Here is a 71366-nt window from a genome sequence, read left to right as displayed (position 1 = left end):
GCTGTTGTGATCCAAAATGACACCCCAGCAGAAAGCCGGGAGGAAAATGAAGTTTAATATTTAATGTTTCCATAGGAATCATCTGTGTGTGTCTGCGCCACGTGGTGCGGACGTTGTCATGGCACAGAGCCCCAGCCTTGAGCAGGAGGGGGAGAGCAAACACACGTCGCTCTCACCGAGTTCAGTGGGGTGGAAAAATCCATAGAAAACACACCTTTTCGTTTGAAGAGCTGGTTACAATTCAAATAACTTCAGCTGTTATATACAGTATGTTTGAAAGCTAAGAAAAAAAAAATAAAAGAAAATATATGCCTTCGCTTAAAAGGAGGAGGAGGGATGACTGTGCCTGTGGACACTGGATGAGACATTTCTAATGTCTTTTTATGCAAGTGGAGCTGTGACCATGGCCTCATCACACAGGGAAACACGTTTGCAGAGCACAGAGGCTCCAGCATCCTGGCTCCCACAGGTGACCACATCTGAATTGGATGCAAGGTCATGAATATTGGCTTCCTGGAGCAAGAGCTCATCTATTTGGGTGTCTCTGGGTGTCCTTTCCCAGTTATAGTTGCTCGTCCTTGAACACACGCTCCGAAATAGGCAAAGCTCCTCTTCCTGCAGCACAAAGTTGGGACACTCCTAAAAACCCAACAACTTCATCAATTAAGTGTTTAGAAAGAAGCATTCATCTCCCTACTCACCAGACCAATTCTAGCACACCAAGGCTGCAAAGAAAACGACAGCTTTGCCAGCTCACCGTTGATCTCCCTCAAATTTACCACAGATGTGTCCGTTTTCTAGCTGAGTTTTGTTTAATTCCCTCTTGCATTCATTGCAATAACTGTCCCCGCTCTCTCGGGCAGAGGCAGACGGGCTCAGCACACCCTGAACTCGCTGCTCTATCACACACAGAGTTTCTTATTAATTCGCTATGGACCTTCAGCAGTGTGCAGGACTGATTTCCTTTTTTTCCCTTGCTCCCTGCATGGACAAAAGCCAAGCTTTATAAATCAGCTGTGTAAACAGAAATATCCTTCTTCCTTGAATATGATGATTATTTCAAAAAAAGGAGGCTGTCATTTTAAGAGGCAGAAAACCTGTTTAATCTGGATACACGAGCTCTGATGCCGGGCGCTGTTCCCGTAACATTTTTCTCCTGTCCTGAGTTTCAGAGTAAAAATAAAAATGTCTCATATAGACTGGATTTGGACAGTTTTTGACTAGCTAAGATAATTTTTGGAGCCCTACACGCTCTTTCTACTTAGTTACATCTATAAACTATTTTTATATCCACGCAAGTAAGCTCTCAGTGGTGGCCTCACACCCCCCTGTGAAACCAGAGGTCTGCCTGGTTGTACTCCAATTATACTTTTTTTTTGCCTTGAAAAGCTTAGTTTAAAAATAGGCGATGAAGAATGGGAGAAGAGACGATGAAGAATGGGAGAAGAGACACTGAAGAATGGGAGAAGAGACAATGAAGAATGGGAGAAGAGACAAAGAAGAATGAGAGAAGAGACGTGCCATCCCCAGGAGGGGGAAGAGGAGCCTTCCCCAAACCCCACAACTCCCTCTGCTTTGAGTGCTTTGGCATCTTCATTTGCACTTTTGTTTGCGTTGGTTCTTGTTGCAAGGACATACTTGATGCAAACCAGCTCCCGTGTCTCAGCAGGACTAACAGATATTATTCCCTAATTGTGTTCTAATTACAAATATTTGCCAGATGACGAAGGAAATAAACTCCCCAAAGTGCGCGCGGGGTGCTCGGGACGCACTCACTGAGCTACTTCTGGGAGGCAAATAGACCCAAATCCTCAAAAGGCGTCACTGTCACCCATGTGGTGCCTCTACTGATTGTGACACAAATGCAGAATATTTGGTTTTGGAGTGCAGGTGGTTTGTGGAACCAAGTAAGTGAGTGCAGCAGCTCCATGGGGGTGGCTTTGGAGGGACCAGTGCAGAACACAGAGAGGAACCTCTCCCTTCCACAAAATGTGCCAACCAGCATCAGGACAGCAGGGTATCCGGGAACACAGTGACTGAGAAAAGGTTACACAAATTCAGTGTTTAATCTGGAAGAGAGACAAGGACAGAAAAGGTTTTTGCTTGGCATTTGTGAGGCAAAGTCATTTGTTTTCTTAGAGACTGTTTGAGGTCCCTCCAAAAAAAGCACGAGTCATGTTTTTCTTTTCCTGGCAGCTTTGGAAAGGCTGCAGCCGCGTTCACGCCCTGGCTGGTCGGGGCTCATGTGCCCATTTCCAGGTGGTTTTTGCCTGGCAGGAGCAACACATCCCTGGCTGGGACTGGGAGCACTGGGGTGACGGGAGGGGGCAGGATGGGGACAAGGACAGCGACGGGGATGGGGGGGTTCCAGGAAGGCTGTTCTGGAGGAGCTCACACCGCAGGGTGACTCATGGGGAGCTGGATGCTGCTCAGGTTCATGCTGGGACAGCAGCAAACCTCTACATTTCTCCTCGCTGGTCATTGCTATTGCAGCATCCCAGCACAGCACTGGTGGCACATGTGAATCTTCCCTCCCCTTGATACAGGGGCAGCCCTTGCTCCCCAGTAGCCCATATTTCCTCTCCTCATCACTCTGCTTGCAGATTTTTTAATTAAAAAAAGAAAATCATGCCATAGTCCATTTTAATGACCTTCTAGTTTTATTTAACAGCGCCGATATGAAAACATTCCCAACATAAGTAATCTGCAAATAGTTTGAGTTCTCCCATATATAACCCAGGTCCAACTAAAACTTAAAAGGTTGTTTTGTTTCTTGTTTAGCTCTGTGAAGATGTGCAAACCCCCTTTTCCATCATGACAACAGTCTCCTGTCTCTGATCCGTGTGGGACAGGGGACCACTGGGTGTACAGCAGTGCAGAGCACTTGGGAACTGGGACACATCGGTACCTGGAGCAGGGATGGGGACATTTCTGAGATGTCCCCCACCCAGTGGGGCCAGGGAGGGACGGGGAGGCTTTGAAGGGATTTTGAAAAAGCAGAGAGGTTCCTAAGGTGCTGTCACATCTCATCTCTCCTTATGTTAGGCAGAGACTGTTTCCAAAGGAGAACTGCAGGGGGGAATATTCAAAGCGCTGAGTTGTGACCTGAAGTGAGGAAGGGCACTGCAAGAGGACAAAATACACCGTTCCCCTCCTGATGTTCTCAGGACAATCAAAGCATTGCTTTTCGTTTTCAGTCTTAGTGCAGGAATGATGCTGGAGCTTGCACTATGTAGGACACCTGTCTCTTTTAACTTTTACAATTAATGGAAGGCAGTTGCAAAACAGAAAAACAACACAGAAAAAAAATTCCAGAGCCCAAACCTGGTTTTAAATAAAACCACTAATGTTTGGTGGTTGTTTTGTTTGTTTTTTTTTTCAAGAGCTGGAAATGACCAAGTGTGCAATTCCAGCTGTGGGCACTAAGATCAAACATCACTAAATGTGCAGTTCCACCTAAGAAAGCATGGGCACTGAAGTCAAACAGCACGGGTGCAGCGCGGCTCTGTCCCAGGGCTGGGGACATGTGCTCTGAAACCCCCGTGTCTGCTCCATGTCCTGATTAACATGAAGTAATTGCAACTTGCTCTCCAGACATTTCTGGATGTCATGGAGAAGTTAGTGTAAAACACAACACCAGTAAATATGAAGTGGTGAGAGAAACTGTCAGCAAACACCCACTGAAGAGGCTGGGCCTCCCTGTCCTCTCCCGTTCGTAGGATGCTCATGCTCAGCACATCCTGACATGGGTGGGCTGGCATGAGGTGTTATCCCCTGAACCTGTGAATCAGGGAGAGAATCCAGCATTGTGTTGCTGTACATCACCCTCCGGAGACTGACCCCAAATCTGCTCACACAGAAGCAAAGAGACACTGGTTTGTTTTTCAGCACGGGGGTTTCGATGGCTGCACCCCTTCGAAAGGCTTTTACCACTTCTGCAGCTCATGCATGAAAGCCAGAGTTGTGTTTCTTGTTTGGTTTTGGGTTTTTTCCCCTGCTCCTTTCCCCTGCCTAAAAAGACGCTGAAATCTCCCAAAGAAAAATTATTTCCATGTGATCCCAGCACTTTTTCTCTTGGCGAGAGCACTGGATGTGGTTTTCAGTCTGTGGTTTTTTGATATTCTTTTCATTTTTATTATTCACAAATTTTTTTGGTCTTCATTGCCATCATTGTGAGAGGCAACGTGCAACCCGACAGACTGGCTGCAAGTCCTATAGCAGGACAAAAGCACACAAACCCAGTACGAGTTGATGCAAGTAAAGAAACAAGAAAAAACCCTGCTTTTGAAAACAACCTCGTTACTGGGTTTCATAAGGAGCCGGCCTGACTTTCAGTGTTTCATTTGGACTCCAGCTAGGAAGCTGCAGCAGCCACCGAGAACTGAAATACCTGAGTGAACAGCAGCTTTCATATTATGCATCCTGCTAAGCAACAGCAAGGAAAGTAAAAGACAAGGGGTTCTGAGTCACAAGGTAAGTTAAATGGATCTGAATAACTTGGGAGGGGGAAAAATACTCTTGCCATAGGGAACAAAGAGTTCCCACCCTGCAGAAGCAGGGTGCTTGGGTGAGTCGTGAAAAGAGGCGGTCTCTGCCTGCCATGCTTCATCTCACTTTTTCTGCTTCACTGCAGCAGGTGAAATAAGTGCAAGGCCAGGTTATTGCTGAGCTGGCTTTAGTTTGTCCCTGCTAGCACTTCTTGTTTCATTAACTGCTCTTAGCACCTCAGAATGATGCTTCCGTATAGTCTGCTTTTGGTCTCAGCTGCAGCTGAGCAGTGGGACGGTGCCTGATCTGATGCAGGAAAAAGCCGTTTCCTGGCGTTCTCTGCAGACATGGAAACTTTTATTTCTCCAGCCTCGCCAGGGAACTGTAGCCCTTTGAAAGGTGCTGCTCACTCCTGAGCTGTGAGCAGGGCTTTGCAGCAGGGATGGGATGGTGCTGCTGCTGCCAGCAGCGGTGTCCTGGCGCTGCCACCCACCCAGCTGTGACAGCACCCATGGGACTTGCTGCAGGGGCCCCTCTGCCTGCTTTATTTCGGCAGACAGAAAACTGAGTTCCCGGAGCGGCTGAGTCAGCGGTGACAAGTCACAGGAAAGCTGCTTTTCTGCTGGGAAGGGCGAAGGAGCGTTGGTGCCATATACTTCATCAGGGTGATTTGCTCCATCAGAGAAGCTGCACTGGGAGTGACTTAACTGTAATGCGCCCTGTGCCGGGCTGAATCAGTGTCTGGGCTTGCTACGGAGATGGGATCGCTTGCAAGGAGCCGCCCAGCCCCGAGCAGGACCATTCCCAGGACAGTGCAGGCATGTTCCTGGCGCCAGAGGGGTAGACAGGGGTGAGAAGAGCGAGATAGGGAAGAGTTGTTTGCTTAGGAAAGGAACCAGCAAACATCCTTTTGCTCCCTGTCTATGCTGAGGTAAGTGTGATAGCAACCCCTGCCACAGACCAGGAAAGGTGGTACCATGCAAAGATGCTGGACCCCAGGTGCACGGGACCATTTCCATACAGGCACAGCATCTCCTCCCATAGCGTCTGCTGAAGACTGCGTTAAATCCAACACAGTCCCATAAGCCTGAGCATGTGCAGGCAGCAGGAAGGGACGTTTGCTTGGGATCCTCATCCTTTCTCATGTCTGACGGGTAAAACCACAGCTGGAGGGAGCACGTGGTGACCGCAGGAGCTGCCGCTGCTCAGTGGCACAAACTGGTGGGGTGCAGGTTTTTCACAGCTCCTCCCAGGACAGAGGAATTGGGGCAATTCACCCACACTGGGAATAAGCACATGCTAAAGAAGCATCAGAAAAATAAAAATTAAAGAAACCCGAAATAATTAGAGATGGAGCTACAAACTCACTGACCAAGAGTTCATCCAGGTTGTTAGAAATACAGATCCTGGCTTTGCTCCATCCCCACCCCACTCACAACTCAAACCAACCCGCCTGTATCCAGCAGCATTTCCCAACCTCTTCTGCTTCACCCCAGCACGCTGCATAAACCCTACGGACAAGAGGGCGTTAATGTTGGTCATCTGCAAACCGCTACAGACAGTGGAAAATTTTAAACCACATTGTTCGTTGTGATCCAAATATTCTTGTCTGTGAGCCTTCAAGTCATGGCTGCAGATGGGCTCGGGATGCTCAGCTCGAGCATCTCTGCCACGTCGCGTGAGGGAGGAGCTGCCCCGCGGGCAGAGGAACCGCTGAGCTTTGCCTTGGAAAACACACAAGCTCCTTCAGTGTTTTGAGTTTTTCTACAATAAGTTGCTCATGAAGAAATTTTAGATCCTCTTGGGGAAGAAAATATAGAAGAAAAATAATCCCAAACAAATCATTTCCAAGAGGAAGTCCATCGTCCAGACGAACCCAGCCCTAACGATGCTTCGTTTCCTGCTGCCGGCGATGCAAGGTCTGTAGCAGCGAGGAGATCGGGATTTGAAAGAAAACAAAAGGTAAAAAATCAGACCCAGGATGTTTTCCGTCTCTGGAACGATGCCAAGGTTCACGCCTGACACATCCGTGTGTTTTCCGTCTCTGTGGCGCAAAAAAAGGTTTTAATCTTAACTGCCCTCTTGGGTTTTCAGTCCAGATTTGTCATTAATTTAAAATGGGCAGTGGCTGGTGTTGTCTGGTGAATTTAAAGCAAAGATAGTCATAGATTGCTTTTCCAAGTGGAGCCCAAGGAATAACAGGAAGGAAAATGTCAGCAGAAATTTCAAGCACGACTCAGGGATCCAAGACCAATTTCTGCCTCGTGAACTCTCAGCAAAGCAGCGCGTGAGCTCAGCACAGTTATTACTGGGATTTATTCTTCAGTATCCCTGCAAGGTAAGGACTTACTGTACCCCTGGAAAACATGGGCCTGGGGTAGATTAAGGTAGATTTGTACCTTCGGCTTGACCTACACATCCCAGAGGGGCTGCTGGCAGTGCTGATGGGCCAGTTGTGGCTTGACCATGATCAGGGGTCAGGTTGGAAACTCCACGTTATTAACCACAGGGAAAACCTTTTGGTCCAGCTTCCAGGCTGGCTTGCTTCGCCTTCTTGCTTTATTTCCTCTGTCTGCAGAGAAAGCAAGCTATTTTTTGCAAATATTATAGGGATTTCTTATCCTTTCTATTGCCCAGATGTGTTGCTTTATATCGAAGTATTGAGATTCTTCAGGTACACAGAATGATTTAAAAGCTTTGCATGAGCAAATGTGCCTCATACATAAGCTGTCTATCTTGAGCTATAAGAGTAAACTCAATCATTGGCCAAAAAAAAAAAAATCGATCAAGGTGCTCTCTCTGAGTTAATAGTGTCAAGAAAATATATTTAAATAAGAAGTTGCACGCAAGAAGAAAGAATCACATCATTTAACTCCCTGAGCTGGAAATGATGGTTTCTGCCCTTCTCTAGGAAAGGTTTGTGGCATCTCTAGAGCCCTGCATGAGAGGAATTTGGCTTTTTTTTCACTGGTAGACACTTGGAATTCCAGGTGTCACTGGAAAACCAGCACTTTTGATGCAGATCATTCATAGCAAGTAAAAAATGTGGAAATAAAAAGCTTGATGGATTATATACATATATATATATACACATTTATATATATATGAAAGCCATTCATCTTAAGGAGAATATTGTTCTATAAAAATGAAAAGCAATTTCTTCATATTTATGAATCCTTTCCCTTCCACTCATTGTGAATGTTCCTCTTAATGAATGTTCTTCTTCATGAAGGTATTATGAGCAATTACATCATCCGGTTTTAATGGTCTGATAATGTAATCCAATGCCCTATACTTTATCTGCAGGTTATTGACTCCTAAATAGCTTTTAGAGCCATGAAGGATGTATTTGCCCTGACTCCCTGGGACTCTGAATGGACATGGGGTCTTCTTTAGACCATTATGAATATATAAAAACTTCAATTACTGCAGAGGAGACCCCAGAAACATCGCGCAAACACCAAATTCTCTCTGCGGTGCAAACTTTTTGTTCTGGTCACGTATGACTGGTTGTGACCTGCTGTCCTTTTAGACTTACATTGTGTTTCTGTTCCTGTTTGTCATCACAACGATGGCTTAAGAAGTGAATGAAAATTAAAAAGGACTTAATGAAAATAGAAGTCAGGCCCTGAACACTAATGTAAAAGGAGTATTAATCCCTCCTCAGACTTGTACCTAGAATGATGTATGACTATGAATAGAAAGATCATTTCAAGTTGTGATAGATTTGATGAAAGAATTTTCGCCACTGTCAGAAGCAAAGTTATCGTGTTGCTGTTAATAAGTATTCATCGGGTTTCCAGGGAGCTGGATTGCATCAAGTAATAAAAGGTGCGAATCACAGTTCTTTTGGAGCAGGTAAGAACTAGAAAGAAGCATTTCCCAAGAATGCCCTTGCCCTAGACTGATACTTTTTTTTCCCCAAATTTTCTCAACTGGCCCAGTGAAGCCTTTGTAAAGCTCCAAGGCAAGAACCCCTCACTCTGCAGATGTGACCTGTGCATTCACTGAGCTATTTCTGAAAGCCAGGGCATTCAACAATTACCTTTACCAACTATTCCAGGAATTAAAGCTGGTAGAAGAGCAGCTGTAAAAGCTCTTCCAGTCTGAGGTCAGCAAGACTCCATCCAACTAATTGGACTTTGGATAAGGTCCAGAAAGGCATCGATCCAAAATCTATCTTGTATGAAACACCACTGCAATCAGGAGAATTACACTAATTATGGATGGTATGAGGAAGCATCTCCCAGGCTCCAATCCCTTCCTAGGAAAGAAGGCGATGGGGAGGTGGAGAAAACTCACATCATGTGCACTCCCTGAAACATTTTCTCTCTGTTCATTTTACCCAGAATTCAGGGCCTTTGGAGCTTGCCAGTAGCAGATGAAAATGTAATAGATGATCTCAAAAACTAGTGTTTGTGTAGAGCAAATCCCAGTCCGGTCCATTTGTTGCAGCTATTTGGCTTTCCATTCTGCGCCCTGGAAAATAAAAATGGAAAGTGTACACAGAAATTCTGCTAGGAGCAGCACGTGGGTATGGTCAAAGCCACAAAGTGCTTGGCCAGATCACCTTGGAAAGAGGCTGAGAGAGACTACTCTAAACAGACAAATGCTTTTGATTTATTTTAATTTCGTTTCCATATTTCCATTCAGGTTTTTCCTAAAAATACCGAAATCAAACCTCAACCAACCAAACAAAAAAACCCCACAACCACAAATGGGTTTAGGCTCTATATTTAAATAAAGTTTCATTTTCTGCATCTGATTTTGAACCTTCCAGAATGGCAATGCAAGAAAGAGCAACCAACAGAGCAACGCTTCAAGCCTTTTACCTTTCACAAGGGCTGTTCCAAGAACAGCCAAGGGCAGCAAGTGTGCCTTGAGCTACAAGAGCTTCAAACATCTCAGCTTCAGCTTCTAATCTCAGCAGGTTTTGGTGTGTGTGGTTTTTTGTTGTTGTTGCTTTGTTTTCAAACATGATGCCTCTTGTCAGATATTTCACCTGTAAGTAATGAGAGACAGGGATTGCCTTTTCCATTGCTTGTAAACAGTACTCACCAGGGCACCCTTCCTACCTGGAGTCTCCTGGTTCCACTACCAGATAAGCTAATAATTAATCAGAAGAAACGTGCCTTGCGGGAACATTAACAGATGGCCCATCAGAAGCTCTGATTTGAATCACCATGTTAATAATTTCTGTTCTTTGCTGGGTCCAGCTGGCTCTGCTGAAGATGAGCGCCGTGTTTCTCCTGCTCCTGGCGTCCACTGCGAACGTCGGTGCGGTGCTGGAGGAGGGTCAGCCGAGACGGGAACCGCGTCGCCTCTCATGCGTGCGATGCTGTGGACCTTCAGAGCAGCCCGTCTCCATCGTCTCCTCACGATACACAAGGATGAGCAGCGACCCTGCCTATTCGGTACCCAAAGTCCAGCCCACTATAGATATCACCATCCTCAAAGGTGGGTAAAGCTGACGACTGTGATAACATCTTTATCTTGCTTGCTCACCCTCATTTTGCAAGCTCTGGTCTTCCTTACACCAAAAGCTCATCCACTTTGTTTACCCAAAATAAGGTCAAGGGGTGATATGCCACAAGATGTAAATATGTTGGCAAAAGGCTCTAATCCATCAAAAACCAGAATCACTGGGAGCTCAGGTTAGGTCACACTAAAAACCAGATACAAACGTTATCACAGAATTACTAAATGATAGAGTTAGATACAAGGAGAGATGACTCCAAAAACAAAGCACATAATAGTGGAGACAAGTCAAGGAGTCCCGTGAGTGAGGGTGCACAAACCCAACCACTTTTCCCAGGCCCAAATCAGACCTCAGTAAAATCAGTGAACTTTCTTGCTCAAACCTCTGCAAGAAGGAGCTGGTTTCATGAATTCTGGATTCAGGCAACCAGTTCTACCATTGGACATTGGACTTCGGCACCACAAGCTAATTGGGGCCAGGGTTTCACCCGGCATTTTTATCCTTCTGAGAATTTGGAAGGTGCTGGTGTCTGACCAATGCTTCCAGATATCTGTGCTGGGAAAACAGTGTTTTAGAAGCTGCCTTTGTGGTTATCTCCAGCAGGATGTGTCTATGGATTGGGCTTCACGTGCTTGTGTTTGACAACATTTTACTTTATGCTCGCAGGTGAGAAGGGTGAAATGGGACAGAAAGGGAACCCTGGAGCAGTTGGGAAGGAAGGAGAAAGAGGCCTACGTGGTTTTAATGGACGGAAAGGACAGAAAGGCCAACCTGGCCCGCAAGGCCATTCCTGCAAGCAGCTCTACGCTGCTTTCTCTGTGGGTCGGAGAAAACCCCTTCACAGCTCAGACTACTTCCAGCACGTCACTTTCGACACCGAGTTCGTGAACCTCTACAAGCACTTCAACATGTTCTCGGGGAAGTTCTTCTGCTATGTGGCAGGAATCTACTACTTCAGCCTCAATGTCCACACCTGGAACTTCAAGGAAACCTACCTGCACTTGATGAAGAATGAGAAAGAGGTGGCCATCCTCTACGCCCAGCCCAGCGATCGAAGCATCATGCAGAGCCAGAGCCTGATGCTGGACCTGCAGGAAGGAGAGGAGGTCTGGGTGAGGATGTTCAAGCGGGAGCGAGAAAACGCCATCTATAGCGAGGAGTCTGATGTTTACATCATCTTCAATGGCCATTTAATCAAGCCAGCCGTAGAGTAGCTGTTCACCAGCTTTAGGCTCAAAGCTTTGGTAGATACATTAGAAATGCTTATGTCTGGTTCCACTGGCTTCCAGGCTTGCTGGCAGGGTTGTCTGTCCATACCAAGGACACCTGTGTGAACAGAAATTACTGTTTCAAGGTGATGCAAACTACACAAGTACTGAGAAGGTTTCAGCCCTTATGGGCCCTGGAGAAGATGTGCAGAAGACCTCAGTTCTGCAGCCCCAGTTATATCCCTGAAGAATTTCCCAAGTTGGCAGCAAAAAATTGAACCTCTTTGCTCTGTTTTAGAGAAAGTATTTTAATTACATCTAAGGGTCATCTTCAGATACCATTTATGGGTGCTAGTTTTGTAACGTCATTGCTCCTACAACCATACTGGGGGATCTCTGCAGTGTGCTGATTGCTAATAAGAGCCCACACTTGCCAGCACCTACAACAGGTCTGCTCCACTCAGGTGGGCAAGAATGCACAAGCATTAAGAACAATATTTTGCACAGTACTTTTACCCTAAATTACATTTTTGTTCAATTTCATGTAATATTACATTCTGAAAGCATAATGCTAGAATTAGATAAATAACAGCATATTGATCTGGCAAAGCTTTTTCAGAGGCACATAGTTTTAAGTACAGCTGCAACCATGTGCTATAACTTTGCTTGACTTCTGTACTGCTGGCAGTACTTCTCTCACAAGAACATCCAGCTTGGCTGGGAACATGTGTATTTCCGATTTTAAGGAAAATGGTGGACCTTGCCTTAGGATCCCTCATTTTTGGGAAGTTGAGAAGAAACCAGAAAGAAAAAAGGTGCTTCACTGCAAAGATAAAAGGTGCTTTATTATAAGCAGTGATATTTTAAGGGATTCAGTTTCTTTTTTCCTAAAAAAATTATTGACATAACAGTGGAAAGGTACATGCAGCAACTAGAAATGTTTTCTCCGGTTCCTCCTTGCCCATTCCCCCCAGTCTCCTGTTTGCATCGAGAGCCATTTGTATGAAGGATATCTGAAAAGTTCTTGCTAGGCAAACTGCTTCTGTGCTGTATTTCCTACCCACAACTGTTTGGAAAAGTAGCTGAAATAAAGATATTGCTTTGAGTACACTCGCTTTGAGTGCCCTGGTTTTGTTTATCTTATCTCCATGTGTGTTTTCACAGTACAGGGCTAAAAGCACTAGCCTGAAAATCCCGACCTACATAAAAGTCTCAGATGGCAATTTTAGTTACTCAAACACCAAAGGACTCCAGAAACTAGACTGTGACCTTCAACTCCTCCCTTGCAGGCCAGTAAAAGGTCACCATCAAGTATCAGGATGGGGAGACAGAGTAGTTAATAACCCCTTGCTGTAAAATAAATAGCAAATCTTTGAGATCTCACAATCTTCTTGAAGCTTAGAACTTTTAAGTAAGTAACGCATGATGAAAGTGGGTCTAGCACGCCTTGAAACATCGCGTTTGCTCCTGCTGCCTTCGAAAAGGCAAAGTGGGAAATTCACTTAGCTCTGCAAAGCACTCCCAAGGGCATTTTATGCAGATCCTCCACTGAGCTGCTACCAGCTCTCCCAGCTGCTTAGGTCAGGCCATTGCACAGCATTTCCTTCCCACTCTCCTTCTCAAAAAGCTTCCTAATCAGCTCTTTCCATTAGGGTGATGGTAAAAGCCCTAATGGCTGCATTGCTTATTTGCAGCACACACCAGTTAGTGCCTAGGGCACTGCCAGGAGATGCCAGCGCTGAGCAAACACAGGCATGAGCAAAAACCTTTCCGTTGCGCCATACCCAGTGAAGACGTTTGCATGCCAATTTTCCCAGCCACCTACCGTATCTGAGAGCTCAAAATCTTTTCTTTCCCCACTCCGATTTTGCAGCTGCAGCATCTTGAACTCCAGCTGCCGGGTATCACTGACAGAGGAGCACACGGGATGCCTGTGGTCAAATGGGTATTATTCACTGAAACAGATGCGGTTGTGGGGTTGTCTAACATTCCTCACATATCGAGCAGTTTTGGCTCACCCCTGTCTGCAATTTGCTGCATTGACTGTAATTTAAAAGGAAAAAGAAAAAAGATCCAGCCGACTTAAAATGTCGTGCCCAGCTGGAGTTCTTGACAGTGCTTAATCCAGCATCGGAAAAAACACACCCAGAACACGTTTACGTTCAACCCACACTGATTTTGGATAAGTTTCTGTCTACTAGGAAGCAAGCAAAAATCCATCCATCTATATCACTATATATGCATATCTCCATAGCACTGAGACACACGGTTAGAGAAAGTCTGATTATTGAAGCAATAGGAGATGCTCAAAAAGCTCATGACTGACACACCAGTGGCATAAACGGGTAAATCATTAAAGTCATCTTGGCTTCAGGTGCATAATAAGCTTTCAAATAAAAAAATATTATTGTGTTGCCCACATTATTCAAATTAGTCATTTATAGCAAAGAACTAGAAGTCTCAACCTTCCAAGTTCTTTGGGGAAAAACACTGAAATATTTAAAAAGCTTAATATACAAAGACATTCGTATTGCCGCCTTTTGAATCATCCACCAGTTTTTTCCACCTTCAAGGGCTTGGACAAGCATCCCTCTTCAGAGAAGTTTAATGAGCCAAATCCAAAGCACAAATATTTGAGATCTGCTCATCAATAAACAGGCAGCTTGGCAGGGCCTCTCTTATAGGAACAGAATTTTAATCCCTTTTTTCCAGCAATACATGACTTGGAGAACAAAACTTTGAAATAAGCATTTAAAGTTCTCTTTCAAAGAAAGTAAGGGTTTTAAGTGCTGAAATCTAAACTAAAATGAAAAAAATTAATGTGTATTTCCGTTTCTAATTATTTCCTTAAATTGGCACTAAGTATTTTATGCTTTGAAATAAGTCATCAGGGATCTGTCAAAATACTTTTTCCAAGTCCTTCAGTGAACAGTATTACACAGAAATGAAACAACTGTCTCATCTGCCACAAATCCCAGCACTTTTCGTTAAGAAACATTAGCTCTTCTGCAGATCTCACTCCAGGATCCTTGCGGAAGATCAAACCCCCATGGTACAAGACACCAATAAATCAATTTGCCAAAATAATCTCACCTGTCCTTGGGGCAGGGCCAGAAACAGGGGAAGCAGAGGGACCTGTTGAGAGTATATACAAGGAGCTGTGCAGAAAAAGCTGTAAATGGAGAACTGGAACCTTCTATAGCAACAACAATATTAAGAAAAACATCAGGTGAGAAGCATCTACCCTCCAAAAAATCTCTTTTGGTTGGCTTGGGAAGATTAAAACAGACTTTAAGATGACATGTCTTTTGCTTTCTGACCGCTAATCTGTATGGGATTTACACTTGCCAGCCCAAACTTTGGCAATAGGGAGGAGAGAAACTCATCTAAGGGACTTTCCTTCATCTCTTTGGCGTCAGAGCCCCACGGGAACATCTCAGAGGCAAAGTGCTGGGACAGCATCCGTCCTTGTACAGAAGAGTGGCAGATGAAAGAGAGCAAACAAACAGCCTGCCCATATCCAGTGGGGATAGGGCAAGATTTACGTTCAACATTAGGAATAAACACTTCAGGTAGAAGGAGACTGAGACTCTGCAAGTGTCTGCAGCATGGAAAATGAGAGTTCTCCGTCCTAGGAAGCTTTCAAAGGCATCCGAGGTTCTGCTAGAAATGATATGGGCAGCTCTGGCTTCGAGCAGAGGAATGAAGCACATTGCTGCACAGGCCCCTTCAACCTTCTTTTCCTGGAGATTTAAGTTTCAGCCTTTTTATTTATTTTTTTTTTCCCTTGAGGAAAGCCTGAAAAAGCCACAAGAAACAGCTCCCACTAAAAACCCCCATAAGAAGCAGCTGAGCCAGGCCTGCTTAATGTTGTTTTAAATATACTTTGTCCGTAATTTCCAGCTGCACCAACCCACACACGAGAAATCCTGCAGCACAGCTCAGTAATTACTGGGGATCTCTCTGCCCCAGTGAATCCTGTGCCTAAGTCTGTCTTATGACTTCCAAATGTGCTCATTCAGTCCCCTTCCTTACATGATTGCCCTAAATGAAACATTGCATGATGACTTGTAAGATTTCTGCAGAGCTCTTACTTAACTACTTAGTTGCTCTCCACTATTTTTCTCCTCCTGTTTTCCTGTTCTTACCTCTGCAAGTGTAAGACAGGAAAAAGTGCTTGCACTTGCCGACTTAACCTAAAAACCGCCACATCTCTGAGTTCAAACACAACAGTGTCTGACCCTTTTTCTCCCCTAGAAACTTAAAAATAGTACAGACTTCCCTTCCCTTCTCCTTTTCTGTTTCTGAAGCAGAATTTAGAGGGGTGCTTGAACTCCTCTTTAGATGGAGAAGCAGTAAATTACTTGGAGCCCACCTGAGTCTGCATTAACAAGCTGGGGGGGGAGCCATATAGGGCAGCAGTAAAGACTCTGGTGCCTTTTGGATTTGCTGAGGGAGGTGAGTTTAAATGAGTGAGATGCTGGGGAAAAAGTATAGATGAAAGTTTCCTCTAGCGTTTAATTAGAGGAGACACTACTTTATTTCACAGTACTCCGCATGTATTTTTGTTTTCCCTGTTTCTGTTGCCTGTGCTGAGTGTGAGGGTGTTGTAACAAGGGCAATTCTTGAGTCCTATTGCTGGTTCCTGCAACTTCTTCACTGACCTGACAGAAGACCTTGCTCCTAAAGAATTTACTGTCTTTTTTTGCAGTCTTTAAATAATGCTATAACTACTGAGAAATACTCTCTTGAAAGAGGTGTTAAAGGGCTTATAATCCTGGCTGTGACAAAGAAGCAGTGTTCAGGTTAATAGCTCTTGCAGTGTTATTAGAGCTCGTTATATCTGGCAGAGCTGTGTCTGGGCTGGTGCTCAGTGCTTTGGATGCCAAATGGCATCAAGGAAACTAAAAACACTGTGTGGTCCCTGTTTTTTCTTCTAATTATTCTGTTCCTGGTCAAACCCTGCAGTTCTGTACCGTCAGCCTCGTCTCAGTTGATTAAACTTCTGAATTGGTTCAGTGACTCTTCCAGTGAGCTGCATAGCAAAAGTCACCTCCTTCGAGAACCCTTCTTATAGCACTTTCTGATTCTCAATAAATAGAGCAGAATGGGAAGATTAGGTCTTCATCTTGCTGTAGGTTTAGCAATGAATCTGAAGCACAGTTAATTGCCTTGCTTGCACCTCTGTGATGGCGATGAGTGGTCAGGGCCAAGTGAGAAGAGAACATGGGAGGACTGACTCTGGCTCCTAAGCACAATCTGACTCCTGTGCTCTCTCCTGCTCACCAAGTGCTATCCCAGAGATAGGCTGTGCTCATTCTGCTGCTCTCTGCTTTACAGCATCTCACTGAGCTGGGCTTAGGGTTGCTAAGCCTGAAATCTTGCTCTGTGCTCAGTCTTTCAGCTGTGCTCTTCAAAGACAGCCCAATTCCTTGATTTCATTTCAGCCTGCAGCAATAAGCCGTCACTTAGTCACTGCTGTAATCACAGTTCTCTTCTGGTTGATCATAAGCTTAATAAGGGCCGTGAGCTTCTGTGAGCCAGGCTTTTCTCTGTTTAGGCACTAAGCATTTTGCTTTGCGGATGTGCTGGACACTTTTGGAAGTCTGATTACCCTCCTCATCCCTTTTGAAACCTCTCTTCAGGTAACTAGGTCTTAAAAGCACTGGTCATATAAAAACTAAAACCTGAAAAATTCTTCCTGGACATATTTGGGATTGTGAGGACATAATTGAGCCAGGGTGAGCTGCAGATATGCGGCACCTCTAACACTCGGTGCTTAAATATCAGCTGCTCAGTGGATTGACTATTATAATATTACAAACACACATAACCAGGCAGTACCTGGGTGCATCCTGCTCTGCTTGCGGTGCTCACCTGTCTCTGTCATAGCGATGCTAAATCTGTCACAGCGGGTGTATCCAACAAATCCTCCCTTCCCTTCTTCTTGCAGCCTTTTTTGAGCTGAAGAGGCTGTTTCTGCTGAGGTTTCATCCTTCCTCCCTTTCTGGAAGGATCTTTCTCTGTCGGTCAGGGTAAGCACAAAAGGAACCTCTGCCTTCAGCAAACTGCTTTCTTCCTTTCAATAAGGAAACTTTTATTTTACAACAGGAACAGGCAGATAACATCAGTGCAGATAAGGAAACCAGGCAACAAATAAAGCTAATGGGTTGTGTTTGGATGAGTTGAATGGAACTTAATGATTCTAGTAAGACCCTATTCACTAACAAAGATTTAAAGTAGCAGATAAAATGCAGCAGATAGAATAGGAAAGTGTCAAAACAAATAGAAACCACTTACAAGCCAGGGAGCAATATGGAGCTAAAAGGCTGGAGACTTTGGCCTGCACATGGTGTGGGGACATCACCTGCCTCCCCACCCTGGAGTCTGCTTGGGTGGGAGGTTGGGAATGGTGTTTCCCAAAGCACAGGGCTGTGTCTGCAGACAGAGCAGCAAGGGGTGGCCCAGGCCAGGCTGGGGAGCCCCACTGTTATCCCCTCGCTGTGAGTTTCTCAGGGAGAGGCCTGGGGATACCTCTTTCTCCTCCTGCACCCTCATTTTCCATGGTAGTTTTAGCTTTCAGAACAAAGGTCCAAGCAGCAGTACATGGAAACTGCAAACCTCTGTGCTCTCTCTTCCAATTCATGCTACCTGGCTCCTCGGCACCTTTTCTTCGCCTAATTTTGTGATATTTCATACACTTTCTGCCTAAGCAGGTGTTCAGAAGTCCCCTGGTAAAACAGTTCACACACTGTGTGACTTTAATGGGGCAAGACCTGATTTCTTGTGGGGAGACCTCAGAGCCACTTGTGTCTTCACAGTGATGGATTTGGCCACAGCAGAAGCATGGGCAGAGCTTTATCCTCTCTGCTAACACTGGCTGCAGCTCAGGGACGGGCAAACTGGGATGAGCCAGTGGAATGGGGGCTGCAGTGATGGGGGCTTTGTTTCCCCTCTCCCAAATCAGGGGAGGTTTTCTTGATAGCAGCTGCACTTCATGCTCCCACCAAAAGCGGCTGCAGAGGATCTGGGCACCCCATCAATTGCTGCCATCCATTGGGCATGACAACCTAATGTTATTTGCAACTCCTTTCTTCCAGGGAAAATTGCATTAAAGCCAACTCACGGAAATTGCTTCCTTCCTTGGTCGTGGAGGGAGCAGACACCTTTTTGCTGGCTCGTGGTCCTGAATGCTGCAGTGTGAGCAAGTGGCAGATCTCCTGCCTCTGTCACTGAAAGGCCATTGAAAGAGCAAAACTTCTGTTGCAGGAAACAGAGGAATTGCCACTAGGTTTGGGGTTTCTTGCTGATGCAAAATGCCAGCACAGCACAGCTGACCGTAGGTGTCCAGGGAATGGTATTGCCCTGTTCCCAGTGCAAACCAATTACTCAACAAGGTCGTTCTTCCCCCTGTTTCTCTGCCTGTGCTTTCCATCCCTTCTCCAGGCAGAATTCTGACTCTCCTGTTGATTAAAAAGGCACCTGTACAGTGAAGTGTAAATCACACATTGCTGTGTTGATCTGGGATGGCAGGTCCATACAAGTATTAGTGTCCATGGAATTAAACAGTGTCTGCCTGGTTTTGGGGGGTCTGCCGCTCTTATTTGCAGTGCCTGGATTCCATTGATAAGAATTTCTCTGAAGCGCCCTGGGCAGGAGTCCCCATCGCTTTTCCCTTCAGTCCTGGGTAAAATCCAGCAGGGAAAGGCTCAGAAAGTGCTCTGGAGGCAAGGGAAATACCAAGACTTTCAGACTTCAGTGAAGAACCTTTTAAAAACACTCACCTGTGAATAAACACAGGTTCTGGCCCTGAAACGTGCTGCTCTCTGTGGGAAATGCTCCCTCAGAGCACACATTGATGGCAGCTATTACCCAGGGTGGAGAAATGAGCTGACAACAGCATAACACCGCTGCGGTGATGCTCCATCTGTGCAAGGCTTGTTGTTTGCTGGTTTGAAATCCAATAAAATACAAAAGGAACGGCTGGAATAGGTGATGTGGATGCCAGCTCCTCCTCGCTCTCTCATGCCATGCTCTCTGTGCCCGTTTGGCAGCAGTGCTGTGTATTTTAGCTTTATTATACATTGCAGGGAGAGAGTGAGCCTTGCTGCTCTCCTGGGAATGGAAGAACAGGGTTGGGAGGAGTATGTAATGCAGGAAACACGAAAAAACGTACCAGGCACATTTAATTTGCGATGCTACAACCACCACGTCAAGTCACAGAGGTTTCCTGCACAACTGTAGCTCTAACAGTGGACAGGACTTCAGTTACTCTCTGCCATGAGGTAGAAATAGACCTGAGCAGCCAATATATTAAATTATCTCATTAAGAAAGCAAAGAGCTTAGTGCTCTGAAGACACAAAGTGAAAGTGGAAAGGGTATTGGCACATTCAGGTTTTTGGCAAGGACTCCTCCCCAGCCCTGCTCCCCTTTGTGAGGGCTGAAGGAATGGCTGGGGCTGGTTACACAACTAAAATATTTGGAGAATATAACCTCATATAACTCCCAATCATTCCCCTAGCTATACCTCTGAGACCAGAATGTAGTAGTTTCATGGATCCTGGATCACGCAGCCAGCACTGCCTGTGTTGATGAGACCTGGCCTGTTATTGGAGATCATTTAAGTTATCGGGTCCTGGAGATTTCAGGTCTCCTAATGGTTTGCACATTAGCAAATGTTCAGACATCAGTGTCTCTGATGCGGCTGTATTTTGTGCTCAGTATCTCCCAGTGCTGGGGTGTTTCACCTTGGATAATGCTGAAGTGGAGCAAATAGCATTTATTTGGTAGATTAACCTCGTCTGATTGAGTCTCTCTGCTCATTAAGAATAACAGTTACAATTTATCAACCATAAAACTGCTAACCACATTTGCTTAATTACTGACAATGTCATTGGTTAGGGGCTCTGGGGAGGAAAGCAGTGGGTGCTCAGAGCTGACAGATACCGCGTACTGTGTCAAATTGAGAAGCTCCTTCTCTACTGAGACTCTGGGCAAAGCAGTTTGCTCAGTTCATATGCCCTGCAACACTCTTCTGCCCATGCAAACACATTTAACCTCTCCCCACCCGCTGCTTTAATTGAGAGCTGGACAGCTGAAAGTTAATCTGCAGCATCTCAGGACAACCCTGTGATGGGCAGGATAAATAATAAGTAGGTGATCTGTCCCCAAACTCAGCAGCAGCACAGACGTCCCTCCTGATGTGCTGTGACTTGTTCACCCTCGACTGTCCCTCTTGTGTGAAGCTGAAAAAGATGTGATGGTGCCAGTGGCTGAACATGCAGGGGTGCAACAGCCTCTGAATTTCTGCCCTGACTCATGGTCTGTCCCTTTGCTAAACTAGTGACTAGGAAAATACCAAAAGCTTTTATTATTAGGTGGCACTTATCAGAGGTAGAGTGGGTTTTCAAGTCAAATATTAGGTCTTTAAAATGCAAAAAGAGCCATGGCACTCAATATCTTATCCCCCAAATGCTTTTAGTTTCACACTCAAAAACACCCTCTGGCACTAGATAAGTATTGTTCCAAAATGATTCATGTGTTAATAAGATCCTGCTGTTATTGAAGTTAATTGCAGAATGCATCTCTGTCTGGGATGTAGTTTGGATTTGTGGGAATTGTCCTGCAATCTCCTCCCGGCTGCCGGGCTGCAGCCTCCGCCGCTTGCTGAGCAGAAGGAATGAGTTTGTGTGTTCGCATTTGTAACCAAATTAAACACAGCACCACTTCTTGTGCAAAGTGGCTTGCACAAAGTCAGTCTTCATGCAAAATACTGCTTGAAAAAGGCTCTTAGAGATTTTCAGGTGTGATAGCACCTCACAAGCCACGAAGCAAAGTGGGACTGCTCACTGCTCCTGCTCACTGAACAACGTGGAGTTGTTTTAATATCCTATTGGGAAATTTCTCAAAGGATTCTCAGGGGGTGAAATCCACTCCCAGCACCAGGTCTGTCCCCAGGAGACATAGCTGGTTCACAGACTTGGCTCTGACCTCTTGCACTGCAATGAATTTCACTAAACAGGCTGCCTGAAGTGATTTGAGGCTAAATCCACGCTGGTTTTAGCTGGTATCTCTCACGCTGGCTACCAGCACTGCAGAACCTGGTCAAGGAGCCCAGACTGGGAGGCAGGTTGATGTTACCCTGCCAATAAAACATTTCAGGGGCACAGAAACCCCCTATTCACATTGTTTGGCTTGGTCTGTACATTCCAGCTCAGCTCCACATTTGTATCATGACTACATCAGGTCACAAATATGATGCAATTGCATTTCCCCCACATAAAATTTTACAGGTGTTGGAGTAATCCAAATACAATTTGTTGACATGAATTTATTTGATGTAAATGACGTTTTGCTGTGCTTATTTCTGTCTGGAGTAGCCAGGCACATACACACCATAAAATAAAATATTTGCAAGGCTGAGATGTGGGCCTGTCAGACCTGTCTATCGCCTGGCATATGGGACTGGATTCACACATGTGGCTACAGAAAGCGAATGCAGCCTGTGGTGTGAGGCTTAACAGCAACGCAGAACGGTCGCATTAATTCTGGAAGCCGCACAATTAATTCCCCCTGCCCATGGGAGCTACTGTCATCACATCTCTTCAGAGCTGGCATTTCTTCTCCTGACACGCCGCTGCTATGGCGTGTGCTGCCTGCCTTTGTTCTGCCTGTGTTTAGCAGCAGTTTTGCAGAGCAGTCAGGGCACGACGTGCACAATCTCCCCCGTTGTGCGGAGCTGCTGCAGCCCCGAAGCGTCCGTGATGGCCGTGACTCATCCACATCAGTCCGAGGCTGGGGGAAGAGCCTGTGCAATGCGTCATGTTATTAATGCGAGTAAACATGTTTCCGTTGATTGCACTCATTATTTTGTGGTGGTTATAGATTCATGGACTGGATACCCACGATGACCAAACACAGACGGAAAGGTGCTGTCTGTGCTGGAGAGGTGGTGAACTTGGATGATGGACCTGAATTCCTGCAGCCTTGGACCTTCTGTGTGGTGTTGTTAAGGGCCTTTCATCTCCTGGTTTTGTTTGTGCTCTCTGGGCACACTGTTAACTCTCAGGGCAGGGACACGACATTTTTATTTCAGATTTCAAGAAGGCAAGAGGATGTTATGCTGGGAAAAGCCAGGAGAGACACAAGTTAAATGAGATCGTGGGAAGGAAAACCTGTTTTTCTCCAGACTCTCCACAGAAAGACATGGTGGGACTAGAGCGCTGGGAAGGGAGGCCCAAAATATTTCTCCTGAGTTTTGAGACAGTGATGCCGATGGCAGATGTTCTGGACCAGCCATGGCTGCGCACCCAGACCTCCCATCCAAACAGTCTGCACTTGCACAAGGAATATAAACCCCAGATCCACAGTCTGCATCTTAGTCTGCCTGGCAGAGGGACAGCCTAACTATACTAAAAGGTGCAGTGAAACACTTGTCCCTGGTGGCCGTTCCTAGATCATGGCCATCATCCTAGGAAATGGAGAGCAGGCTGAGGGAACAGGACACATCTCACTCTTGGGACAACTCAGAGCTCAAGGCCAGAAACCTGAATGGGGAGCTTAAAGGCTCAAGATATAGATGGTAAGAGAGCAAGTAGAGAAAGCTTTCACCTTTAGTGACTTTTCAGGGAAAGATGAAGAGATACAGAGGATTTAGTGTTACAAGATTACAGCAGGAGAGAGAGAGAACACAGAAACCACAGAGCATCATCCATCTCTTAGCAACAAGGCTGGATTTAGATGGAGTTATTCAAACAATGCAAAATTGTGCAGGAATAAATGTGACATGAAAACAAAGTGCAGGTTGAGGTGACCAACAAAGATAATTCGGGTAACGGAGATGGTGGAGCTGGATAAGCCATTCTGGGAACAAACCACAGCAGTATGAAATGAGCAACTTCTGCCTTGTCTCTGGTGCAGAAGGTGATGGGCAGTTAGGAGGGCCAGGGGAAAGGAACCATTTGCACATGCTAAAACTATGGATTTGCAATTTTTAAGGATGCTGCCACATGTATCAAGGCTGTGCAGGACCATGCATCGCAGGAAAATGTTTGGACCCTGATGAGATCACAGTCCCTGGGCCAGCAGTGTGCAAAGCCTCAAGGAACAGAGATATGGGTTTAACAGATGGGTTCCTATCCTTGTGGTGGTTCCAGGGAGGATGCATCAAGGCATGTGTAAGCAATATTAATTTTGGAAGTTAGACTGCATTTAGCTGCAGTTCAAAGAGGGAAGGAGTAAAAATAAGGCTCTGCTTGTTCTTTGATTATATATTTTGCAACCTTGTGAAGGTCAAATAGGCACAGGGCAAGGTTTCCTCAACCTTCATGTGCAAACGGGTGTTAATTTGCAATGCTTTAATGAATCAAAGGGTTGGCCAAGAAAGGAGTATTTAAAGCTGACTAGGAAGTTTTAATTTGAAGAATTGTCTGTCGAGGTATTAAAAATGTCAGTCAGTCCCTCAGGCTTAGTGACTGGATTTGAAATGTATAAAGAAATAACTGCGTTGGGGAGTGTCACTTCTGTGTCTTGCTTTCTGGGAATGGCTGGCTGGGAGGACAGATTTTCATCTGAATTTGTCAGTCGTTGTCAAAGCATGGCATGTTTTGATGAGAAGTGTTCAGAGATGCTGTCAGCTTGCCTGGCTCCTCAGAAATCCACCACCAAGCTGCTGGGAAAACCCGTGTCTCCCCAAGTGTACAGGCTTTCGAAAAAGAGCGAGGGGAGGATCTGAAGGCACAACTCAAGTGTGAGCAAAGTGTTCTCAGGCCAAGAGGATGCCATGGGGAGATGACAGCACAGCACCAGGGGAGATGGTCTGCAGGAGCCATGGAGGAGACTTGCGAGGAGCAGAGCTGCTTCCAGCAAAAATGAACAAACCAACCAACCAACCCTGGGCCAGGAAAAGAGCTGCCAAATTTACACTGAGCTGCTTTATCTGGGCCATGCTGGAGAGATGATGCCTCAGAGCCCAACAGGGCTGACCCAGGGGCTGGGTTCTCCCTGGGGTGGGACACAGACCCTACGTGTGCTCCTGGTTGCAGCTGCCTCTGTACTTCCTCCTCCAACCCCTTCTGGGGACAGGCATTCATTACGAAACCATTTCCCCAGACAGTTGATTGCTGGAAAGGTCATTTGGCTATCTTACCTGAACACTGATGCACTGAAAGCTTTCCTAAATTTATTCATTAAATACGATGCATTGCAACATCATCAACAAAAATGTTGGCAGGTTTCTCAATGGAACAGATGTTTTCTGGCACCTATGGTCCCAATCCTGACTCAGGGTCGTGGGAGCAGAGATGAGGTAGGTTTGGTCCTTGTTCAAAACCAGGACCCAAAATGATACACTTTGAGACTAACCTTCTGTATAAAATTTTGTAGTACACGATGTGACAGTGTGACTGCAATTGGTGCTGTGACAAAGCTCCGTACATAGCCCAGGTCAGGTCCACAGATCCCTCCAAGGGGCAGGACAGTAGGATTTAGATGGAGGTGAGACAACTCCGAGGATGAGAAGAATAAAAGAAAAGGTCAAAATTGCAGGAGAGATGAGGGCACTGGGGGAAGGTGTGGGAATGCCTGTGGGTGTCTCTGGCACCGGCTCTGACCTGGAAGAATGGCAAAGCAAGTGCAATCGATAAGAAATCTCCTAGAAGAAAGACCTCAGCTCGCTGTAGGACATCACTGCTCCTGCCAGGAACTGCAGAATCTGGGACACATTTCATGATGTGAAGAGCCTTTCAACCCACATGGTCCCTGGCAGTCCTGCCTTTCTTTTTCAGAGACACTGGGTGATCACGTGCGGCTGTGTGTGCACATCAAGCGTTTCCACGTCTGCCGTTTCAAATACCACCGTCCTCCCAAGAGCACCACTGTGTTTGAGACCAACTTCCCAGCTCTCTCCGTCAGCTCTCTTGGCAGACACAGCAGCAGCTGGTGAGTGAAACAGCTGTGTCAGGAGCGATGGCCCCATCCCCTGTCCCCTCCGCCAGCCTCTCGGAGCAATTTGTCAAAGCAACGTGAGAGTCAGAAGCAGCGTTGAAATGCTTTGTGCTGAGATTTTCAATTAGGGAACACAAAAGCCTGTTTAATAAACTCTTAGAGGCTTGTTAGCTGAGACGTAATTAAGATTAATGTTCACTTGGGACCAGAGGAAACAGGGCTGAAAGCGAATCAAAGGGGGACAGACAGTTTCTACCATTAGGATAATGCAAGAATGAGTTTCCTCCGTGCAATAGCAAGTGGTATCAGGTGCGTGGCTATGCGGGCAAGAACCCTGCTTGTATTTCCCTATTCTCTTAGAAGGCAAACAATAAAAGGGGCAAAAAAGTGGCTTCCTTCTTGTTCCCCAAAATGCACTTACAGCCCTTGCACAAGCAGCTGTTTTCACTACGGTTTTTGTCATGGTTTAACCCCAGCCAGCAACTAAGCACCACGCAGCCGCTCACCCACTCCTCCCCCATGGGATGGGGGTGAGAATCAAAAGAGTAAAAGTGAGAAAACTCATGGGTTGGGATAAAGACAGTTTAGTAAGTAAAGCAAAAGCTGTGCATGCAGCGAAGCAAAACAAGGGATTCATTCACTGCTTCCCATGGGCAGGAAGGTGTTCAGCTGTCTCCAGGAAAGCTGGGCTACATCACTCGTAACAGTTCCTTAGGAAGACAAATGCCATCACTCCGAACACCCCCTCTTTCCTTCTTCTTCACCCCAAATATATACTGAGCATGATGTCATTTGGTACGGAATACCCGATTGGCCAGTTTGGGTCACCTGTCCCGGCTGTGCCCCCTCCCAGCTCCTTGTGCAGCTCACACAATGTGAGAAGCTGAAAAGCCCTTAACTACTTAGCAACAACTAAAACATTAGTGTATTATCAACATTATTCTTGTTCTACATCCAAAACACAGCATTCTACGAGCTACTGGAAAGAACAATAACTCTGTCCCAGGTGATTCGAGGACAGCTTTCCACACTCAAAGCTCAGGCATTAGCAGATTTGGAATAAAGCTCAACACTTTGGGTTGACAGTGAGCTGGCTCTTTGGCCGATCAATTTCTGATGCTTTCCTGAGGCTGATTGCCAGTAGGAAGGATGGAAAAATTTGGAACCTCAGCATACAAGCACAACTGCTGCTTATTTACGTCTCAGCTTTGCCTCAGACACCAGCTTAGGAGGAGCAGCCCCACACAAGGGTCGGACAGACTGCACCAGCATCCCTGTGTGCACAAGGACAGGGGGAACACAACTTCTGCACTCCTGGCTTTAACCTCAGTTTTATCAGCCTATTTTTCAGGTGCCTCACTATTCCCTTCAGATAAAACTTTTCTTGGCTAATTCCAAATATGATCAAATTCTACAGAGGAAGGAGAGAAATTATCTTTGCTCTGCTAACAGGATGCCAGATTTTAATTCTTTGCCATACATCTTCATTTATTACAGTCCTTTTTCTTTCACAGGCAGAGAATGGTCCTGACTGAGTTCATAAATCAAATCAGGATAAGTGGGTGGTGAAATCCACAAGCAGTTACACACTGATGCCGGTGAGACAGCCCTGCCACTCCCTCTGAACTGGGTTTTCAGGCACCAAGGAGGATGCTGGAGTAAGGAGACATCCCAAAATTACAACTGCATTGCACCTCATGAGTCAGATCCTGAAGTCCAAAAGTGCCCTCATGAGAAGGTGGGAATTGTTAAAATGTTGGCTCCCACACCACCTCCCCAACTCTCACAAATGTCTACGAAAAATCACCCCCTCACGACTGAGTTGTGAGGCAGAGGGCTTTAGTCATTTTTGTTTTGTTACCTAGAGTCTCAAGACATGCCTCATCATAAACTATGCACATACAGAATGAGCTGAGGGAAGGCTGCTGATGTTAATCACAGGCTGTGTGGAGAGAGAGAAGAAAGAGATGAAAACCTGAAATGTGTACGAGCCACAGGAGCTCTCAGAACTGCCTGTCGCACTGCCGTCCCCCATCCCTCATCCCATGCTCTCTCATTTACATCTTTTTCAGGTAAAGACCAAATGCTTTTTTATGTTGGCCAAGTTAGTGTCAGTCCATGAGCCCTGCAAGTTGCAAAACCAAAAAACTTCGCTAAAATTCCCCTGATCAACTCCCCTTCACTGACCTCAGGGACAAATTCTCTTTTCTTCAAAGTCTAAGATTTCCTGCTGCACTTGATTTGCATGGACATGACCTGAGGAGCAAGCTTAATTCACCATGCACTGACTTTGATCGTTCAGCCAAACGCTAGTGCACGATCAAAAGGGAGAGAAAATGAGAAAGTATTCAGAAATGGGTTAAAACCAACCGAACAAGCAAACAAACAAAAAACCACAACAGAAGTGGTGGAGAGAGTGGCCATCCATCACCATTACTGTGTAACCAAGAGCTGTGATAGAACCGATTTATCAATTGTTAAATGTGGAGAGAAATACACACACACAAAACACAGAATCTGAGAGCCAATTTGAGCTCAGGTGAGTGTTTCAGTAAGAAAACTTTGCTAGCTTGTCTGATTTGGACTGAAATGAGTTCAGGAGGACTCACCTGGGCTGCTGCATCACCTGTGGCCACCCAGAGCCCGGCAGGTGAGGTGGGACCAAGGCCAACTTTTTGGCAGCCATAGGTGGCCCAGGTGGCCATAGGGTGGAGGTCCCAGCAGGACAGCCCTGTCCTCTTGCTTTTGCATGTGTCAGGTGTGTTCAATGCCAATAGACACTTCACGTGCACGTGCTTTGCCAACCGGTGAAGGTAAATCAGCCGGTTTCCTTGGAGCAATCTCAGGAGTCAGCATCTCTGTGGGACCTCTTCTGTCAGGGTCTCAGGGTAGATGATGGATTACATGATTAATAATATGCCCCTTCTCATCATCCTTCAGAGCATAAATCTTGCTTGCACTGAAGCAAAAGGCTGAGGAGAACAACAGCCACACATAAATAAATGCCTTTTACCTCAACAGGAGCATTTCAATGCTGTGGCTCAGCTTGAAATGGTTAATGGTGGCCAAGGAGATGAAATATGTTCTCTTTTGTTCTGTCATTGCGGATGGAGAGAAAAATTAATAATCCATTTCTGTTCCTAACCAAGCAGCCTTTGGAAGCCTGCTTTAACAGGTAGTCCTGAAGCACAGCTCTTAGCTTACCTGACAGCTCCAGGTCTGAATTTTTACAGTCATCTCCCATGGTTGGGCTTTTAGGAGGGAACATAATCTCCATCATCCCCCATGAGAAATGTCTAAATCGGGTCAAAATCCTCTTTAATCTGGCAGGAAAATAGATCACGTGGAAAGAGAGAAAGGTGTAAAGTCAGGTTTCTTCCCAGCCTTGAACTGGACTGCAGATAGAACTGAAAAAATTCCTTCCTTCAACAGTTCAAAGCATCTGCAAAAACCTTCCCTGTATCCCAGAACACCTTTCCTCCTTCACCCATCATTACAGACATTACCCTGCTTGTTGCTGCCATCCCTTTAAATTTGCAATCCCTTTGGTCCCTCATCAAGCTATGCATAATTGCTCCAATTAGAAGCATCAGCTGGCAAAGGTCACCCAGCCAGAGATGGACCTGCAAGTCTCAGGTGTCTTGCACCCCTTAAACCTCTCTTAATTGTTTCCTTAATGGTTTAATTCATTAAAGGGATGATCTAATTGCAGGCAGCTTTATTCACTGTCACCCTTCTACCAAATGAAAGGAGACAGTCATTGATCATGTCCAGTACCTTTGGCCTTCACTGAAATGTCAGAAAGGCAAAGAGGTTGTGGTGGCAGGGAAGGGTCTGCATGGGGGAGACATTGCAGCCCCACTCCCAAAACCAGGTACTTAAGATGTCCCTGGCATTAGTTACAAAACCTTCAGCTTTACTGTGTGAGCTGTTTGATACTTGCAACTATTTGACATCTAAAGAGTCATTATCCACTCTCAGCTTCTCTTTTGCTGATTGTCACATCAGTGCTGCAATTGGGGACAATTTGCAGCTGTTATAACTCTCTGAAAGGCACCCAAGCAAGACTGGGGCCAAACTGATCTATGCTTCTCTTCCTCCCCAGCACAATTCTGATCACTTGAAGGTAAGAGGGACTGTGCCACATAAAGAAAATACCTTCTCACTCCTGGGCTGCAGTGCAAGTTTGATCTTGTTCCTTGGTGAGTACATGTCAGTAATTCCTGCTGTTTGCAGCCACCAGTGAAGTTGTGAGTGCAACCTTGATGTCTAGCCAGAGCAAGACTCAACCATATCAGTTTATACTTTCTTCCCCACCATGTTTTATATCTTTAAAAGAGAGACAGTGCATCAGGCAGCCAGTGAAACTGTGACTGTTGTGGTACCTGATGATGGTGGTTCAGAATGGTCGTGCTTGTCTTCCAGTAACACCCCCAAGGACCATTGGCTCGAGCAGTTACTCTGGATTGTCTCAAGGGCACGAGAAAGTACAGTCTGACTTGGTTGCTTTGGCTTTCTGTGATAAGGAGCAGCCCTATATTTTTGGAGCACACCTGGGCTGAGAGGGAGATGAGTTAGTCTGGCTGAAAACCTGCAGTGTCCTCTGCTCAATCTGTTTCAACAGAGACTCTGCTCTAATGCAAACAAGGAGCACGCCTAATTTTTTTATGCATATAAAGAGATTTTGACAAAAAACAATTTGCTACCTTTTTTTATGTTACTTTAGCAACAGAAATGAGATATTTCTCGCAGATCATGCTACTTCCTTGTAATCCTTTCTGTCTTTTCACAGCACAGTCAGTCATTTATTTGCCAGTCATTAGCAACCAGCAGAGAATAAAATCAATCAATACTCTTTAGATAAGGCATGGTTGGTTTTAAAACAGGGGCAGAGTCCCTCCCCTGGCAGTGCTTTGAAATTAGTCACCGTTCAACCTGGTAGACACAGGTTGATAACTCACCCACTGAAGGTCTCGGGTGCTGTGGCCCTTTTGGTGCGAGTTACCTTGCCCCGACAGATGGGATGGCAGCAAATCTCCAAACAGATTGCTGAAGAATAAAACCCGCATTGACACGGGATGCAAAGCATCTTATAAAAGCCCAAAGTGCCTGGCTATACTGGTGATTTGCAGGGGGGAGGAAAGAAAGGATTTATTTTTCTTTTAAATTGTTAATTCAGACAAGCATAGGGGGTTTGAGGAGGTCCGAGTGAGACGCCTCGACACGCGAAGCCAGGCAGCACCCTGCTCACGTAGGTCTGTGTCAAGGGCAATAACTGTACCCATGGCTCAGAGATAGGGAGGGAAATTGCAGATGAGGCTGAGTGAGATCGAACATAGACCACGACAGATAAGACACAGCATAGATCAGGGGCAAATCTGACTACAGAAGGACCAAGACACGCAGCTGGGGTTTCATTCCTATTTCAGCATCCATGATGTCAAAGACCCTGCTTAATGCTGTATGCTGAAATGCTCCTTCATGTGCTTCAGGGATGTGATTTCCCAAGGCTTTACCCAGATTTCATTCCTCCTTTCCTGTCACTGTGTACAAATTACCTACATTTTCTTCACAAAATAAAAATGTAATTTCTAGCCTACGCTGCACACATGTATATTACCCCTAAGTGCTGGCAAAAGTTATCTGCCTCATATACTGTTTGCCTAATTGATATTGTGCCTGGCGAGCATTGCACATGACTGGTGCCTGTGACACCGAGTACTTACCTGGGATCCATGGGGGTACTGTTTGGTGCCACTGATGAATGGTTTGTTAACGTGCTGGATGGTCCATCAAGGCCTGTTTTGTGTGATCTATTTAATTCTCTTTGCCCCAAGAGAGCCAGACTAAAACCCAATCTTCTTTCAAAGCGGTCCCTCTTGGAGAGGGTAATGACAAACTGGCTCACAGGGCACAGAGTAAGCTGCAAATTTGCTGGAGATGCATTGTCTGTGAGTCACCTGATTGTCCATCTAGCACAGCTTTTACCAGCAGAAACCCCACCTGAATAAGGGAACAGACGCTTATGTCAGAGACAAAAAAATCGATGCACCAGAACTTATCCTTTTCCTAAAAAGTGATTGTTCCTACAAGAACTCAACGAAACTGTGGTGCTGGCAACAAACACACACACATTGTGATGGGACTTTCAAATCTCCCTGCCATGTAGGACAGGTGTGAGAAAGGAAGCACTGAGTTAGTTTTACAGGCAGAAAACTTTGGGCGTCACAACCTGCCTGCGATGTTGTAACATTAAAATAAGGAACTGAACCAAGATCTGTGGAGGCCTGAATTGACACCATAAACACGAGCCCATGTTTTCCTTACAGAGAGTGTGTGACAGAACAGAGTCATCCCTTCCTCATTAGTTCCCTTGTTTGTATGGGAACATATTGCATTAATTTAAATGTGTTTGCAAAATAAGAATTCCTTCTGAAATGCACATTTATTCATTCACTGGAGCGTGACCATTACTGTCTCCTTAGTAAATAAAATTAGTTTTGATTCTTTTTAAATTAGAAAACAAATCAGTCATTAGCCTGATGGAAAGGTTTTTTTCAATCTCATGGGTAAATGCTGCACACATTTTTAAAATGTTTTCTTTATTTTTTCATGGCAAATTAATAGAACCCCAGCCCAGCTCCCCTGCTGTGAGTCAGGAAAGGAATCAGAAATTCAGAAACTTCTGAGTTTTTTTCAGATTCTGATGCCATTCTCTCCTACAAGGAGTTAATCTTCAGTGCTTTATCAAGACCAGTTTCCTTTGAAATCAAGAGAAAGTGGATCCTTGGCTTGATCATGCTTCACAGCATCCTTTGTGTCTTTCTGATCATCACTTGTGGTCAAGAACATCAAGTGGATCATTAAAAAAGTGATTAGCAAGGTATAAACCTTCATCATGGACCTCAAATTTGGTTTCAGACTGAAATCAGTGCTGATTTGCTTCACTTCTTTTCAGTCTTGGGGTAGGAATAAGCCCTAGGGCTAGCTAGGGTGTACCACCACAGCAACAGCCAGATTACTTGAGGAAAACAGGACTTTTTAAGACCCAGAAAATATGCAAACAATTTTGCGGTTTGTTTCACTCAATGCACAAACTGCATCCTTTGTCCAGAATGTTTTCTCAGAGGAAAGTGATGGCAAACTCTGTAGCATAAGGCTGAAGACTGGTAGATGATTAGTGCATGGTAACTCTACTCAATACGTGCTGACCCGACTCTGAGTCAGAGAAAAGAACAGGGAAATTTCACTGTGTACACAAAGAGCTTATACTTTGCACTAAAACTCTCCCTCTGTGGTAAAAGATGATGCTTTTGTTAGCACAATATTAATGTTTATGAAGTGTATTGGCACGAAGTGCTGTTGGCTTTTCTTTCCAGCATGTTATAAAATCATCATGGAAAGAAAAACAGAGTATCCCTGATGCACCATATTATTGTTGCGCTGGTGTCTCCTGATACTGCACCAGATTAATGTGACAGAGCAATAAAACTCCGAATCTTCATATATCACACCTCTTTAGTGATCTCCCATGCTCAGAGAAGTTTGAAATGAATATTGTTTTTTTCCCTGAAGAGAAAATAAGAAGTTATCCAGAAATCATCAATATTTCAACTCTGCCAATTTTTACTCGTGTTAGTCTTGTGAGTATTCTTCAGCTCTTCTGTGTTCTTACCTAGCCCACTGAGGAGGTTTTTTATTTTCCTTGCTTTTGAAGTTTGTTCCTCCATCTGCTTCCAGTTATATTGCTGAATATCTAAATGTGTGACTTATTGTAGCAATGTGTTTTTATTTTTGTGTTAAAGTCCCCGTGGGTCTGATACATCTCAGTTTGGAAGATGTCTAAAAGAGGTGTACTATCCTGGGATAAATATCTGGAGGGACATTTTGCATTTGTTACCTACCCTCTGTCCTCAAACCACTATTCCAAGTCTGCAGGTGGTTTCGTCTGACTCTAAATTCCTCCATCTCTCTTCTGGCAAACCAATATCCATCTCACAATCTTTTTACATCATACACAAGTTTCTGCACCACCTATAAGTTTGTTTTAAATATAAGAGGCTAAGTGTGAGACTATAGTTCCTTGTACGTTTTAATTCTGTTGGTGGTGCTGCCAGTCTCAAGTGTATCAAAGGTTTCAGTGCTGTTGGGTGCACTTGCTTCAAGATTATCAGGAATCCTTCATATTCCCCAAGTGAAATGATTTATCTTAAAAATGAAGACTGAGATATCCAGCAGCCCTTCTCTCAGGCAGCCTTAGGAAAATCCTAGCGAGGACTGGCAGCGAAGTCACCTGTCCCCTCTGGTCCCCAGCACTTTGCCTTTTCCAGCACTGAAAGATTCCTAAATCTTGCTCTGACATTTCAACTATTCCCTGCTCAAAACTGTGTCTTACTACTTCCATAGCAAATACCAATATGTTATATAGCTGATAGAGCAACCAGCCTTGCTCAGCTTTGCTGTTAGTGTAGACAATGCTCTGGTTTCTTCATTCTGCCAATTTTCCTGTGCTTAAGAGCCCAGAGGATAAGGCTAAGGATGGGCCATGGCATAGATGTACTTAGCAACACATTTTGAATTGAATTCTTCATCCCTGCACTTCTCCAGAGCAAGCCACCAGTGCTGCATACCTGGGACACCCTCCCTCTGTGAGAGCATGAATTATTATTGCTGCTTGAAAAATGATCTGTGAACTAAAATGGGTTTTTCTAATTCTGTCACTGGAGAAGAACTTCTGTCTAATCAACTGGAGCTGGCAGAGATGACATAGGGGCCTGCACTAATTACTCCATTTGTCTCAAGAACTGATAAGGGAGTTGATTTATGTCTGGAACAGCCTGATAATTCCGGAAATCATAGATATTGTATGACTTAATTAATCAACGTAAACCTAGTCATGCTGTGATTTTGGATCAAGGGCCGTGGTACAACGCAGGCACAGTGACTTTCCTTTTGGTGGCTGATGAACAGAGCCTTGTAGGTCCCTGTACTTGGCCCTACTGTACCTAACTATCTTGCATATGCAATGATTTAAGCATCAAAGACTCAGCTGTGTCTTTTTGTTGCAGTGCCTGGCTGTGCTTGGCGAAGCCATGAAACGGATAGGCAGAAGGGGATTGAACTTGTTTTAATTTCTGAAAATACGGTTTAAATTCACATTCATACTTACATTCAGAACCAATAAATATACACAACAGCTTTCCAGGACTTCACAATCATTGTCACTTACATAATAATAAAGTGGTTACATTACATTTTATATGCAGTTTGGTTTAGAATGTGAAAGTGTTATGAATACATTGAATCCTTTCAACAAATGTTTTCCCAGTCTTCTTTTCATTCTTTCCTATTGTGTTTGAAAGAATCCTGAATACTATGAATCTCTTCTATGGGTCAATCATGGTAAAACAATGTAAATGAACTACACAGCACTCTATAACCATGGCTCATATACAATTTCAAGATCAGTGCTGTGGTCTTTTTCGTATGAAACACACTCTTAAGAAATAGTGTTTTTTTCTTTTAAGAAATCCCCTTGAAGACTTCCAAAGATATTATCTGAGCTGTTTTCTGCTTCGAGCTGATCCCAACAGTGCAAAGCACCCATGAACTCAGCTTTATAAGGTAGTTAGAACAGGTTTAGTGTTGTTCTGCATCATTAGAGCAGTACAAAGCCAGCAGTGTGTACCAGTAAATCAGTTCCCTAGAGTACAGAAAGTGGTAACACACACCTGACTTGGCTAAAACACCATAAGAACTTCACACAGCCCAGTATATCCCATAACACTTTTAGCTGGGAAACGGAGGAGACTGAAGAGAAGTCTATGTACATTTATTTGAGCTTGTGAGCCTCCCGATTTCAGCTTTGCTATGAATTTGTCTCTCCTTTAAGTCCTCAAGTTCTCCAGGTCTACAAGTGCTTTGTGGTACCAAACCATGCCATCAGACCTTGCTGGTCTGCATATGTCCATTGACTTCATTATTTCTCTGGGGTAACATTGATTCCTGCAAGCGACTGCTGTTCTCTTGCCTCTGTTCAATGGGGTCACCGTCCTCTACGCCATTGCCCTTGCGGAGGCAAAGGACTTTTTGAAAACTCTGCTTGAAGTTGTCAGAAAGAAATCCATAAAGAATGGGGTTGGCACAGCTGTTTGCGTAGGACAGGACCACCACAAAGAAGTACACCCCTACCAACACAGGGTCTTCTGGCAGTATAAATATCAAATTGACAATGTTCATCATGTAAAATGGGAGCCAGCAAAACACAAAGACCACCACAATGATCACCACCATCCTGGTCACCTTCCTCTCTGATCTCCTGCGCCTAGTAGACCCAACTCGGATCCCTGAAGATTTGACTTTAATCACGATCAGCAAGTAGCAGAGACAGATCACCAACAAAGGACCAAAAAAACCAAGGACTGATGTGTAAATGATGAATGCTGCTGACCAGATGTTGACAGGGTCTGGCCAGTTCATGTTGCAGGTGTGAAAGTCTTCCTGCACGTCCGAAAAGATGATGACTGGAAGCACCACCAAGAACGAGACTGTCCAGACAGTCACACTGATGAGCTTGGCCACCCTGGGACGTCTCCACTTGGTTGATTTAATGGGATGAACTACTGCCAGGTAGCGGTCCATGCTCATCACAGTCAAGCAAAAAATACTAGTGAATTGGTTAATACCATCTACAGTCATAACCAGCCTGCACAAAAAGGAGCCAAAAGGCCAGTAGGAGATGGCGTTCTGGGTGGCCAAGAAGGGCAGGCCCAGCATGAAGAGTACATCAGCAATGGCTAAATTCAAGATGTATATGTTGGTGACAGTTTTCATCTTGGCGTAGCGCAAAACCACATAAATGACCAATGTGTTGCCACTGAGTCCAACCGCACATACAAGGAGGTAACAGATGGGAATCAGGACTTTGTGGATGTATTTGAATGGGGCCTGCTCTGAGAGTGTCCCGTTCTCTGTCACGTTTGTCAGCAGTGAGGAATTCACATCACTGGAACTTGCTTCTGGGCTAAATGTGTTGGAAAAATATAAAGGATCCATAACTTTTACTCCTTGGCTTTTCTTTTAGGGCTAAGAGAGATTAAACTTCATGGGCATCTTGTTCCTAGAAAGAAAAGAAAAGAAGAAAGGAAGAAAAAGAGAGGAAGAGTAAATTCAAAGCAAACTAAGTTTTACACATGATTTAATTTTCTATCTGTAGTCAGAATTTGTGTTTGAATTATGCAGTTAGCACATGTGATGAGTTCAAGACCTGAACAAAGGAATCACACAATGGGAGAGTCCAAGTGCTCATCCCTAGATGGTGGTATCTGTCTAACTTTCACAAGCTCCAAGCAGTGGGGTCAGGGCTCTGTGTGGCTGTGAGGATGGGAGGCTGCACACCAGTAACACGAGTCCCATCATGAAATGTGAGAGGAGAGAGGGTTATGGCCACCATATTTCATTGAAGCTTTACTGCAGAGGAGTCTGAACACCCCGACAAGTGGACCATTCGGGTCCAAAACCTGCTAGTAACAAGTCTAGTCCTTCCTCCACTGATGAGAAACTATTGCATATGTCCTGTGCTACTTCACAAACAAACTTTACCATTTGGCTGTCTCACTGTCCTTAACCTGTCATACACACATTTTCTTCTCTTGTGAAATCAAGGAGCAGGGGGGATAATACTCTCTATTTCCCAACTTGCTCAAAAATACACAAATCCAGAACCCACCTTTCCTTCTACATTTCTGTCTAAGAACTGGCACAAAAAACGTTAGAAGACAATTTTTAAAGACTCTGACCAAATAGTGTGTACAAATCAGGTGGAAAGCACAGACATTTTGGCATTGGTGCCAAAACTTTCAACTCCAATTTGGTGCAATTTTGCTGTCATAGAATTATTTAGGTTGGAAAATACCTGTAAGATCACCACATCCAACTGTTAACCCAGCACTGCTAAGTCCACCACTAAACCATGTCCCTAAGCACCACATCTATGCATCTTTTAAATATAATGCTTCCAGGGTTGGTGACTCAAGTCACTTGCCTGTCACCAGCAGAAGGTGCCTGGAGAGGCTCAGGGTCTGACTCAGCCCTTGTCTCACTCCGGTACAAGCTCCAGGTGCTCTCAGAATCCAGAACCAAAGATAGTTCCTGACTCTTTGTATCTAAAGCTCCACTGTGATGTTTCACAGGTCTCCGTGTTTACATAGGAACAGTCTCAGTTTGATATATTCAAATGCCACTTACTGCCTGGCACAACCAATTGAGAACCCCCAGGGAACATCAGCAGCTGTGTAGGTGGGGAAATAAAACCCTCCATAACAATTGACAAAACTCAAGGAGAAAAAAAGAATCAATGAACTCCAAGACAAAAAGGACCGTGCTTGAGAACACTTTTCCGTTGGGTCAGGCCACGTGCACACAAATGTGAAGACTCTGCAATGGAAAGGAACAAGCTGTTCCTTTTCCATCTCTCAAGACTATTCTTCTGCTAGTCTTCCTGAATTCCTCTCCTCTCAACCTGAAGTGTGTTTTTGTCTAAGAAACACCTTTCTTTTGCAAGAAATCCAAACTGCAGTGGGTAGCTTCAGGACACAGACAGCTGAACAGATTTGGTGTTAGAATATATTCTATTAGGCAACCTGAAAAGGCTTGAAAATTTCCAGCGCTGTTTCTGTGGCGTGCTTGATTCACACAAATATTTTTTTGCCCTTTGTCTGAGATGGTTAGTAGTTATTTATAAAGCTTTCCACTATAAAAAAGGTAAAGCACCTGCTATAAAAGAGTGAAGATTCAAAACATCAATTTGGCCCAAGATCTCTCCCAAGGCTGGGCAGCAGACTGTGGGGAAGGTGCTCAAGGAAGACGTACCCATCAGCTTTTGTTCCCATTGCCTGATGATTTGCTTTCCATAAGGAGCTGGGGGCATGAGTCTGGATTAAAAAACACCCAACCCACATTACATCGATGACTTTCAAGCAAAAGCAAAATTCAGTGTCATGTAAACATGCAAAAGACTTGTCTCCAAGAGGAATGCAAACACCTCCATGAGCTGGTTACTGTGCTTTCTTTTGAGGTGAGAAAAACTGCAGTGGGTGAGAGTAGAAGTCCCTCCAGCTACCCATAGTAATCATAAATATTCTGTTCTGATTTGGAAATGTGCAGATGGGAAGTAGGTGTCTCACATGTAACTCCATGACTGGGAGGAGATGTACCAGAGAAATCAGAAATCCAGGGCGGCTGGGATGATCAAGCTGAGAGAGCTGCCAAAGCTGAGACAAATGCTGGCTGGAAGATGGAGATGAGAAAGGAACAGGTGGGATCTGCAGGTTCTGAATGTGCTTCTGCGGTGTTTGAGATTTAGATATTGCAGCCACGGACTTGCTGAAAGAGTCATGGTTGTCCCTGACAGCAGGGAGAGGTCAGCTGAGACCGTGGTCCTGGTGAATTATATAGGACTACACTTACTGCTGGTGTAAGAAAAGGCAAACCCAAGTTCCGGTCAAAGAAAAGACCTTTAAATTCTGTTCTGGCACTAACTTTAAATTACAAAGTTGTATTAAAACTCAGGTTACTTACAGGGGAAATCTGGGACAAGCCAAGCAGCACCACACTCCTCTTGGGCTGCGAGGGTTTGGATGTTTGGAAGATTGAATTTTCTTGCAACCCAGATGCTGCATGACCCATCTGGGAAGAATATAAAGGAAATGGGTGGTGGGATGGGATAATTGGTGTTTATAAACTCATATTCATGGAACTGCATCTTTGTGACAGAATATCATACTGAGATTGGGAAGGCACTTCTCCCCAAGAGCAGTCCAGACCAGCTCAGCAACACCCAGGATGGGCCAAAAAGAAAAGAAAAATGTCCTGGAACTTCAAAAATAGGAGGATAATAAAAAGAACCAGTGCTGTCACTCTGTAGGGGAAGGTCAGGAAACACAGTCACGTGTGCCCCTCATCCTAATGCTATAAAAAAATGAGGATGCACATTCTTCTTCTAAAGGTACCTCCTTCTCCCCAACAGTACATATCCTTGAAATTGCTGACTGTGGAAATTACACAGCAAGTTCTTCAAGCCTGTTGCTCCTTTCACCACACTTAGAGTTCCAGCCTTGGGAGGAGCAGTGAGGAAGAGGAGTTCCTGTATGTGGCACTCTCAAAGTTCTTCTCACCCTGAAGACAACCTACTGCACAAAGCCCCTGCTTGCCAACGTCCTCAGGTTCTTCCAGACATCTACTGTTGAAATTCCTGATGCACCCAAAGGTTTTTCTTGAGGAACCTTTGTGTCTTCCATGGAGGGACACAGCTCTTGCAGGCTCCTTCAACAGCAACCGTGACGGTCCCCTCCTGCTGCTGAGCTGCCCCTAGGAGCCAGTGACACCTCAGGCTGCTGCTTTAGTATTTTACAGCTCTTCTCTTGCTGTTGCGTCACCGTTAATCTCTATTTTTTTTGTTCCATTTGATGAATTTTGCACCTTTCCCTTCAATAGCGGGTGAATTCTGAAGGAAATTTCAGGAGGAAACGCATTGCTAAGGCTCTCATGCAAAGTCTTTAGTCTCCTCCTCTGGTGAGAGCCCGCAGACTGGCAGCACCAGCAGGGACCGGCCGCCATGTGAACAGTTCCCATACTGTATCTGGGGATGTGATGTGCACAGTGTCATCCAGACCTAAAAAATGAGCCCAGGTCTCCAGAGTCCCCATTCAGTGCTTTAGCCACTAAGCCACTGAAACCTCATTGCCTTTGCTTCGTAGCCACCGGTATCTGGGGATTCATTATGACATGGCAACAACAAAAAAACCATAAACAGTTGCAAAACGGTGTTTCACTGCCTGTCTTTGGTGGGCATCAGAGATTTTCCCTCTGTCTAGCGAATAGTTTGCTGCTCACCAGCACAATTTTGCCTGAACTTATATTGCCACTAGAGCAGTTAATGACTATGAACCTCAACAAAGGATGACTACATATAATTAAGGCATGCTGACTGATATCTTATACACCTGTTTTGGTATTCTTAATTAATGGATTAATAAAAAAAAAAGTCTAGGGGACTTTCTCTTATCCAGATTTTTTTCATGTTTGTGTTTGATCTCCAAGACTTCATACAGGTATACTTTGTAATTTATATGCTTTCTGCTTAGAACACATGGACCAAAAACGATGATGGAGTTAAGAGCATAGATCCAGAGTAATCACTAGTGTAATTTTAAGTTCTCCTTTTACAGAGCAGTACCCTGAGAAAAAAAAAAAATATACATATATATATACACACGTAGGCATCCACTGCAGCTGAACATACCTGGCTGGCTGTGTCCTTGTGCAAGAAACTGAGAGAAGAAATAGCAGAGATGTTGTGGTACAAACCATTCTGCTTAGAAGAAGATACTGAGCCTTTGTGAAAACTTCCCCTGCAGGTATCCTGAACAAACATGCTTTTGCTGGGCACAAGAGCAGGTATCCATCTGACAGCACGAAGCAGCCCATCAGTGACAGAAATGTCATCACAACATAAGGAAGAACAAACCTTCAGGTAGATCAAGGTTGAAATTCTTCCTGGCTGTGGTTTTACAATAGCAAAGCAAAAATAACTCTAGAAAGTGCATTGTATCTGAGTACAACTGGGTATAGCTGGGATCAAGAAGGAATTACATAAAGAAACCCAGTTTTATGAGTCAAGGTTTGATCTTGCTGCCTATTTACTACTGGAATCATAATTCTCTCTTACGCAGCATCAAACATTATTGCTGTGAAGATAATTATGGCAACAGAAGGGCAGATTACTGCTTCCAGGTGCAGAATAACTAGCAGGAATAGATAAAATGGTAATCCAGACAGATATGCTTTTAAAACAGATGGCTTTGGTAGTAATGGGGAGAAAAGCACCTGGATAAGCATCCCAAAACTATTAGTAGCACCAGAGCTTCATATTCTCTCCTCAGCCCCGTGAAGCTGGCTGCAAGGTGTTAGTGGAGCAACTTGCTGTAATGAAGCAAAGAAAAACTCTCCTGGTCCTTTAGTAAATTTGCCCTTTTGGGGATGAATGTTCATCACCCGAACAAATGCATTTGCATGGATGGAGCAGGCAGAGCCGAGGGTTGATGCTCATGGAGGGGGAGAGGAGGGAGGTGATGATGGGAGCGTTGGTGTGACCTGATAGAGCAGCTCCAAAATAACACAAACACCCAGGCAGGGCTCTGGGGGAGGAGGAGGGAATCGCAGCATCCTGCCAAGACCTACTTCAACTTCTTACAGTTATAATAATGTTCTTTCACCAAACCAGTAGCTTCCTGAGAGCACAGAAATCTCATCATGTCATATAAAAAATTCTTGGTTTTCCACATTCTCTGCCCTATTTCACCACCTGGGATAGAAAAGCAAAAGGATGCAGTTCAGGTAGAAACTTTCTCCTTGTTAAGTTTTGCCATTTGATATTTCTCCGTATGTGTTTCTCACTCAAAAAAAAAGAAGCCAGAATTATTGTTTTGCCTCTACAGAAGACAGAACAAAACAACTTTCTTGCACTCAGTTGGTTTTCTGTTTTGACTGGTTGTATTGCTACTAAACACTGATCAACTGAAGTCAAAATTGAATAATGGCTTGCCACTTTTAGCACTATCAAAACATCTAGGAACTATATTTTCAAGCTGAATACACTTTGTTACCACCCTGCTCAGGCCAGCCCAGTGTTTCCTAGAGCATAGAGAAGTTACCTGATACTTGGTCCTATTTTCAGTTTGCAAACAAACAGCCTATAAAACGCTTTTGCCAAATATTTGGTAAATACTTTTTTTTTTTTCCCCAGACACATTTCAGGCTCTGTTATGCACAGAGATTACTCACTTTGGCTGAGCTGGTCCTGTCGCACAGTCCTGTAAATCACATGCTACTGCTTTTGCTCCCAGATCGGTTGATTTAAGCATCTTCAGGCAGAGAAAGTGAGGACCCCGACAGCCCTGTGCTCACACCCAGGCGGGGGTGGCTGGGGCTAAAGTCCAACAACTGTGCTGGCACATCACTCTAACCAGGGGGGTTTACCAAAATGTTTCTCCTCTCCCCTCTCTCCTCTTCAATCCGTTGACAACAACTGATTTCAGGGACCAGACAGATTCAAAGACAATTCAGTTGAGGGGTATTAACTATGGGCTGTGTATGCCCAGGGTGAGGGAGAGCTGGAACAACCACAGATCCCTTTGGCTCAGGGATCCCCTTCCAGGAGGGAGCCCCAGGTAGCCCCGTAACAGCTTCTCTTGCTGCACAAAGTGAAGCAGCTCCAGGAGAGGGGCATCAGGGGCATCTCCCAAGATGTGGGGTCTCTGGCTCAGACCCACCCCACACCAGCCATGCAGATCCACCCCAGCCACTAAGACCTGGTGACAGGGTCCCTCAGGAGCCGGGATTCCCAACACAAGCACTGACAGACTGGTCCCAGCACCCTACCTACTGGCTGCCTGGTGTGACCTGCATGTCTCCTCCCCTCCCAAACTATAAAAAGTCTCTAGTCTGCCTCAACACAAGCCTGCAAGTTCAAAACACCTGAGCTGGGTTGCTCTTCCCCTGCCCTCCAGTGCAAAGCTCTGGGCACAGGTAACAAGCTGTGCTTGGTTCTGCAGGTGCTGGGAGCTGCAATAAGCCAGCGAGGCACATGGACACGCAGTGCTACTCCCATCCCACTCCGATGGTGACTCCCCGGACTTTGCATTGCCCTTGACCATCCACTTCTTGCTGACCATCCTTGGGCACAGCCAACCCCCTCTCCTTCCCTTCCGTGGTTTAGGAGAAAAGAAGCATCATGCACTCAGCTCTGGCCCCCCATGGTTTTCTGTGCCCCCGTCCCACCTGTGTCAGGCTGGGCAGCACGCTGGGCTCTGCGACCTTTTTGGGTCGTGGTGGGGCTGGGGCAGCGCCGAGCGGGTGGCGAGTCGGGCTGTGCCTGCACATCCCTCCCGCAGGTGCCTTTCTCCTCCCTTTCAAGCGGCCGCTTTAAAGCCCCGGGAAGGATTGTCCTGCTTTAGCCACCGCATCCGTGCCCGACCAGCGGCTCCTCTCCCCGCCATCCCTCCGGCCGGGATGGGGTCCCTCCGCTCTCCAGAAGCAAAAACCCCATAAGAAGGAAAAAACTCGGAGGGGCCGCTTGCTTCGGAGAAGCCACAAACGGGACCGAGGGGTCCTATGCTTCATTCGTCCCAGAGAGACCCCCAAAACGCTTTGCAAAGCCCCAGGCTGCCCCATCCCCTTCCCTCCTGCCTCTCCTCCCATCCCTTTAGGATCCCCCAGCCCCACTTGCTGTTCCCTTCTCTCCCCCTAAGCAGAGATTACCTGCAGCTCCAGGGACTCCTCTCCGCCTGGTAGAGGAATGAACCGCCCCGCTCCCCCCGGGCTGCCGCGCTGCTCCGCCTGCAGCCCCCACACCCCCGGGCCGGGCGCGCACCCCGAGCTCCGCCGCTTCCCTCCGGCTGCGGGCGGGGACCGCGGCCGCTCCCCCGGGGAGGAGGGACGGGGCTGCCAGCCGGGGGGGCAACGGAGCAGCGAGAGGCGGGGAGTGTGCCGCAGCCCGGGAGGGGACAGCCTGGGGCCACCCACTCTGCCGAAAGTTGGGCTGGAGGTAGGAAGCCGTCGGTGCTGGAGGGAGCAGCCCTCCGTCGGGATGCTCTGCCCCCCTCCCCGGAATGCCTGTGCCCCCCACCCCAAGCTCAGGAGCGCCCTTACCCGGCTCTGTCGCCCCTCGGTGCTGCCGGTCCCACTGCTGTGCCCGGTCCTCTGCACCCCCGGCGCGGGGTCTGCGCTTTGCCAGGGGGGCGGCTGCTCCTGGGAGGGGCTGGGAGCCCCCACTCTGTGCCCGCGGAGAAGAGAAAGGGGCATCGCAGGAGATGTGCATTTCCTCCACTGCTCTAGCTCCCTCCCAGCTCCGACAAGTCCTTTTAAAGATTCCTGCGGGGTCCTTTGGAGCGAACCCCCACCCCGAGTGCAGGGGACTCTTTGCTGCTCCTCCGAAACTGCAGCACCTGAGCGGGCAGGCTCCTTCGGGGACAATGAGAAGTGACTGTCATCTTCGTCACATTTATTTTATGCTCCTGTCCCTGGGCACTGAACATAAGGGAAGAAGGAGTGACAGGGTGGCACTCGGCAACCTGCCTCTCCATAGAGAACGGGACGTGAAATCCCATGTGGGGATGATTTACTCCGGCTGGATACAAATCAGGCCCTAAAATTACTAACTGGTGGAAAGGTGCAGAGTTTAGTATCAAGGCTGTCAGGCTAAACTTGGTTCTTGTTTTATTCCCTCCTAAACTCCCACAGAGTTCCCTGGGGTTCTGTTGGGCAAGAAAGGACTGAAATATTTTGCTCTTTGAATGTAACTAATGAATAAAGTCATACATACAAGGGAATAAAAGTCATACAGAGCTCTGCTCCCTGCCCTGCAACCTCCTTCTGCTATTATATATATAAACACCCATACCAGTGTCACCTAAACCCCTTTGCTCTGCCACTTGCCCCCCATGTGTGCTCCAGGGGTGATTAAAGCGGTAGGGGGTGGTTACCCGAGCACAGCCCCTGCCTGTTGTCATCAGCATGCAAGAGGCATCGTGCTTCCTTATAATGTATATGATCTTAATCCACTGCTGAGGCTTTTCAATTAGAGATCTGTGATTGAGTCAGATGTGTGAATGCAAAAAAAAAAGGAAGGAGAAAGCTGCTTTTGGCATGTCGCTTTCTAATTCAATCTGCTGATGTATTTATGGTCATGTATTGCTAAATTGAACTAAGTCTGCTCTTGCCATGACAATTGGGAGAGTCATCTGATAAAAATAGAGCTGGGATGATAAACAGAAAATAAGAGGAGATTTTGATTACCTTCTCTGAAAACATGCCAAGCAAAATGTGACAGAACAGTCCCACTGTGAATATCAGCTTCTATCAAAATAGAGCTAATTTAATGACTTTCCCTCAAATATTTTATTAGCATTTTATTATCATTAGGGATATAAAAAAAAGTCACTGAGAAAACACAGTCCGTAAGTTTCCCTGAAGAAAACACCACTCTTCTTCTAAATAAACACCTTGCCAAAAAGTGTTTTTACCAGGATCAGTGCTATAATAGAGGCGGGATTTTCAAAAGCTTTCAAGGCTCATCGAATTCTTTACCCATTCAAATCGACGGCGGTGCTGGGTTTCAGGGCTGAAGGAAGGCAGCACGAAGGCTATCTGAGATCGTTACCTGTTATCATGTTTTTAATGGCTAATGCCCCTGGTCAGAGACCAAAGATCGGTTCCACCAACCATAGAATAAACACAGGAGGAAAAAGAACTCCTGAGCGTGGGCACAGGTGCCAGCAGCGCAGGTTGGGCACACAGACCTGCAGGGGCGCGTGGGGAGGGTGGTGACACAGATCGCTGTGGTGGGGGCCAATGTGTGAGGCGGATGAAACATTTGGAGGACAAGCACACAACTGTGATGTGACACTTGTCTTATTTCTTTTTTTAAATTCTACTGGGTCTGTCCTTTTTTGCTGCATGTAGTATTCCATAGCTGTATGATCTATATATCTTTAACATTTATCCTCGTTGGGGTTTTAGGGAGGGGCGAGATCTAATATTAAGCTAAAAGCCTCAAAATACATTGTTTTATTTTGTCTAGTCTTTGTGTAAAAACACCTCCCAAACAGCCATAACTTGGATACAAGTCTATTTATTTTGCCATTCCTTGTCACAAACAAAAATTCAGTGTCATCACGAGATCCCTGAATGGTGCATTTCCTACCATAATGTTAAATGATGATGAAACTTCTGACAAATGTAATGGTAGTGATACGTTTCAAACCGGTGAGTATGTGTAACATGGGGGAGGTGAGAGCTCCAAGGGAGCTGTAAAGATCGGTTGCATGAGAAGCTTCTCCGGTGTTTTTGAAACTGCCTTGTCAAAATTCAGCTGAAGCAGAAAGGATGAGTGATGATCAATATTTTTAGAAGGAAGAACTCCCAGGGAATTTTTGTCAGCAGCTTCTCCTGTTGAACCTGGTGGCAAGGAACAGGGACTGATGGCTGGCGAGGGAGGACGTATTAGTGTGTAAACCATCCCGGGGCAGACTTGGGTCCAGGCCTGGCTTAAACTAGATGGAGGTGTTGAAACTGAGACCTTGGGGTTGGATTGTGTATGATTAGAAGGACTGTAATGCAGTGGAGATGCCTTTCAAACTCAGACAAACAGAGAAACTGAGAAGCAGCAGAAGGTGTGTGGTTTGCTATTAGTTTGTTTCTGGAGGCATTTCTCTAAAAATTGATCATGTCCTAAGGCTTAGACCCAGACTTTTCATAACCACAAGAGGACTAAGGTCAAAACCAATGATATCAGTATTGAAAAGTAGGCATGTCTGGATAGCTTTGAGAGGTTGGAAGTTGGTGTTTCAAAATCTTCCAAAGTGGTAAAAGTGTATTTTTATTTTAAAAAGTGGGAATCAGAGGCACTGGCAAAGGGGGAAGTATGTTACTGGCCAAACAGACGGTTGGGGCTGGGAAATACATCTGTTCCTCATCCCCACAAGCCACCCTAAGGTGCAGCATGGCCACATTGGGAAGATGTCTATCCCAGCAAGCTACAATACTGGGAGCTGTGGTGAGTGAAGCTGTGGCTCCTGGCACTCAATTCCAGCCTCTGCCTGAAGGTTACAGTGTGTTTTCCTCTAAGGATTTTAAATATGGGGGTTTGTTTTGTTTTTTTTTGTTTTGTTTGTTTGTTTGTTTGTTTGTTGTTTTGGTTTTTTTAGTATTAGTGATTTTGAGGAAAAGGAAACATATGGGGTAAGAACTCCACCTTGAAAGAAGATGGTTGAGCTGGGTGGATGAGAGTAGTTGCTCATCACTTGGAGTTTTCAAATCCAGCTGAGATTTGGGCTATAGTGTAGTCCTGAGTTATTCATGTTACCATAGAAATAAATGGATCCATTTTATGCTGTTCACTGTTCAAAGCTTCAGATTATACCTCAACCTCAAGAACCCAGGCCATGGCATGGGGTTGGTTTCCCAACCTTTGCTTCTCCTGGGAACTCCACATGCAGCAGGGACTTTCCTTTTTTCTTGTTTTTTTCCTTTCCTTTTTAATGATTGGCTTGCATTCAGCTCAAACATTTTTGAAGCTCACAGAAACGTGCTTCAGCTCAGCTTCTAACTGGATGATAGTTGTTCTATCCAATTACATTCACAGTTTGGCTGGCTGAAGCCGGGTGTTTCCACTTTGCCTGCTGAATACGCTGTGAAAAGCCAGGCAGCAGGAATCGCAGTGAGGTTGAGATGTTTTTGTTTCTCTCTGTTATTCTCCTTACGAGGAAGAAAAATCAATGCCTTTCAAATCAGTGCATTAAAAAAATCTCTCAAATGGGCTGTAATTACAGGCCCATCTGTTGTCAAATTGTTGAATTGCCAGTGGCAGAGATGCATGAAGATCTTCCCAGCTGGTCATTACTGAGCAGCCCTGGGTGACTCCCCACAGTGGTGATGCTCCAACAGCCCATTCTGGCTCTTGGAGGACAAAGCATGGGCCAAGGACCTGGGTTTGCTCACTATTATCTTGAGTGAATGCTGATCGGCTCATTGCAGTTTGGTTGGGAAAGAACACCACTCTTCTTTCCATGACTATCAGATCAGCTCTTCTCAATAGCCATGGAGCAACCTTGTCGCTCCTTCAGGCCTAAACCTGGCAAACGTATCGTTATTAAAGCCTTGATTTTTGCCCAGTCCTGATAGAAATACGTCTTTAAACAGAGCTTACTCCCCTCTGAATAAACCCATCTGCTCCTCTCTACAGACATCAAAATATGGTTTTCCCAGCACTGAACAAGAATCACTTGTCTCAGTCATTAACAGGCAAAGGTTTGCATTCAGCACTTCGTTTATACCAGTTGATTTTTCTGTTATTTTATTGACATTTTATTTTTTCAATGAGAAGCTGCTTTTTGATCAGGAAGACTTCATTGGATGGGATTTTTTTTCATTATTTTTTTAACCAGCCGTTAAGATCAGTGAGCCCTTTGGACGTGCCTCAATGGCAGGTGTTCAATCTGCTTTTCATTCAGTCCTTTGATGACAAAGGGTTCCGAGGCCTTCCACTGTTTGGCTGGAGAGATACGGCAGTGCCATGTGCCACTGTTCTCCACCATCCCTGTCCTTCCTCCTTCTCTTGTCCTCAGTTTGTCACCCTCCAGCATCTCAAGCGGTACAGAGCAGTCCTGGCACTCTGAATCTTTGAGCTTTTGGGGACCACAGTTTTTAAAGGTGAATAATTTATTTAAATCATTTTGCCCATATCCTGCTTTTCTTTAGTTTTCAACTGGCGTCCGATAAGAGTCTCTCAGGCTCAAGTGATGTTTGAAGATAATTTTGCCATCATATTGAAATGAAGAGGAAAATGGCAGGATTCCAGCTGCAAAGCAAATCCTTTCTAAAGAATTGCTGCGTTTCATCAAAGCGATGAAATAGGAAGAACATTTGAGGTGACCAATGTCTAACTGCAGAATGTTTGCAGGAAGATTATTGTATCTGCGCATTTTTTCCTGTTTTAAAGCAGTGTACTTCTCTGCATTGTGTTTGGAATTGTTTGCATAAATTTTTTCTGATAGATCATAATAAAACATAATTATATGCATTTTCATGTAATTATGGTACTTTTTTTTTTTCCCAATGAGATGATGTCCAAGCACATATTTTCTTCAGAATGTGACTTTCTTCTGTTAACCTTGTGCTTACGTCTGTTAGGAGGAATGTGAGGTGCTGTATTTTGAAAAACAGGTGATTTGCAGACCTATAGACCAGATGAAGTTATTTCTCTGAATTCTCACAGTTTTCTGCATCATGCACCTGATCCTTGGGCAGCACTTCTGTAAAAGGTTCTTTTACTCTGCATTACATGATCATCCTAAACAAGTAATAGGACCACAGAAAGCACACAGAGAGTCCAGATCTGGCAGAAACAAACTGATTTTCCTTGAAACTTTATTGCTTTCTACCAGTGCAATGAAGACACCACCATTATTAACCAGTAGGAAGCATGTAAACCTTTCCAGATCTCTTCTAAGGAAAGTTCACCATTATTCTTCAGAGTTTAGCTGTGGAAAATACACGTCTTAAATAAATGTGCTCCTCCCTGAAATGGGTTTTGCACTTTCAGAAGTTCACTCTGTGGGCTGAGGATTGGAACTGGTGAAGCCAACAGGTCTCTTGTGACCTCTGTGGGTGGCTTTTTGTTGTCGTGTTGTGACCAGGAAGCAAAGAGATGAGATGAGTTATTTAATGATTCATTATTTTGTAATCCTTAATGTGAGCCGGAACCAGCATCTCAAGCCTTCAAACTTGGTTGGTTTTCTGCCAGATTCCTCATTATGCGCATGTAAACACAGGCAAATCATTTAATAGAACAGTCTTTATTAAATAGGGAGGGAAGATTTATTGAATAGAAAGCTTGAGAGCTCTAATGACAAATACTTACAAGATCGGGGACTTATCGCAGAACTGGAAGGAATAATGACAGCAACTTGGTAAAATCAAGTATTTGATAAAATACTGCATGTTTTAGGATTCAAATCCAGAACTTGCTGCTCTCTCTAAGGAGAAGGGTAGAAAGATGATCCCTGACTTAAAAGTGCTCTCCAGCAAAAAGACACGTAGTGTCATATATTGCTATAATGAAGAACATTCCCTGGCATCTGGTATAACCGAAAACACTTATTTCCTTCACGATAACTGCGAAACACTCACAGCTGAATGATAATATTTCTGGTGATCCAAAACTTTCGCTGGCAATTGTTGAGTCAAAAAAGATTTACATTTTTTTTTGTTCTTGTTTCAGGGCAGGCCAGGAAGGTTTTCACACCTCCTGCACTACCTGTGATGGACAAATCTGTGCCACAACCAGCATCTTCTTCAGGGGATCCCTCTCAGGGGAACAAGTCTATAAGCTGCTTAGGACAAAACCCAAGTCAAGGGGAGGTTTTAGTGCTTAACCTGTTGCCACTAGCAAATAGGAGCTTTTCCAAAAGAATAAGAATAAGTTGTGAGAAGACAAGTCAGAGGTATTACAAAAAGAGGCAAAGAATCCCGTAGCTTTTGTGCTGGGATTGCATCGAGGCTGCTTCGAAGAGTTCAAATCTGCAGTGATGTGCTGTATGAGCTTCTAGCACCTGAGACCTGAATGTGAGTCATCTCATGGAGAAAAGTGAGAAAAACAAGCCAGATTTGTCAATGGCAATCGCTACCCACTTTGTCCAGCATGTCAATAAAGAGGTGGCTCTTTATTGACATTGATCCTTAGTTTTCACTAGTCCTTATGGATCCTGGACCACAGAAGACAGCCTGTGTCTCTTGCATTTGTATCTCCTGCTCAGCCACGCTGGATGGAGTCCTTCCCACGCCTGTATCTGCAGTACAATACAATCAAGGTTGTATTTTCCATATGTAATCTTTACCCTGGTCTCTGCTAGCATGTCAGCTGTCTTCTAATGGAAATAACTTGCAGGTTTTGGTCTTGTTAGGAAATTAAGTCTGCAGACAAATTCACTTCAATTTATTGCTTTGATTTTAATGAGAAGGAGATGAAAACAAAAAAAAAGAGAAAGAAACATTAAAACCAATCTCTATGCGCATGTGCCAATTTGTGGAACATAATAGCCTTATTATTAAATTCAGCAGTCAAGTTTGCTTTGCCGCTGAAGTGAGCCAGTCTCATTAGCAGGCTCGCTATTAGTAGTAAGTGTGTGGTTAATGGGGAGAATTCGTCTTCTTGGATTCTTCATGGCACTTTGCATGTCTTGCCGTATTAAGAACAAAGACTACACAGCGGTTTTTTATCAGCTATAATGTCTGTACTTAAAATATTTCAATTCACTCTTTCGAAATGCTCTATCAATACTTATTTAATTTCTATCCCCTGGGAGTATCATGCCCATTTTGCTGGCACACTGTGCTCTGCGAAGCCTCCACTGTGAGTTGATAACAACACTGGAAAAGAAACACTGATGCCTTTTCTCACATTACATAGCAAAAGCAAAAAAATCCTCTATTACTGTGACCAGCAAGCTTTGTTTTATTGTTTGCAGTTTTTATGAGACAATGATTTTTGAGACCAACATTTCAAAAACATTTATTTACTTTTTATTTGCTTCTTTACACTCAAAATGCTTCAGTTGTGTTAAATTGGAACGTCATATTGATTCCTGGTGAGGTTTTTTTTTAACCTGGAAAAACACCTCATTCCTGCAGGTCTGGTTTCACCTTCTTATTTTTCAATTCAGGGAATCGGAAATGGTCTCATCAGAGAGGATGGGAGATAAAACTTGGTAGAGATAGATATATTTGTGTTTCTAATGCCACATTTTAAACCATTATTCAGGCTGTTCAACTTCAAAGGAAATATCTTTGGAACAATGTGCCCCTGAAAGTATCGAAAACTACCACCTCTAAAAACACATGGGAGTGCGTTAGCTGAGATTACAGCTGCTATTAATGTACAAGAGAGCAGGGTTTAATCTTGCTTTTCAAAATATTTCTGATTTAGACTTTGGCAGCCTGAAGACACATTTTCCGTCCTCCTATGTGGATAGAGGTGGGTTCCAGCATTTGGAAAACCACCTGGGGAAAAGAAAATAAAAACAAACTCAGGCATGGGAAACAGAAGATAGACACATAGAAAAGTTTGATGGTAGGAGAAAGCCCGACTGGGGTTGGATTTGCTCATGTCAGATTCATTGGACATGTACAACACAACATCCCTTCATTTTAAGACAGTCCACATGTGCGTGTCATACAAGCCTTACAAGGCTGTGATTTCCGTACACTGGAAATTCTGTATACATACCAAATATGCTGATTATCAAGGTTATTTGTACTAAAGAGAGTCTTAATAAAAACATGAGGAGCCATGACCTTAAGCTGAATTATGCAGGCTACAGTAATAGAGAAGTTCAGGCAGAGACCTCCCTCAGTGTTCATCCCAGCCTGGATGGGGATATAACACTTGTTATTTCTCTGACAATGAATGAACAAGCAGCTGCGAGACTACAGCTCCTCCTGGCTCTTTCCTGGGTAATTAAATGGATTTTTAATCTGTATTTGCTCCCTGTATTGTCTCAGCGATATGCTTGCGGTTTAAGCTGCGTGCAATTCCTGCTAATTTATGTAGTCGCCCACTAAGGAATCCTTTGAAAACGAGCCACTTGCCCTCCAGTCCTGAGGCTGGGGTGAAAGAACGAAAAAGAGAGAAACGCAACATGTGGAAACACACAGGTTTTGTGCTTAAAACCTCTCCCCTCCTGAGAAAGTTTGCTCTCAGCTTTCCACCAGGAAGCTCTACAGATGGTGGCAACAGGAGCTTTTGCTCACCCAGGTTATTGGATGCAGTTATTTACTCCAGTCATATCATGGGCAGCTCCAGGTAGAGCCTTAAACAAGCATTAAATCGACTTCGTGACAGATGTGAGCTTCTAGAGAAGGACGTATCTTGCCTACGAGCTTTTTTTAAGGCTTATCAGCTTTATTTTACCGTTTCTCTTCTTTATCTAGTTAAACTTCCCCCTGGTTGCTACACATGAGAAGCAAAATAGCTTTTCCCTTTAAAATAAAAAAAGAGTAGAACTTCTTCTCAAATAGATTTAATTTGCGGCTGTAGCATCCTGCATAAGAGCACGGAGATTCATAACTTACATAAGTTCATCTTCTTCTCTGTCGTTGTTTCCGTATTATAGCATTTTCTTTAAGAATCCTGGGTTGATAATTTTACTGCTGCTTATCTTTGTGCAGTTTTTAACAGATTTTTTTTCTTCCCTCTGCAGAACTAATGTCAGAAACAAGATGACATATTTTCCAACAAGATTCACACTCAGTCAAGGCAGCAATTTCTTGTAAAACAGTGTTTTGTTTAAATACTTCGGTGTTTGCAACCTTTAGCAAAGTATTTCATCAACTGGTGGAGAATTTATTATAGTAATTTAACTCAACTAGTTTAGACAGTATTCCCACTTTGTGTTGAAAATCTCCATGGCTTCTAAAGAACACATAATCATGACACATTTTTCAGTATTCTGATCTCTTTCCAGCTCAAGAACAAACACAGACTCCCATAGCTACTGCTTGTTCTGCCTACCCTGTCTCTCCTTTGCTTTTAGGAGTCGGGTTTTCCATTTGGGAATTTTTCCTCTCCACAGCTAAAAGAAGACTAAACCCAAGATCAAATGACATCCATGTTCCACCTGGAGCCCTTCATACTATGCTGCGGCAGTAAGTGTAGTTCTTACTTGACACTTATTGACTTTCCATCTGAAATTTATCTTCTTCCTTCACCATTTTAATTGTAGTATGCTTTGGGAGAGTTTCTCCATTGCATTCACTGAGCTGGCAGCACAACCTATTCTAACGTTAACTCAATTTGCTTAATGTCAGGTTGCAGATAAACACACAGAAATGTATCCTGAATCTCCAGCTTACTGGAGCAGATAGAAACAGGCTTGCTTTTTTTCCCTCTCCGCTTCCAGCAACAACAGATCTTTGACAACCACAATTATTATCTGCCTCATTTTCCTTTCTAGCTTTTATATATATATATATATATATATATGTATTTTTTAGTGCATTGACAAGCTGGATTGGATTTGGAGAGGGGCAGGGAGCCAAGTCTGAGTCACCAGAAGAAATCTGTTCAATCTTCTGAGTGCCTGTCCAGTTCACTGACCCTTGCTGCTCCCCCAGCTCAGCACTGGGTCGATAGCGAAGTAGAAGGAAAGTTTGAACCAAAGGGTTCAGATCTAGGGAGCATTAAATATTTCAAGGTACAAGATGGTCATCTGGACTGGAGTTTCCTCAGTCATCCAGGCATAGTTTAAAGGTCTCTGGTGCTGGAGAATCCACCCTACCCTTTGGTAGCTGGTTTCAGCAGAGAGGGACCACCATCACTGGAACCTGTGCCTTGTTCCCAGCCCAAATCTGACCTTCTCCAGCATCCAGAAAACATCTGGGTTTGCTCTTCAGACCAATGCAGTGTACTGAGATGAATGAAATCTTCAAGAATCACAAGTTACCACCACACTGCAGAAAATGGACCTGTAGATATTCCAGTTATGATGTTAATATTTAGTTTATCCAGTGTGGTCTGTAGCATAAGAATATCTCTTTGGCTCTTTTTAGAAGTATTTTGTCCAATCCAAATTCAAAAAATCCCAAGTGCTCAGTATTTTCCAATACTTCCATCTCAGTACCCCTAGCTATATTCTATTACATTATTTCATTTCTGTTTTTTCTCATTTGGGTCATTTCTTGCATCATTCATTCACTATGAGAAGCATTTACCTGCAAATGTGCTACATTTCAGTCATACATCTTTCTCTTGGAGGCTGACCTCAATGATTAATAACGTAAACTTGAAGGGCTTGACAAGTATGAGTAAATGCTTCTCAGTATGAGTAAATGCTGAAGCATACATCAACTTCAATAAATTTGTAGACCATTAGGTTCCTTTTAATCAAGATTAGTTGAGCTGTGCTTTAATTATCTCTGCTAAGCTTTCCTCCTAAATGAACTTCTTGAAACTCCAAGTCATGTTTGTGTTCTGAGTGTTAAAGGCCACTCTTATTTCCAAAACAAAGGCAAACAAAAGCACGCTCTTATGAACATGAAGAGCCCTTAACTGTGCTTTCTCAAACACTGCCATACACACCTGTAAAATTTATCAAGCCCTAATGAAGGATGCTGCCTCAGTTTCGTGGCTACCAGCCAGGACTCAATACCTTAGATGTGAAATTAGATTATACTGAGACTAACGCACGACAACATACCTTATTAGGTGATTTACAGCTCTGGCTTGAGGGCCTCAGTCTGGGTATGTCTGCAAGGAACACTTAGCAGAGAGGTAGGTATTTGGGAGATTTTAGTTAAGGCCCGTTAAACTCAGGATGGTTGTTCTTATTCAAAAGCACAACATCTGAGGGAGAGGGGGCAAACTCTTGACTGTAATTCTCCAGCTCTGTGACTCTTGTCTTCAGCTAATTCAACTCAACTTTTCTGTATATTCTCACAGGAAATGTAAACCCAACATCAAGTATTTAATTGCTTTTTGGGACGTGACTTCTGATTTTGCAAGGATTTTGGCTACAAAGATTTCCCCCAGATTTATACAATCTTTGTTAACTGTAGGAAACTGTGCTTGAATGCAAAGAGTTTTAATGTCAATATTTCTCTGCCAAAAGTTAAAAGGCTGTCCTGCACTATTGCTCATTTGCTTTTAAAGAGGCAGAAGGCAAATGAAGTCATCATCTGGATCACACCTTTGTCCATATTAGCTCTTCACATCTTGGTAGGAACACAAGTCCTGTGAGACTGGAAGGAAACATCACATTTACTCCCCCACTTCCAGGGTCTGGAAGGGTTCAGAAAATATACAGAGCACAGGTTGGAGATTATTTCATGGTATTCAACAGTAAATTTTAAGCCCATAGAAAGGACCAAAAGCTACAATTTCAGTGCAATATAAATCCCAATACACGTATTTATACACATCATATTAGATTCTTTCACATTTCTACCAATGCACTTCGGAGTTCACATAAATATGCTCATCTGCACCTCTCCATGATCTTTGTATTTAATACAGTTACTCAGGTGACAGCCTTGTGCTGACAGAAGAATGACAGTATCCGAATGTTGCAGCCCAAAAGCCATGTGAAGGTGTGGAAAGGTGGATGTTTATGCAAGGTCCATGTGCTCCTCATGCTCCGCTAATAAAATGTCACACCAAGTAGTGCTATGATATAATCAATTACAGTATAATTACTTTGTGTCTGCATGTACAAAGCTTCAAAAGGGTAAGGGAAAAATATCCAGTATGAGACACCACTCACTGCAGCTTTTATCTGCCTCGCTGATAATGTTGAAAAGGAAGATGAAACACGTCTCATGTTCCTTCAGTTTCAGCCACTGCAACTGTCATAATAAAATACATTTTTAAAGGGACAGAAGCTTCAGACCCATGACAAAGACAGTTCCTATGTGCAAACCAAACCAGGCAGATAAAGTTTTCCATCCTAAATAAATTGTAGATGATATGGACAGCCTCAGCTGGACTGAGGGGAACTGATTTGCCAGGAACCGTGAGCAGAGCCCTGGGCAGGTGGACTCTGCAGGAGATCTCCACACCTGAACGTTTTTCTGCTTCCCCTGCCAACCATGTCTGTTGGGCTGATAAGAGGAACAGAACAACTCCCAGTCTGGGACTGCTACTCTACCAGGCCGTTTCTCTTCCATAAATTATGCAGGTTGGAAAAATAAGGTCCAAACCCAAAATATCCTAATCTTTTCTGTTTGTGTGCAACAACCTCTTCTATCTTCTTTGCCAGCCCTCAGGAGTATAACAGGTACCAGGCAGCAAGAGAAAACCTTCTTCTAGGGAAAACGAGAGCAATGATCCTCCCAGAAGAAGCTCAACTCGCTCGTGTTCTCTGATTTTAGTCTCTCAGCTGTCATGTTGTTGTTAATTGATCTGGCAGGAGGCAGCCCTGATCAAGCTCTGCTTGGTCAATACCCGTCATTCCGAATACCATTCTTGTTCTAATATGAGTGATTCTGGACAGATGAACTGATCCATGGCAAATGCACACTGTGTTCATGTAGAAGCTTCATTGTCTCAAGGCCACCATGAAACCTGGGGAAAGAGGAACATATTAACAATGATGATGGGAGCTATGCATTTGTCAGGAAGCCTCTGCCTAAGAATATCTCTGTGGTGGTGTTTGCTGGTGTTTGATTTGGAGAATGACAGGATGTCCACTCCCTGCAAAAACCCTCTCTGACTCTGTCAGGCACTTGACCTTATGTAGTCAACCCCTGCAATAAATGTCCACAGTATAGCACTACATATTTGATAAGCACTGTGCTATTCAGAATGGATAATGGATACCTTTGAGTTCAGTAGGAGTTCAGAAAAGTTCAGACCCAGTTCCTCAGCTGCAGCCCATTTGCTCTGGAGTAAAACTTCAGTTCTTTTCAGAAAAAGGCCTTCTTAGGCTGTAATATTGAATCAGAGAGGTGTAAATCAGATTGCTGCATGTCAGCTGAGCTATTTGTGTTTACTTTCTTCAACTGGAAATCAACTTAGTTTAGTCCTCGCTGGTGAAGGGACAGACAGAGTTCTATTCTCCTGCAAAATACTATGACTTTGAAAGTGTTTGGCTGAGGAGATTTCCTGCAGAAAAGAAATTCCAACATACCAGTCAGTAGTGCTAAGTTGTAACGGAAAAAGCAAACCCCATCTTAGTGTACGAGTATTATATAATGTCCACATCTAAAATTATGAAGAGGAAATACAGGCTGTAAAATATAGGAAGGAAAGCCTTATCTGAAATAGTATGGTTTGAGTACTGCATTTCAAGAAAGATGTGAACTAATTGATGAGAAGCCAAGAGAGAGACAGATGGGAGGTTCACAAACAGGATCCGCAAAGAGTATGTAGAATTAGTATAAAAATAAATGACTGAGGGAAGGCATCAGAGCAGTCTCCAAATCGTATATGAGGTGGCTGGTCAAAAGTGGTCTTTCAGATGAAAGAGAAGAAAGCAATCAATCCCACCCATAAAACCTCACGACATGTCCTAAATCCCTCTGGGATCTCTTCCACATCAAGAGACACTGAGGTGCTACCAGCAGAGACTGTCAAAGTCCCCATGTCCCCTGAGGGCTCTCCAGCCACCCACAGTTCCACCGCTCTGCACCCTCACTTCTCCACATCTACCCTCTACGGTTGCAGAACTGAACTTCACCCTCTCGAGGGTGAGAACAAAGATGATGAAGTTGTACCTTTGTGCCCAGTGCGCACTTTTCCCAACATAATTAAGAAGTCTTGAACCAATTTTAACATGATCAAATGCAGATCTGGAGAATGTCTTAAAGAAATGTTATTGTACGACTCCACCTGAATAGTACAAATCGAATTACTTTAGATAATGCAGAGATCTCTTTCACAAATTCATTCTTTTTTTTTTTTTTTTTCATTTGAAGGCATTTCTTGGAATAAGTGAATGATGGCCAACTACTTACAGAAAGTCCTTCAGTAGTGCTGTATAAAACAACTAATCATTTTTCATTCTATTTTCTCCATTCTACGTGTTTTCAGATCATCTGAGCTCCTTGGATAAAGACAATATTTTGTCCAGTGAATCATATGAAAGTTTCCAGAGGTTTTATGTTAAAAAAGAAGCGACGAAAGGACTGTACCTATCCCATCTGTTTCTTTTACTACACTTGCATCAGACCGTTCAGGATGTTTCTCAGTAAGACCTAATGATGTCCAGGAGCGTTGTGACTGAGTGATGTTGCGTGAGCACATGGCAGCCGACTCAAGAACCGTATGTCTCATTCTACTGCCACAGCCGAAGGAAGGATGAGACGCATTCCATCAAATTCACACATGAACACAGATTATTTTTTTTCCTAAGTATTCAGGAAGTTATGACACTCAGTCAAAATTCATGCACACAAGGGGAAATTCTTGGGTCTGCCAGATGAGCATAGCAAACTCAGCAAGATTCCACAGGCTGAACTGTACTTTTGCACTTGCTTAGGATAAATGATGTAACACTTGTTCTATTTGTGTATTTCTATATCTTGTTCTCACCAATAGCTACAAGATGTAGGTCAAAGAACTCCTTCTAGGGTAAAAAAACCCTTCAAAGCGTTATTTTTAGTATAGAGGTGTAGATATGATTGAATAATTCCATCCTTATTTATTTTCCACTTTTTCTTTTCTAAAAAAGACTTCAAGAATAGCTGAATGAATGCCTGCCAGATATTCAATGCTTACAAGAATAGGAGAAGTGGTCACAGTCTTATCAGTGTTTGCAAAATATTAACAGTATTCTTTATTGTGCTTTTGGGACTCAGTCTCCCTAAAGGAGCAGGTGACCTTTTTGCTTCTGTTTTTATTTCTTCCAGCAGATCTGTCTTTCCCAAGTACATTTGAGATGCTATCTTATTGTCCTGAGAAAAATCACACAGGAGCTCAGGGGGGGTAGTTAGCAAAAGACTAGTGTATTCTGATAGTCCTATAATTCAAAATCCAAGTGCTTTGGGTTCTTTTGCCCTTGGATATATACATATATCTTTTCTTGCTTGCATAAATGAGTGCCTGAGTGATATTGATAAGAGTCAGGCTATTGTTTTCTTTCCAAGGCAGAAACATTTAACAGATATATTGCAAGCGGTTCCGCAAATTTAAGATACCCCCCCCAAATGGCTTTTGCTATTGCTGAAGATAAAACAAAAGCACAGAAGTCACTTGCAGCCATCAAATAATTCTGCAAGACCATTTCACTTGCAGATGTTAATAGATTTTTTCAAGTATTATCCAAGGAGGAGTTTTCCCCTGGATACGGCACAGGAATCTACGAACTGGTGTTACCAAGCAAACCTTTCCCCCGCAGCAGCTGCTGAAAGTTGAAGATGCTCTTGACATGACAACTCTGCGAATTAGGGATAACAGGTCAGTGTGTGGTAACTGAAACCACTCGGTTTAAACCAGTTGGTGATTTTGCCATTTAAGGCCACAAGACTGCTAAGAGGGGCTCATGGTCTTGTTTAGATGATCGCCCACTGCTCTGGGCTGCAGAGGCTATGAGAACAGTTACTCCATCCTCTTCCTTCTGACCAACATGGAGTTAGGTGAAGCTATAGTCTGTCTCTTGTCCACCACACCTCTCCTCCACACTCTCTTAAGTACTTGGATCCAGGACCTGTCATTCTTCCTTATGTTCTCATCTAGTTACAACCAGGTGAACGATGGAGTTGTCAGATATGGCGTCAGGATCGGTTTTGTTGCATTTCTTTTCACATCAGTCTCCACCTACCAGAATGTGTTTGGTGTGTTTATGCTCTAAGCTAAAAATATTATTACATTATGGAATGTGAAAGCAAATGTTCGTGGAAGGCCAGAGCTTTAACATCTTATTCAACACCATAATTAAATGTCACTACCTTTATCTATTTAAGTGTTGTAGTCTGAAGGAGAAAATTAATAACCTTTCAGCTCTTCTAACAGTATTATTTCAGATTTTAGAAACAAGGTGATCTAAGTATTTTGTAGAGATATGCTTTAGGGTCAAATAAACTTCAGAAGAAAAATGTTTTTTAACTGAAAAGAAGCTAAGCACAAGCCCAAATTTGAATAGCAAAATAACAAGCTGTTCTTTGCCAAAGGCAAACAATAAAACCTTACTGCTGTGCCTACTGAAGGTCCATCCTTCCATACGCCTTGTTTTTATCATTTATTGACACTTCCATCTCCAGTGTAATTTAGTAATACTTCAACCAGTCTGCTGGAAAATAGACGTTAAAAATTATATTAGCTTAATTTAGATATTAGAGACTATAACTGACCCTGTGAAGAAATCTAACATAAAGCATATGGGTCATTTCAAAGTCTCTCATTGTGAGCAACTGAATTTATTCCCATCCTTTCAAGCCAAGACAGAATGAAACCCCATGGGGTTGTTTCCCAGCACAGATACAGTGAGACCACTTTCGTAATGAATGTTTCTTGATGTCACCAAACTCTAGGCTGTCCTAATAATTGGATTTTAAAAACAATAATCTTATTGATTTATTTGCCAGTTAATGGATTAAATGTTCATAAGTCAGTTCCTCTGTTTTCCTCAACTAACTTTGGAGGTGATTCAGGACCCAAGTAATTCACTGTGAATTCGGAGAGGGTGAGGTTTGGTGTTTTAATTTGGAAATCAGAGGCGAAGGCCCGGTCCCAGCTCGATCGCTCTCCATGGTGCTGCAGTCCTTTTGCTTTTTACCCCAAACTGCCTCTTTTGGCCTCATTTGTACACCGGCTCTGGCAACCCATTTCCACACTGAAACCCATGTTTTCCTGTCATCAGTGCTTTGCAGGACCAGACGATCTGAAAGCAGAGCAGGACCTTATTCCTGCTCTGTTTGCACACCATATCAGTTTTAAACCTCATCAAACTATTTTATTTTTAAACTTAAAATATAACAATGAACTCTTAAATGGAACCATTCTTTAAAAAATGTGTTTTGTGACTGAGGTGTCTACCACTGACATTGAACTTTTGTTCACACAAATTTGAATAAAGCTACTCATACCTGAAAATAGCTGATATTTAATGTCTCATGGGTCATACTTCCAAACACAACAAATCTAAGAGACATTAAAACCCCATCATTTTCAGAGTATCTTCTCTTCAGTGCCTTAGAAACATGGTGATGCTTTGGGAAACATATCTGTTGCTGTGCCAGAGAGTGAAAAAAAATTGATTACAGTTATATCCTTAACAGATCATGGTTTTGTTTGTTTGTTTGTTTGTTTGTTTTTTTCCTCTGCATTGGCCAATGAGTTTAAAAATTGACTGTTTGCATTCAAATTTTGGGTCATTTTCCCAGGTTCTGGGAAATACTTGCTCTTTGGATTTCAGCATCACTCACTTCAGCAGGAATTATACCTGAATATGCCCACAAGCTGTACTAACATGGCATCTGTACCTGCTTAAAATCCAGGTGCATGTCATGCCGAGGTTTGCAAAGACTCTCAGAGCACTTGAAGGAAGAAAAAAGCCCAGGTCTTGGTAACTATTTAAAGCTCTTGCTTGAGAAGTTTTCTAAATTCAAAACTCTCAGCCACAGATGGAAAACCTAGAGTTCTTTTGAGCTTGTATAGTCACTCAGATTATTGAAAACAAGTGTGTGGGCACCTTTGAGAGAGATCAACAGGAATCTGTGAAAACACTCTGTGATAAATGTTTTTCCTCACTGGAATTTTTAATTAATTTGTTGGCCTCAGGCAGTTTAGATTTTCTGGTTTGTCTCTGATAATCCACAATGAGCATTTGACTGGCACCGGGGAAATCAATCTGTTCTGAAGCAAGATCTTCTTTTTACCTTGAGAACCACTTAGTGTTTTCCATCAAGCTGAGTTTAATCAGGATGCCTCATCCACTTGCATTTTGTAATGTGAGAGTCACATCCTGAACACAAGTTCCTGAGAGTCTCTGTGTTTGCCCTGGGAGCTGACATAAAGCCACAGTCATACACACCAGCCTGTGCAGAGAGGACATGAGACATGGAAATCCGTGGAAATGTTTATTTTTGGTGTCGTAGGCTTAGGATGTTTTAAATAAGGAGGCTTCAGTGTATACAGAGCTCCGATCCTTTCCCCTTGGACTTCGTATCTTGGTAAACCTCGTCAAAATGTGAAATTCCTGGTATTCATTGGTGCATGTTCAGGTGGTAAAAGCAAAAATATTTTGGTACAGAACTTTGAGAATAAGATAAAATAAAATAAAATAAAATAAAATAAAATAAAATAAAATAAAATAAAATAAAATAAAATAAAATAAGGCACAAATGGACTAGATCCAGAGAGGTCAACAGTCAGATTTAAGTGTTGTATCAAAACATGTTGAAGTTACCAATACCTCAGGAGCCAGGACAGACTTCACCGGTGGTTGTGCCATGCAATGGCTGATAAATCAGATAGATAGCTGTGCCCATGGTCCCTCTTCATGACATCATAGCACAGAATATGGGTTGGTCTGAAATTTGCTGCTATTAATCACAGTTACTTTCAAAGTAATTACTTTTATTACTCAAATTACTTTGAGAATTCATTCTGTATTGTCTCCAAAAGACAAAATGCATCTCATTGGTAATATACTGAACATGAAGACTTACTTATCAACATCTTTACCGTAATCAGAAGAACTTGACCTGAATAATAGAGTGAAATTTAGTATGATGCAGAGGACTATTCTGCCAATACAGTCATTCAGGGCCATTATGCTGTCGAAACAGGCCTGAGGGATTTAAATGGTCTGTAGATTGTCTTGTAGACCTTTGCACAAAAATAACTTTGATCCATAGAGATTTACTGTATTTTACATCTTACCAATTGTCTACACAAGGTGAACTTCAAACAGAACAGAAGTGATTGTGTGTACGTGCACAGAACTTGAGGAAATACATCCCAGTATTTGTACCAATGCCTCTTGTTGCTTCATATCGCAATTCAATGCTTTATTCCTCAGAAAGGTGCTTTGATGAAAAGTTTTGACTGAGTTTTCTTCTGATCTTTATATGAAAGAATTAACATAACTAATAAATTGAACTTTCTTCATTTTTTTTTTTAATATAATCTACAATGGAAATAGCAAAGCCAACAACATCTCACATTTTGGTGGAATTTGCTTTACGGTCAAGCTGGTCCATGTGTTCTGCTGTTGTACACAGGTAATCTGAAATATATCTTCACAAAATCGTTAATTTCATCCTCTTCTCCTTTTTTCAGCCCTAATTCATTCTGGGGTGTTCTGATACCCTCAAATGCATGAAGTCATCCTCTAATGGTTTTCTAACTTTACTAAAATTAATGCAGGTAGATGTGAAGTTTGTAGTTAATATGAATATGAAAGTCAAGATAGAAGATGTAATGATACAATTCGACTCAAAAATAATAATAAAAAAAATATTTGTTTGCAAAAGTAAAACTGAGCAATAAACAAATCTATTTTACAACTCTTTTCTTGAGAATGTCATGGTCCCTTCTGGAATAAAATTCAGGCTAGTCTTATTGGAATAGCTCATCGTCTAGTCTCATGTTTGGTGGGAAAACTAGTGGTTGATTCAGAACATTATTTTAAAAACTTACCAGGTTAAAAACTGAGAATCACTGCCAAAATTTATGAAGTCTCATTTATTGAGGACCTAAAAAGAGCTTTAAAATTCCCTCTGCTCTCCTTGGAGGGGATTCCAGCCTTGCAAAGTAAATGTCATTGAAAGAGATTGAGCTCATGGAAAAATAAATTCTCTCTGACAGAAGAGAAAATTTGAGGGCCCCAAGAGTGCAAGAACATAAAGTCTAGCCAGAACGAGGCAGATCTGCAATGTATTAAGCCTGAATCATAGTCCTGAGTCATTCTTCACACTGAAGGAAACCAGCAATTTAGAGTTAGACCATGAGCTCCCCATGCTCAGATTTTACTCCAGTAATACTCTCATTGAGGTTTACACAAAACAGGTTTACACATTTGTTTAAACTTACCCACTTGTTGGTCATAACCCCCAGTCTGAGTAAGCAAGGATAGGGATTAATATTATTTGATATCAAAGGCTTCTCGAACAGCATGAAATGGGGGTGAATGGAGAGATTCCCACTGTACTCCATCCTGGGGTGTCTGTCTCACACCCTCAATCACAGCAGAAGGAAATGAGAAAATAAGTGAATCCAGGAGAGCTCTGTATTTCTGTGTTTTATCTGCCCACAGAGATTGTACTATTATGTCTTTATTTTCTAGATTTTTTTTCCCCCTCTTCCACACTCTTCAGCTATGAATTGTGTTTTTACAAAAGAAACTTGGCAGGCTGAAATTCAGCTTGCCAGCTTGGTTCCCTTTGACAGCAGCACAATGCTTGAATTAAATACCAGATGTAGTCTCTGGTTCAGTCATTCTCCTAAGCAGATTGGAGACCCAAATTCGAAAGTGTTTGTGTTTCTGGAAGTGGATTGCTATATGCCACTTTTCCATATCTACTGTTTTTATAGTTATCTCTATTTATCACACTGAGTAGTTTTAGCCTTACAGAACTCATATATATATAATGTATAGGGATACATGTTTGTGTGCATATACACATATCATTATATATAATCGTGTATGCATATATGTAAATGCATTTAGACAAGTTGGCCTGTGAGGAACAGGAAAACTTAAGCTCATGTTATGATGACTTTTTCCCCTTCTAACCCTTCTTCCAGTCTTTCTTGTATCTGTTTTCTCCAAGTTTCTTGAAAACAAAGGACTGAATTGGTGTGAGTCCTCTCTCTTTCTGCTCAGTGTGATGCAGATTAAACAACAGGTCCAAGAGTTATTGGAATCAGATCCACTTTTCATTCATAAACTCAGTGGTCATTGTCCTACCCCCATGTAGGACAGCACTGATTTACGCCACTCTGTACACATAAAGAGCTCTTGCACAAATTTTTTGTCCACCTTATTGCTAAACAGACGCTTCAGAAAGGGAAACTGGCTTAGGAAGCATCCTTCTGATGTCCTTAAAAATATCCTGGCTTTTTTCAATAGTCCAAGGAGCTATTATGCACATTGGTAACATAGTGTACATTGCAAATGGCTAATTGCCAACATTAAAAGTTTGATCTCCACTTATGCTGGATTTGATTTCATCCTTATAGAGAGTAAAACCATGAAGGAGGTGATGGGGCTGCTTTAAAGCTCCAGCTCCAGCTCTGATTTCAGGCAGGTTAAAGAGCTCTCAGCTGTCTCAGACTGTCATTATTCACCTTTTTTCTTGATCAAGAAAGAGAATTTCAAATTCTTTGTAGCTTTCTCCCTTTGACAATGCTACAGCATTCACAGCAGGCTAATTACTCTGCTCTTTAGAGTAGATTAATTAAACTGCAATTAAACTGACACCCAGAATATGGTCCTGGTCAAATGCAAACAGTATTTCATTCAGGTCACCTTGTCTGAATCAGAATCTCAGCACACACCAGCCTCAGCAAAAAGGGATCAAAGTGTCACAGGAGTTAATCGGCACGAGGAAGCAGAGGGAACTCACTGACATCCAGCGTGTAAATCTGAGCTCTGTGATCCTGGTCACCTCACAGCAATGCGTGAATCCTTGAATTAGCATTCTCTGCTTCAGCTGTCGGGCGACATTCAAGGAAGCACCACGCAGGTTTATTAAAAACCTTTTCCTGTAGTATAACACACATCAATGTCACCACCGCCACGTACTGTAGTTATTTGGTGCGTGTTCTCCTTCTCTGAGCTCCAGAGGTTCCCACTGCTGTCCCTCATCAAAGCCAGCGGGGACCTGCTTGTCACGCGATGGGTTGTTCTGGTGTTTGAGTCAAGTGCTATAATGAGAAGCGTAATCAGACTGTTCCACAGCACCCCCACTGCCTGGCAAATGACTGTCTCATTATAATAATATTCATGGAGGGTACGGATGAATAAAAAGCCATTAATTCATTAAGGGGACAGTAAGGGGCAGATTTGCAATTCTTTCTCTTGTTAATGGAGATTAGCTCACAGAAGTAGCATCTGATACCTCCTGGAAAGTCAAGCAAGAAGTGGACCCGTCCTGTCCCCATCCTGCTGGTCTGACCTTGCCATGTGCTGGGAATCGGGATTAAAACCTTTTGGCTAAATTGATTTGATGAAGTAGACAAGAACTCTGCTTGCACAGCATTTATCTTGGCTATTTAAGGACGCGATCGAGTTGGCATTGGGACCTAATCACTGAGAGCTGAAATCTAATTCCAAGGAAGCGTTCCTATAAACTGGCCCTTCATTTAAACCAGTGATTAACCAAATGTGGCTTAGAGAGTGCCATAAGGCAGCAGTGCTGAGCTGAGCCATGGGAACAGTTTCAATAGGAAATTCGTTCATAGGAAAGAAAGAATCCAGGAAAAATCATTGAGGTTTATGATTGAATCTAATATCTGTGAAGGAGAGCTATGCCAGTGAAGTCCAAGAAACAATTCCATAAACAGTGTGTCAGTTCTAAGGACTAAGCAAGAAAAAGCAGATATAATTAGCCTCTGTGTCTCTGCAAAACCCAGTATGTGCCAAAGCAATAAACATTTTCTGTGATTGGACTGCAAGAAATCTGCATAGCAGGACTAAATTATCGAAAAGCAAAGGAACTTTCCCAGAATAGAGGTCAAATACGGCTGACCACCAGCTGGACTGAAAACAGCATTGAAACAAAGGTAAATTTGAATGAGAATAGAACTATACATCCTGAATTTAATCATGAATATAAGATCTGTTGAATTAAAGGCTTAATTACATTCGGAGACATTTTTAAATAACTTGTTGAGTCTTGGCCATAGACATGTGCTACTGACCCAACAGAAGAACTCGAAGCATTTTGAAAGCCACCACAACTCTACCAAAGGGTTTGGGAACTGTCCCTGTGGCCACTGGGCTCCTCTGCCAGAGCCTGTTTGCTTCAGAAAATGTTTCAGATGGTTCGGAAAATCCATCTCCAAGATAAGAAAGTATGCTAAGCTGGGTACATTAGCTGGGATTTCCACAGGAATTAAGGGATCAAGTGATCAGAATCCCTTAGCTTCCAGTGCAAACAACTGTCTTTGTACCTTGCATTTAACAGCATTGCGATTCTTTTCCGTTCAGCAAAAAATATCAGGTCCTATAAAGAAAACAGCTATAACAGGGAACAATGTGTTTACCACCCTTGCAGATTTTTGCCATGAAATGTTTATTCATACTGTGTTAGATAAAGATTGGGTTTCATTTATTCCCAACCAATTGTGCTTGTTTAATTCTCTCCTTTTTCCACATGTGGAATATCACCATCCCACTACATCTCAGCAGCAGATGTTCACTGAAACCTGATAATGCAGTTGCAGCAAGAATAGCTGCCACCTCACAGCTCACCATTCGTTGGGTTTATCTTGCTTGGGTTTCACCTTATTTAACTTTCCCTTTTTGTATTAGACATCGAGTAAGAGACCTTCACTCAAGCAATCCTGAAAGAAGTTGAGACTCTTTTGTTCCGCTGGGAAATATGTAAAGGAAAGGCAGCAGCACTGTGTATGGCTGAGACTTGATACAGGAACCAAAATGGAAGAGATTAAACATCCTCACACCCCAGCTCTACCATAGGTGTTCATGCTTCTGATTTCTTCCAAGGAAGCCATGCATCTTGAATGAATGACCTGGTGACATGGTTGTGTTCCTGGCCTGGTTATCACACCCTGTGGGGATCACAGCTGCATCCTCTGGCCCATCTCCCTTCCCTTGGCAAGGTGTCTGCGCCACAGCATGGAGCTGGGTACAACCAACACCACCTTCCCCAGGGGTTTTGCAGCCCTCCTTGAGCTCTGTGTGTGTCTGCAAGTCCAGAGCAAACCAGAGGTTCAACAAAGAGCTTTGTAGAGCCGTGGCATGCATCCTTCCTCCCCTCTCCTCCTCCTCTGCCTTGTCTTCCCTCCCTCACAGCCCTCCCCATCCCACCAACCCCTGCGATTTCACTGCCCATTACTGAACACAGCCTCTACTCTCCTTTATCCCTTTGATAAAACTGCTTAATCTCTGACTTTGGCTGCTGATTTTGCTTTGCTCCAAGATACCAGTTTGGATTAAGAAAGGGAAGACAGCTTGCTAGCAAGAAAGAACATAAAGGCAGGTTTGTCATGCTTGTGCTGTTCCTGAGCAGTGCACAAGCTTCATCTCTACGGACAGTTTAACCAAGTTATTCACGCTTCATTCTTGCTCAGAAGCAAACTGATTCAAAAAGACACATTAAAACCAGCCTTTTTAATCATTGTTGCTCAGATTTGGACACCATTCCTCATGGTTTAAAGTAGTCAAACAGCCTCTTTGGTTTCTCACAGGAGATAAAGCAGGTTTAGGAGCAGCTGGTCCAAACTGTCCCTCCCAAGGCCCCCATAACTGTGCAGATAATTTCAGTCCATGGCATCAGAGCTGCATTTGAGCCCCACCTCATAGGTTCCACTGCTCAGCTGGAGGACAAGGTCTATTCACCCAGGGTTCTTCTATCCATGTTGTTGTCACCTGGGAACCCGGCAGATCACAGCCAGAAGCAGCAGGGTAGGAGTTTACTGAGCAGTTTGGTGGAATCCTGAGATCTCTGACCTCTCAGGATGCTGGAGGTGCACTGTGGGGCTTGTAAAACTCTTGTGTTCTGCATGCACAAGAAAGAGCAATACATTTTCTGACGTCTGGCTCTATAGCAGCTGATCCTTGCTCCATGGAGGATGCTCTCCCAGGACTGAGAAGCTTCACGTGAGGCCTGACATTTAAACTCGTCTTGACATTTTGCTCCTCTAAGCAAGAGCAAGGCAGACATACAGTAACAAGAAGTCAACAGGAATCTCCCTGAACCTCTGTCTCTGTCAGGGAGGTGTTTGCTCTCAGAGCTTAAGGCTGAATTGTTTGTGGTGTAGAGAGAGTAACACGCTCCCCAAGCAGAAAAACCAGCACTGTAAAAGGATGGAAAGACACACGGATCCTGCTTCCGCACAGAGTTCACTCTAAGACAGTGACAGTTTGCTGGACCTGAGCACTGACTTTCTTGTTAGACAGGGCTGTAGGTGATAATAAGATGTCTGTGTCAAGAAATGCCCAGAGGCCACAATGAGCATCAGCTGAGCCAGCTATGTTTACAAAGCGAGGGGTTTCTAGCAAGTCGGCACATGCCATGGATTATATCCTTGTACCCACATGTGACCAGGATGCTGTCACACCTGTGGAGTTGTGTGCTCTGCCAGGCCTTCCCCTCCTGCACCTCTGTTGGAGAAGTTCCCTTCACCCACTTCTGGCTTAGTCCCACACGGCAGGACTCAGAGGAAAATCACATCCCTGGTGGCCTGTTAAAGTTTGGAAGATCCTCCAAGTGAACAAATCAATTTATTTTGTAAAGGTCAGCTCTCCAGTCAGCTGGGCACCAATACAGCTGGGCAGAGGTTTGTGTGCAGGTAGGAGTCCTGATGTCATGCACTTGCTTTGTTTTCTGGTTTATAGAAGAGGATGATGTTGTGCTGTGTCTGTGTAACACACGATCCGTGGGTCTTATGCACCCTGGGAAAACCCCTTCATCTTGCTGTGCCTCAATCTATACATGGCAATGCTGCCCGACTTCACAGAGGCAATGTGAGAATAAACAGGATTAAAAAAAAAACAACACACGCTGTACTCATTCATCATAGAAATAAGAGATGACAAAATAACCTTTTTCTTTTTGTGCCTATGAAATATAAATGTGACGGACCTGTTAGGACTTTCCCATTGGAGTAAGGCTTCATCCAGTTGTTTGCTAAATGCTCGCCAGCCTTCTTTTAGAGCAGTCCAAATGGCAACATTCCCAGGCTGCTCCATGTAATCAGTGTAATGGGACAGAGCTCTTCAAAAGCACTCAGAGACTGGCAAGCCTGGGCCATTAGTCTGTCCCCAGGAGGTGACAAGGGGTGGGTGACACAGGAGTTTGCACTGCAGCTGCATTGTACCTGGTCCTGATGGTCCATCTGCAAATGCTCGTGTGCATCCCAAGGTTGCTCTTCTCTCTCCGGTAACATCAGCTGTAGCCAATTTTTGTCACCTTTCTGTAGCTTCTTTTCCCCTTTGAGTATCAGCGAGGATCATCATCTTCTATCCTGCCAAAAATGGGTCCTTACTGACAGTGTGAAATGTTTATAGCAAGAAGGACCATTTAAGTACTTAAGACACCATATTGCATCAGAAAAAATCCTTTTGGCATGTACATTTTGTAGCCAGGTGTCCTACGTGCCAGTCTAGCCTGTGATACGCACTGTGAGTGCTATTAAAATGCTGTTGTTCACCTTTTCCCAGCTGTTCTTGTGCTTTGGAAGGAATTCCCTCGACTCCACACTGAACAAAGAGCATTTCTGCAGCGCCACGGTAACACTCTCATCCCCAAATGGCGAGCTTAAATGTTTGGTTAGTGGCTAAAACCCTTTTTAAAAAACAGCATTTGATTTCAGTGGAGTAGTGTTAGGATGTCACGATCTATAATTTTTGTCCCATTTTCCCCTATTATTGATTACAACTAACTCGCCTTCAAAGAGCACCTGTCCACCCAGCCCTGTCACCAATGCTTAGTGCTTATGGCAGCGTCTTTAGCTCAAGATCCTCAAAATACAGCTCTGTATTATTAGTTTTCCCATTTTTATGCATCAGAATGGCACAAGGTGAGGTTTACTTTCTTATTAGCAGATGCTATGTCTGAACTATCAGAGCCCTGATCCCTGGGCTAATTGACATTAGGATCTATCTCATCTTGCCCATATTAATCATGCTGGAGACTGGCTATAGGGAGGGCAGCAAAGTCTTGTATAGAATAGATGGACTCAGTTTACAATGTGGGATTACAGGAAGGAGAAGGCTTAGCTATAGCAAGAAGGAGGGCTGATTATTCTCACCATGATTTTTGTTCTCTTCCGTGGCCAAGGGTGTGATCTTTCTCTTCCCAACTCACAGGAGCACTTGGCAGAACACAGATAAATTCATTTTATTCACCTGAAAACCCTCTTTGCTTCTCTGCTCTTCTGCTAAAAGTTCAACTCTGTATTTAAAAATCAGGCTGCACCTGAGCTGGAATGAGCTCTGCTGACACCAGCTTTGCATTTCAGTCAATTCAGTCAATGCAGTTGTTATTAAATTAGTTGGTCCTTTGC

General features: G+C 43.8%; 2 protein-coding genes and 1 long non-coding RNA gene across 6 annotated transcripts; 2 read left to right on the top strand and 1 right to left on the bottom strand.

Moving 5' to 3' along the window:
- The first annotated feature begins 4161 nt into the window (after positions 1 to 4161).
- C1QTNF8 (C1q and TNF related 8) lies at positions 4162 to 12285 on the top strand. Of its 2 annotated transcripts, none has more exons than XM_071815007.1 (3): positions 4162 to 4473; positions 9705 to 9945; positions 10634 to 12285. In XM_071815007.1, the coding sequence occupies exons 2-3, from the start codon at positions 9720 to 9722 to the stop codon at positions 11179 to 11181; spliced, it is 774 nt and encodes a 257-aa protein (XP_071671108.1). In that variant the 5' UTR covers positions 4162 to 4473; positions 9705 to 9719; the 3' UTR covers positions 11182 to 12285. The 2 variants fall into 2 exon arrangements, with proteins under 2 accessions (XP_071671108.1, XP_065706990.1); XM_065850918.2 differs by lacking the exon at positions 4162 to 4473 and adding an exon at positions 6694 to 6826.
- Positions 12286 to 34232: 21947 nt separating this feature from the next.
- Positions 34233 to 44168, bottom strand: SSTR5 (somatostatin receptor 5). 3 transcript variants are annotated; one of them, XM_071815166.1, is made up of 2 exons: positions 43829 to 44168; positions 34233 to 36239 (listed from the first exon to the last, which is right to left on the bottom strand). In XM_071815166.1, the coding sequence occupies exon 2, from the start codon at positions 36173 to 36175 to the stop codon at positions 35063 to 35065; it is 1113 nt and encodes a 370-aa protein (XP_071671267.1). In that variant the 5' UTR covers positions 36176 to 36239; positions 43829 to 44168; the 3' UTR covers positions 34233 to 35062. The 3 variants fall into 3 exon arrangements, with proteins under 3 accessions (XP_071671267.1, XP_065706877.2, XP_071671268.1); XM_065850805.2 differs by lacking the exon at positions 43829 to 44168 and adding an exon at positions 43439 to 43543; XM_071815167.1 differs by lacking the exon at positions 43829 to 44168 and adding an exon at positions 41963 to 43323.
- On the top strand, positions 43629 to 62382 carry LOC139829152 (uncharacterized). The gene is made up of 4 exons (XR_011741500.1): positions 43629 to 43724; positions 49959 to 50547; positions 53269 to 53380; positions 58260 to 62382. It is a non-coding gene; the product is annotated as an uncharacterized lncRNA (long non-coding RNA).
- Positions 62383 to 71366: the final 8984 nt, after the last annotated feature.

Source organism: Patagioenas fasciata, chromosome 15 (assembly GCF_037038585.1).
Source record: "Patagioenas fasciata isolate bPatFas1 chromosome 15, bPatFas1.hap1, whole genome shotgun sequence".
NCBI lineage: Eukaryota > Metazoa > Chordata > Aves > Columbiformes > Columbidae > Patagioenas > Patagioenas fasciata.
This window is presented reverse-complemented; position numbering and strand designations above follow the sequence as displayed.

Coding starts and splice junctions, on each gene's coding strand:
- C1QTNF8 (XM_071815007.1), top strand. CDS start 9,720: ATGAGCGCCGTGTTTCTCCTGCTCCTGGCGTCCACTGCGAACGTCGGT. Junction 9,946..10,633: donor AGATATCACCATCCTCAAAG/GTGGGTAAAGCT, acceptor TTATGCTCGCAG/GTGAGAAGGGTGAAATGGGA.
- SSTR5 (XM_071815166.1), bottom strand. CDS start 36,175: ATGGATCCTTTATATTTTTCCAACACATTTAGCCCAGAAGCAAGTTCC.